General features: G+C 35.1%; 1 protein-coding gene across 4 annotated transcripts; it reads left to right on the top strand.

Moving 5' to 3' along the window:
• The first annotated feature begins 38,659 nt into the window (after window positions 1–38,659).
• On the top strand, window positions 38,660–51,389 carry LOC104895814 (probable WRKY transcription factor 57). Of its 4 annotated transcripts, XR_790365.4 has the most exons (5): window positions 38,660–39,339; window positions 41,440–41,583; window positions 45,006–45,468; window positions 50,855–50,913; window positions 51,024–51,389. XR_790365.4 is itself a non-coding variant. In XM_010682426.4 (4 exons), exons 1-3 carry the CDS (start codon window positions 38,966–38,968, stop codon window positions 45,448–45,450), a joined length of 963 nt encoding a protein of 320 aa, XP_010680728.3. In that variant the 5' UTR covers window positions 38,660–38,965; the 3' UTR covers window positions 45,451–45,468; window positions 51,024–51,389. The 4 variants fall into 4 exon arrangements, 3 of the variants coding, with proteins under 3 accessions (XP_010680728.3, XP_019105751.3, XP_048501831.2); XM_010682426.4 differs by lacking the exon at window positions 50,855–50,913; XM_019250206.3 differs by lacking the exon at window positions 50,855–50,913 and having other exon boundaries at window positions 45,006–45,483.
• The last annotated feature ends 20,700 nt before the right edge of the window (window positions 51,390–72,089 follow it).

Genomic DNA, 72,089 nt, shown 5'->3' with positions numbered 1-72,089 from the left:
TTGACTGCAGCCCTTCCGTTTTTTTCCACTAGTGATTTTCGCCAATATGTCCAGATACAATTTGAACGTCCCATTAAAACTTTCCAATGTAATCATGGTAGGGAATTTTATAATAGCCCTTATAAATTATTCTGTGTCCAACATGGCATTTTTTTCGCTTTTCTTGCCCTCATATATACTTCATCACAAAATGGAAAAGCTAAACGCATGATCAAAAATCTAAATAATATGTCTCGTACTCTTTTATGTCATGCTTCTATTCGTCCTCAATATTGGGTAGAATCTTTACAAACGGCCACCTATCTTGTTAATCTCTTACCTATTAAGACACTAAATAATATCCTTCTTGCTGAAATATTATTTCACATCACCCCCTCTTAGGACCATATTCGGGTTTTTTAGTGTCTTTGTTTTCCTAATTTAACAGCTACCACTCCTTACAAATTAGCTCCCCGATCTACTCCTTGTGTCTTCTTAGACTATCCCTTGAATCATCGGGGTTATCGGTGACTAGATCTTACCACGAATAAAATCATTATTTCTCGTCATGTAACTTTTGATGAGAACTCTTTTCCTGTTCGGGATTTGGCCCATTACAGGTCTCCTCACTACTCCTTCCTTGATGATTCGGGACCCAGCCCCCTTCTTTTACCCTTTTTTGGCAGCCCAAAGCTCCACAAAATGGCCCAACGCACTTTCCATAAACCGGCCCAGCTTCCCTCACCTCCTTAACTGCGTGCTGCGCGCGCCCAAGCCCAGTCCAGCATATAGTTCGCGTCCCTTTATTTCTAGTCCAGGCCCATTCTTGGGATCCTCCCCAGACCCACCACCCGCGCCCGCTATTCTTCGGCCCAACAGCACACCCCACTTATCTCCTATGCGCTCCCAAGCCCGTCTCTATTTCAAGCCTCGGTATAGTCCACCTCCCATGCGTGGATTTCCTAGTATTCGGCTCACGTGGCATGCGCCTTCCCCCCCATCCCATGTAGACCAGGTCTATGGCTGGAATTCAGAAACCTAATCCCAAATATGCCCTCCATATTATTGCCCCACCTATAACTCTACATCGTTCACCTATTCCTGAATCTCACAAAATCGCCTTAACTGATCCGAATTGGAATGCGGCAATACATGATGAATATAGTGCTTTCATTAATACAGGGACATGAGAATTGGTACCTAGGCCTATGGGGGTGAATATTGTTAATTGCATGTGGATTTATACTCACAAAGAAAATGATAAAGGTGACCTTCAACGCCACAAAGCTCGTCTTGTTTGTGATGTCAGGTCGAAGAGGTTGGTGTGGATTATGATGAAACTTTTAGTTCAGTTGTTTGCCCTGCTACTATTTGTACAGTGTTGGGGTTAGCTATGGCTCGAAACTGGTCTATTCATCAGTTTGATGTAAAAAAGGGTTTTTTACATGGTGACTTACAGGAAACATTTTATATGCATCAACCACCCGATATTGTTTATAAGAGGTTTCCTCATTATGTTTGTCGTCTGCGCAAGTGTAACACCCCCAAATTACTCACTTTTAAATAAATAATTTAATAAATAATATTTGAGTAATTTAGGAGTATTACCGCCACGTGACTAACACGCTTTCGGCAACCAACTACTAACTAACCAAAATAACTTGCAGCGGAAGACTTTAACCAAAAATAATAATACTTCTTTATTAATAAAAGTAAATATTGTCTCAAACTCAAGATGAATGAAACATTCTAATCTAGGTGAAGATCCCCTTCCTAGTATGCTCCCATGCACATCCAAAATTCACCTGCAAATCTGCTTACCAAAAAGGTAAACAGGGCAAAGCCAAATAGGAAAAAAAGAAATACGCGTCAGTATAAAACTGAGTACGAAATGTACTAGATAAGTAACACATTTGTTAGTTCGTCATAATTTTTCATTTCGAAAACTCCATACCAATAATTCAAGAATAACTCTTTAAGAATAAACTATTTTCAAACACTTAATAATAATTCAAGAATAACATTTTAAGAACAAACTCTTCCAAACACTTGAATAATAATTCAAGAACAACTAAGAACAAACTCTTTCCAAACACTTGAATAGTAATTCAAGAATAACCTTTTAAGAATAAACTCTTTCCAAACAACTTGGATTAAAAATAATCCTGAAAACAATTCCTCTTCTTATCTCCCCTTCTATTTTGCTAAGTGTGCACACCCCCCAAGCTAGTCATCCCATCACGGAGCTATATCAAGGGGTAACTATAATTGCCAACAAGTGGACTTTGAATCTCTTGATATTAATCAAGCGGAAATAATAATAATATGACTTGTAAGTCATGAATAAACCTCCTTTCCTCATAAACAACTTTTTGAACATTCAAAGTTCATAAAAACCAATCAACCTTTCCTTGTAAAAATAATTTAATTTTCCAAAAAGGATAACAACCTCTATATAAAAATGATTGATAATAATCATTCCTTCTTTTCACTTTCAAGAGTGATAATAAAACATTGTAACCATTTTAAACCAAATTTCTAAACCAATCCAACCAATAAAATCAATAAACAACTTTATCATATAAACCACATTTTAAAAGATCTAGCTACATAACGTACCTTGATCTTGCACAAAAAGTATACTAGTATATCCACTTAGTCTTAATCTTGAACGATCTCCTAACAAACCAATAATAAAAATCTAATAATACTTATCACATGAACTTAATCATGAATGTAAACATGAATAACCTATCATGAGCATAATATTTTTGAGTAAGAAACATGAAAATCTTTTTCTTTTCTTAACCCAAAGAGAATTAGAACTTGAATAAGAAATATAAAACTAGAATAGATAAGAAGAGAAAGAAGAACCTTGAAGTATGGATTCTCCAAAGTTTTTGTGTGGAAAAGATGGCTAAAGGTGTGAAATATTTATAGGAGTAGAATAGGTAAATTTGAAAATTAAAGAGTTTGTAACCTTCACCATAAATTAGGAGATTAAACCAAGATTTGTAACCTTCATCATAAATTTGGAAAACAAAACTCCCCCATTTACTTCACAATCCCGTCAAAAATAATGGCCTAAAAAAAATTTTTTTTTTTTTTTTTGGAATAATTTTGACTAGGATTTAAAACCAAAAGTTTAACAAATCCAATTTTGGCGCCATCTTCCGCCAAAATAATTTAAAACGAGTGAAATTGCTAAAATACCCTTTGCTTAAAATATTTATTTTAGAAAATAAATATTTTAATTAATAAATAAATACTTGAAAATATGGGGTATTAGAGCAAGGCTCTTTATGGGCTCAAACAAGCTCCTCGGGATTGGTATCAATGTTTTGCGCATTTTCTTCTTCAGATGTGATTTGTTGTTGCTCAGAGTGACATTTCTTTATTCACTTTTTGTCAGGGTAACGATATAGCTTATCTTCTTCTCTATGGTGATGATATTACTTTAATGCACATCTTCTGATGGTTTGCGGGACTGTATTGTTGTCCACTTGAAATCTGAATTTTCTATGTCTGATTTGGGGACAATCAATTATTTTTGGGTATTTCAGTTACTCGTACATCTTCCTACATGCTTCTTTCTTAGAAAAAGTATGCACAAGAAATCTTGGAGCATGCAGGTATGGGCACATGTAAACCTGCATCGACTCCTATTGATCGACACTAACTCTAAGTTTAGTGCATATTCGAGTCCTCCTGTGGAAGATCAGACTCATTATCGTAGTTTATCTGGTGCTCTGCAGTACCTCACTTTTACTCGTCCTGATATTGCTTATGCAATTCAGCAAGTATGCCTTTTTATGCATGATCCCCGGGAGACTCATTATAATGCATTAAAGTCTGTCCTGCGTTATATTCGGGGAACCATTGAATTTGATCATTGATTACATTTATATCCTACTACTCAGTTGCACTTGGTCACTTATACTGATGCTGATTGGAGCGAGTGTCATAACACTCGTCGTTCTACTTCTGGTTATTGTTGTTTTCTCGGTGATAACCTGATTTCTTGACAGTCTAAGCGTCAGCCTACTCTTTCTAGATCCAGTGCTGAGGCAAGATATCGAGGCGTCGCAAATGTCGTCGCGGAAGCTTGTTGATTACTTAATCTTCTTTTGGAGTTACATTGTCCTCTCTGGCATACAACTATTGTTTATTGTGATAATGTTAGTGCTATTTATTTATCTCACAACCCAGTACAACACTAACGCACCAAACATGTATGTTGAGATAGATATTCATTTTGTTCTGGAAAAGGTTGTGTTGGGTCAAGTACGTGTGTTGCATGTTCCTACTAGATATCAGTTTGCAGACATTTTCACCAAAAGGTCTGGCTGTTATTCTTGGAGTTTAAGTCCAGTCTCAGTGTTCGTCCTCCTCCTACTCCGATTGTGGGGTTGTGAATTGTGATAAAATATAAATACACTTAGGATATATTTTGTTCCTAGAGATATACTTTGTATAGGTTCCCTAATCATAATAGGACTATCTTATTCCTAATATATGTAACACTATAAATATTGATCAATGGTGATCAATCCAGTGGAGGAGTTTTCTCAAATCGAGCAAAACTATCTCTTTCATATTTGCACTCAAACTTTCAAGATCATATATGAAATTTTCATGATTGCAAATCTCCCAAAAACTTGCTTTCATTTTATAGTGGTCACTATTGTTTATTCTTTGTATCTCGAAAGTGAATTCTGTGTTACCCGTATTCTACAAATAGGATTTGGGATACTACGACTTTTGTGAAAGTGTTTCGCGTACACTAGAAGATTATTGTCTTGTGACTCTTGTGATTCTCGTAGTTACTCTAACAAATATAACAAATTTCGGATGAACAATAACACAGTAGCTGATCAATAGATAGAAAGTATTGTATATCTTGTTCTACAATGAACCATTCTGTATTTAGCCTTTTTCTTTTAATAATGAATGTTTAAAGGGGGTGGGGGTTGTTGGAGTTTATAATAAATATTTGTAAAGGAAACTCAAGAGTTGCTTCAAAAGAGAATGTGAAGAGTCCCACATTGATAGAATAATAGGTAGTGTAAGGGTTTATATACATTACACTTCTATATACCCTTTGAGTTGTGTGACAAAAGGACTTTTAGTGGGCATGTGGTGAGTGGAGTTACCACACGCGCGCGCCCGCCCGGTCCGGGCCAGGGCGATGGCCCTTGGGCCTTGGGATTTGGGATTTGGGGAATAAACTTAACTTAACTAAAGTTTTGGGTTACAAATCTGTTGTTTTTAGCCAGTAATTAGGTTACCGTTTTTTCCCGGATTTTCTCCTTTAATGAGCCGTTATCTCCTAATTTCGGGCCATTATCTCCTCCCACTAAGTCGGCTGGTAACCACGTTTTAACCCTATTATCCTTTTATAAATACGTAGGTTACTGTTCTCTTTGATACACAGAAAATAAACACCTTCTTCTTCCTCTCTCGAAAATCTTTTTCTGGGCAATATTCAAGATCGTTCTCAATCTGTTTTTCCATCTACACTGGAAACTCAGAGACCGTGTACCCCTGGAGGTTGATTGCTAAGAGGCCGTGTGTTGTAGCGGGGCAGATTCAACTTTAGGGCAGTGAATTCTTCACGCCACGGTTTTCAAGATAAGTCAAATTTAAGTTGTTAGCGGTTTTAGTTCCTACATTCTAAAGTTGAATGGATAAGGAGTTTGCTTGCTGATATTCCATTGTGGGGGAAGCCAGCTCCATCAGTTTCTATGCGGTGTGACTCGCAAGCAGCAATTGGGGTAGCGAATAATCAAGCCTATAATGGAAAGAGAAGGCATATTCGCTTAAGGCATGCCATAGTTAGAAATCTAATTAGAGATAATGTGTTGTCACTCGAGTATGTAAAATCAGAGAGGAATATTGCTGATCCTCTCACCAAAGGCCTTTGTAGAAAAATGGTGCTGGAGTCAGCACAAGGAATGGGTTTAAAGCCTATTGGTGAGTGAATTGTGATGGATACCCTTCTTAGGAATTCCTAAGTTCAAAGGGTCAAACAAAATCACAAAACAACTCAAGATATATGTACTACTACCATTCCTATTAATAAAAGTGATGTAGTATTTTGTTTTAAATTACTGTTATATGTGTAAGGTTGAGCATAAGCTCTTAATAAGTTCATAGCCTTATTTGAGGTGGTTTGTGACAGTACAAACTTGATGAACTTACCTATGTGAATGTGGGGGTTACGCCCAATCCCCTATGAGAGTCCAAAGGCTTAGGCTCTCTAGAGCATTCACGAGAATCCAGGCTAATTGTGGGGCATCTATATTATATTTGCGAGAACGTATCTTGATTTGAAAAAGGTTGAGTGCGCAACTATGTTTTGCTAACATCATGAAAGGTTCAAGAGAAATCTACCTCTTATGACAGTAAGACATATTTGTATGCACTGAGTGTCAATTCAAGTCCATAAGACATTGATACTTCAAAACTCAGTATCTATTGCCCAGATCATCTGTTTTCAGCCCTGTTTTTTCCTGTTTTCCTCTTTTGAATCATGTGGGGGATTGTTGGAGTTTATAATAAATGTTTGTAAAGGAAACTCAAGAGTTGCTTCAAAAGAGAATGTGAAGAGTCCCACATTGATAGAATAATAGGTAGTGTAAGGGGTTTATATACATTACACTTTCTATACCCTTTGAGTTGTGTGACAAAAGGACTTTTAGTGGGCATGTGGTGAGTGGAGTTACCACACGCGCGCGCCCGCCCGGTCCGGGCCAGGGCCATGGGCCTTGGGATTTGGGATTTGGGATTTGGGATTTGGGATTTGGGGAATAAACTTAACTTAACTAAAGTTTTGGGTTACAAATCTGTTGTTTTTAGCCAGTAATTAGGTTACCGTTTTTTCCCGGATTTCCTCCTTTAATGAGCCGTTATCTCCTAATTTCGGGCCATTATCTCCTCCCACTAAGTCGGCTGGTAACCACGTTTTAACCCTATTATCCTTTTATAAATACGTAGGTTACTGTTCTCTTTGATACACAGAAAATAAACACCTTCTTCTTCCTCTCTCGAAAATTCTTTTTCTGGGCAATATTCAAGATCGTTCTCAATCTGTTTTTCCATCTACACTGGAAACTCAGAGACCGTGTACCCCTGGAGGTTGATTGCTAAGAGGCCGTGTGTTGTAGCGGGGCAGATTCAACTTTAGGACAGTGAATTCTTCACGCCACGGTTTTCAAGATAAGTCAAATTTAATTTGTTAGCGGTTTTAGTTCCTACAGGGGTTACAATATACTGCAAACAATGTGAGTGCATAATGCACAGATAGAGTGGTACTAATAAGTGATTGATTATGGTAGGTTCATGCATCGTATCTTTTAGTCCCCTTTTTTACACTGTTTGGCCTGAGTGTGAGCAGTTAAGAGATACTATAAATGATAATCCATGTGGTCCTTTTCTTGGGGTGGGTTGAGAACTTAAGTAAATGTCATTTTCTCATGAATTTCTATGAAAATACAACTTGGTTGTTTCAAGAATAATGGCGTTGCCCACTAACAATATTATTAAAAACAATATTAATCATCACTACCATCAAGAAGACTAGGAAAATTCTGATCTTTAAGACTTAAATCATGAAAAAACACTTGTTATCTAAGTTTTCTTCTTGAGCTTTTCTATGTACACTGTAGTTCTGAGTTCAAATTGTCGGTAAAGATAATATTAGCCAGCGAAATATTATGGAATATTAGTCTTTATGAATTATAAAATGTGATGACTAGTTTTTATTTTATTTTATTTTATACGAGATGAGAACAATTTAAAGGTTGAATACAAGCACTCTAACAGTAGGCATCAATGCATCATATATCATATATACGTGGTAGACCTTTCACCACGCACCCAGCCACATATATATTATACACTTGGGATGTGGCATGCTTCATAGAAGGCAGAAGCATATGTGTAAATAAAGAATGAAAATTGCGATACTAATAATAGTATTGCGTTGATTTGCCGACCAATTATTGATGTTGCTTTTTAACGAGCAAAATCATCTTCAAGTCCACAAACGAATATCTAAATTTAGGTTGCCGGCAGCAAAACAAACAGAAGGGGTGGTAGCTGATGGGTACTCCTTTAACCATTCTCTAATCACATACACTTATTTTTAATCTAAAATCAATACTGTTCAATTCATTAAATTTTATAAGTAAACTAAAACTAACAATTACACATTTATATAATTCACAATTAACAATTCACCTGTTCGGCAATTTTTTTTGAATGTTTTAAAGGTCAACGGGCAAGCTGAATCACTAAAAAAAGAGGTTTGAGATTAAGGAGTGGCTACAATATCAAAAAAAAAAAAAAAAAAAACTTCCATTTTGCAATGGCAACATTTTAATTTTTGATAAAATTTATATAATAAAGTTATTGTAAAATTTAAATATGTACCTTATCAATTTAGAAATAATTGCACCATTATCTCATGCTTTGACACTTGCTGCTGCATGGTTTCAGGTATGAATATCTTTAATTATTGATAAGTAAAAATTATAAAAAGTTGGTATAAAAAAAACACCAAGACGAATCAAACAAGATAATATATGATTATGTTATTTTTTAAGTATAAATCACCAAAGACAATCAAAGTGTATGAAGTAAATAGTAAACACTATACAAACGGTGCAATTATCGTCTCCAAGAGGAGAAGTATTAGAAAATGATGATGTTGGATGAATACACATATATAAAAAAATAAGTTAAGTACGCAAAAGTCAAATGAATGCAATCTAAAAAGCTAAGAGGGATTTTAAAAAAATTGTTTATTATTTGTATATGTATATAAGGTGTCATAAAACAATGAAAGTTGTATCTAAGATGTAGAGATGGCCAACAGTGCGGGCCAATCCAGCCCAGCCCACCTCGTAGGTCATGTGGGCCGGGCTAGCAAAAAACCCGGTCCAACCCGGCTCGAACCGGGAAATTGGTGGGTGGGTCGTGGGCCAGATTTCTTGAGCCCAGCCCACTAAAGCCCACTACTAAATCCGCCCATCCCGGACCATGAAACCAGTCCAACCCGATCCATGAACCAGACCAGCCCAATCCAAGTAAATATTGAACCAAATTGGATATATTTTAATCAAATTGTAAATATTCTAATCATATTGCATATATTATAATTCAATCAAATTTAAAAATAATGAAATTATTCATTAATATTAATATTTGTATATAATTTTAATTCATTTTAAAGATTTTAAGTAACAATAATGAATAATTTCAATGATTAAATTAATTTGAAAAAAATATTCTCATGCCGGCCCGTCAGCCCGGTCCAGCGCACCAAACCCACGAACCGTGAAAATCGGTAACAGATCGGTGTGGGCCAAGATTTTTCAGCCCGCAGACCAGCCCACCCAATCCATGAATTTCACGGTCCGATCCTAGGCCGTGAAATCTCAATCCAGCTCACTACGACCCACGGTCCGGTCCACCCAACCCGCACCAATGGCCATCACTACTAAGATGTAAGGAATATAAGACCAAATTCTCATACCTACAGATAGGGGTGTGCAAAAATATCTGATCCGAAATATCCGATCCGAAAATCCGCCGATCCGATCCGAAATTTCGGATATCCGATCCGATTTTAAGATTTCGGATATTTCGGATCGGGTATCCGGAAAAAAATTTCGGGTTTTCGGATCGGATACGGATCGGGATTTTTCAAAAATTTCAACGTACCGATCCGAAAACCCGGTATCCGATTCGAAATTCGTGATTTGATCCGAAAATTTCGGATATCCGAAAATTTCGGATCGGATTCGGATCGCAATTTCCCCGATCCGAAATTTTCGGATCGGATCCGATCCGATATCCGACATTGAACACCCCTACCTATAGATTCCTCATCCTTCCATAAGCCCTTGATCTGCTTACCCATTATCCTCCTATGGAGTGCGATTTCATACCTAGGGTTGTGCAGAGATCAGGGTTGGACTAGATCAAAATTCTCTTTTTCAGTAAAAAAAATAGTTTTAAGGTTAAAGAAGTTCTAAAATCAGAAAGTTAGAAAGCTAAAAACCTACTCTTTATTGCCTTTAGGATTATATTGTTAGAATTATCAAATTTTAATATTATCTAATTTATAAATATGTTTAAATATAAACAAAAAAAAATTATATACAATAATGCAAATTCTGGTCCAATAAGTTCAAAACTAGACCGGCCAGATCGAAATTTCTAGTACCGGTCCAAAGATTTCCTAGTCCAAAAGATTTCCATATTATGATCCATCGGTCCAATCGATCCGTTACGTTCCCGGACCCATGCACTCCCCTTACTCTCGGCTTTAGTGATAGATTCTAAATTTTGGTGAATCAAATGCTGAAAAATAAGTAATTGATTTCCAAATTATATCGAAGGGGTTCTTATCCTTGTATTTCACTGCTTAACCATTATTTTGTTATTTGAACCAAACGTCCTTATATGTGTGGAGGTTGGATGAGCGTCTCATTGTGAAAGGCCAAAATGGCCTCTTACGGGGTATTTTTGATATTTCGCGCAAAAAGACAAAAAACTGACCTGAATTTGGTACCAACTTATAAAAAAGTTCAGTAAAATTGATAACAATACCAAAATAACTTTTACTTTGGAACCCAAGTGTAAGTGAACTTTAGTATCAACTTTGAGTTTTGGTACCAGTTATACTTATCAATTTTGAGTTTTCATACCAGTAATATCAAAGTAATTCTTACTTTGGTACCTCCAAATAGCAAAATTTGGCCTCTCGAGCTTTGGTATTAGAAGTACCAAAATAACTCTTACTTTAGTACCTTTCAAATACCAAAATAAAAGGCCATTTTGACCTCTCATGATGAGACACCAACACTTTCTCATATATGCATGCTCTAGAGAAAGGCTTGTTAACCAACTGTTTGAGTCCAAAAAAGACTCAAACGCCCAAAAAAAAAACAATGGTACCATTATAACCTGACATTGGTATCAAATTGTTATCAGGACTGGTACCAAGGTATCAATATTTTCGGAGAATGATACCATTATAACCTAGCATTGGTACCAAGCAAATCCTTGCCACACGCGTGAAATCTTCTAACGCATAAAATGACCAAATTACCCTCCTTTGAGTCCCTTAAGAGACTCAAACGGTTGGACGCCAAGACAAGCTCCATCCTCTATTTATACAAAAGTTAATACTCTCAACATAAAGATTCGAAAATCAGCTCACAGTCGTGACCCAAGTCATGTAGAGTACTTTTTACCAAAAGTATACAGAATATTTGAAAAGACTAGTGTGAAAAACAATAAATTGACAATATAGACAATGAACAAATAAATATTACTCCTATGTGACACAAATCATACTTTTTAATTAGTGCTAGCTTAATTAGTAGCTGTACTGATAAGTTTGCTAAAAGTTGTTGAACCAATCTCAACCATCTGATTTGATAGATCAATTAAATGCCATGTACGTACAACGGTACAACTTCAAACTTGTTGGATGTTGCTCAATGGCATCAACAAGTTCTCGAAGACCCTTTTGTTTTGGATGAACTTCTATGGTCAATCAAGGCTTTGCAAACTAGTGCTATATGGAAGGACGGAAGATGTAGAAATGCTGGGAGATCGAAGCAATTCATTTGGGAAAGTACTTGTTTTTCTTTTCGCCTTTTTTAATTATATGACTATGAGATTGTTTTTATTTTGCTAATCTGATTTTTGCTTGGGTATCTAATGTAATTATCTAATCTATCTTTTTTTTTCAGGGGAATTATCTAATCTGTGTTTCACTACTTTTTTTGAACTACAAACATTATTTGTTTTTAATACAAAATGCAATATATATAAGCACAATATATACATTGCATTAATTAAACACAAACGTTATTGTTCGACGTAAGATAACTACTTCGTCCGCTTTAATTTAAATTAAATAATCTTTTCCTTTACTATTCTCACTCTCAAAGTTTTTTTAAAAAAATTCAGAGCATATATGGTGATTTATGTATATGAAAATCCTTCACGTGCCTAGGATTTGTTAGGTTTTAATGTCTTTGATTATCAAATTAAACAACCTTTCCATTTACTATTCTCGCGCTCAAAGTTTTAGAAAAAAAGTTCAGACCGGATATGGTGATTTATGTATATGAAAATTCTTCACGTGCCTAGGACCAATTAGGTTTTAATGTCTTTGAATATCAAATTTTCTTAATTTAACCAATACATAATAAAACATATTTATGGTTAAAGCATCAAAGATATGAGTATTTATATATGTGCATAAACAATAATCCTACCGTCACATCTATTCGATATACCTCATATTTTTCATTTGTCCCAAGTTAATTGATACACTTTCTAAAATAGCATGACTCCACCAATTTAATATTTTTTTCTCTTCTCTTGGAAAAACCAATAATGATAAAGAAAAATCACCCACACTCTCACTTCAAAAAGTAGAGACCTCACAATCTACTAATTACTATAAAGTGAATTCCTTACTACCAGTACCAATAATAATATGTGAAAGTATTGGGTCAGACCGTCTGACCCAATATTCTCGCTCGTCAGACGGGCTGAGCCCAGTACTATATAACAGCAAACGACGGCGGTCGAAGGATTCTCCATCATTCCCACATAAACCCACACCACCACCACAACCACACCACATTACAAAGCTCATCCATTCCACCGCACACCTCAGTTCTTGATGCGACACTCTTCGCTCTCTTGCCGGGTGGAATAGCAGCAGCCACCACTGCAACTGGACTGGTATATCCTGTGACCCATCCACAAACAATGTGATTGCGATATCCTCTGACTGAAAAGCAGCTCAGGGACAATCTCGAGTTTTCTTGGTAACCTGTCAAAACTTCAAGGTTCTTGATCTAACCACTAATGCTTTTGTTGGTCAAATTCCTGCTGAACTTGGAATTGTTCTGCGAACTCGTAGAACTTACCTCTTTGATAATGACTCTCGGCAACATTCCACCTGAACTAGAAACCTTCAAAACTTGCAATCACTAGACTTAGGGAACAACTTCCTCAATGGAAGCCTTAGGGTTGTATGATAATGAGCTAACGGGCTGTCGGAAGAGTGTTTATAAGGAATGAAGAAGAAGGAGAAAGTGAGAGAAAGCAGAGGTTAGTTTTCTTTTCAGTTGGACTTTGTTATTTTCTTTCAGTTGGACTTTGTTTTCTTTCAGTTGGACTTTTTGTTTCTTTCAGTTGGACTTTGTTTTCTTTCAGTTGGACTTTGTGTTCTTTCAGTTGGACTTTGTTTTCTTTCGTTGGACTTTGTTTTCTTTCAGTTGGACTAACTGAAACAAAATGAAGACTACCTGAATAAAAATGAAGACTACCTGAAAAAGAATAAAGACCAATTGAAATCCAAGTAAGTCTAACTGAAGCACAAAAACCAACTGAAAAAAAAGAAGACTAACTGGAAAAAAAAAAAAGACTAACTGAAACAAAATGAAGACTACCTGAAAAAAAATGAAGACTACCTGAAAAAGAATAAAGACCAACTGAAGCCCAAGTAAGTCTAACTGAAGCACAAAAACCAACTGAAAAATAAAGAAGACTAACTGAATACAAAATGAAGACTACCTGAAAAAAAATGAAGACTACCTGAAAAAAAATTGGAACCACCTGAAAGTCGTCCGACCAAGATTATGGTCGGACGAGTCCGACACAATACGTTCTCTAATAATATAAAGAAGTCAAAAACTCCTAAAATTCTACGCTGGTCAAACTTCAAAGTGTATTAATATAGGATGGATGGAGTGCAAATGTAGAATTCTATATGGATAAGAGTAATACAAGTAGACTTGTGTCACTTGTCAATGCCATTCTAGTAGAACTTAGTTTTTTTTCTCTCAAAATGCTCCCCTCCCCCCCTCAACCCCAAAACCAAACCCCACCTCCTAAGCCTCCAGACATTTCCATTACTGGCTCCGGTGAGCCCACTGGGACGGCCCAACGACGGCAAGAACGACAGCTAGTCACACCAGCACTCTCCTTTAAAGATAAACTCACTGGTTCATCACCAAATTCGTTAAACCAAATCCCCCTTCCAGCCTCATCAACCCCCCCCCAGCCTTATTTAACCCGGAGTCGGAAGTTTTCCTGCCAATAGCGGAAGCGGAATACAGAACTCTTTGCTCAAAGTGGGAATTCTCCATTATAGTGAAAGCTTACGGGAAGTCTTTTTCATCTGAGTTCTTCGTCAAGTCTTTGAAGAATATCTGGAAAGTCCAGAGCTCGTGCACCGCTTTCCCAATTGGCAAGGGCTTCTTTACGTTTAACCTTGGCTCATCAAATGAAGTCAATAGAATTCTGGAACAAGGTCCGTGGTTCTTAGCGGGCAGCTTCATCTTCATCCAAAGATGGGAACCTGGGTTTAAGCCATCCCATATGAATTGGAACGTTCACCCAATATGGGTCGAACTTCCAGAACTACCAATTGAATTCCAAACTGTGGAAATTTTGAAGAAAATAGGAAATTCCCTGGGTAAATTCATAAGAACAGATGCAAAGGCGACGAAAGAAGACAAGATGCGATTTGCGCGAATTCAATGTTTGATAAACCCAAAAAGTCCGAAAAGAAAAACCATTTGGCTTGGTAAAATTCGTCAAGAGATCCATTATCTTGACTGGCCGGAGCTGTGTGGAGGTTGTAACGGTATCGGTCACAACCAAGAAAGTTGCAGTTTGCCCAAGTATGCTAAAAGTAGTAAAAGCACCGAGTCCGGCGATGGAGACAAGAGGAAAGAAGATTGCCTGGTCAAAGATGGTAAATCAGACCCAATGTTTGGAGAAGGAGATGGCTGGAAGACAAAAGAGGCCAGAAACAAAATCTTCCTTTTTGAGGAAAAATCCCGCCAAAAGTGGATTAAAAAGTACCCCCACCCCAGCCAAACTGAAGAAAAAAACAATAGATTTAATGTGCTTCTCCAGGCCGAACAAAATGTCGACACGCAAGCTATTAACCCCTGCAGAGACCTAGTTGTTTTTCAGCCGTTAGATGAGGAGATCTCATTTTGCTCCCCTAGATCAAACAAAAAAAATCCTATCATCTCTCTATCTCATCCTCACCCTTCTTTCCAGTTTAAACCCAAAAACAAAACTTCTCTCTCACATCACCATAACCTAAACCATGGAAATCAACTGGGCATCTCCCTTTGCGCAAATGGCCCTAACCAAAAAGAAACTGGAAGAGTTACAGTTGTTCCTATCCAACCCAACAACCCAGAAATATTTCATAATCCCACCTCTAATCCCACCTTCAGATCCTCTTTTAATCCCAACCCAAAAATCCACTACACTCTCTCTCTGCCCCCCAATCGATACTCTTCCAGATATTTGGGTGAACCAGGTGGAATATTTTCTCGGTTCATCCTCCAAATGGACAATGGTGTCGAAGAACACAGTGAGGGACGTGTTGCTAAACCCGGAGGAGGTCCAGCGCCCTTTTGTGGACATGGTGATGGGGATCCCCTCGCTCCAGGGACATCTGAAACCCGCGCATTTTCCGAACCTGTCGGATATCGAAGCACTCCGCCCCGGAATGTTTGTAGTTCTCAAATGGTGGATAAACAAACTCCAAATCAACTCAAATGTAGCAACAATCCCTTGGGAACTTCTGCCATTCGTAGATCCAGTCCCCGTAATTCCGAGGCTCAGAGAACTCCTTTTTATTTCGCAAAATTGGCTGGCACTAATCATAGGAAGTGCAACCAACAGTGTAAAGGTGGCGTAGTTGAAGAGCCCCGCAACTCAGTTGTCATTAAAAATCAAATGGGGAAAACGGGTAGGAAGCGAAGGGAGATTGGCAGTAGTGAAGGTAAAGGCAAATCAAAACTGTCTTTACAGCAGGAAGAACCAAGAATGGTTCGAAATGGAAAAGAAAATCCCATCGAAGACTCGAGAAGAGTTGATGTCCCTCTCAAACCTTAGAAACCAAATGAAAATTCTAACCTGGAATGCTAGGGGAATAGCAAGGCCCGCGTTCAAAAGAAACTTAAGCCAACTTACAAAAGATCATGACCCGGAAATAATCATAATTACCGAAACGAGAATTGGTAAGGAGAATGCTAAGAAAATTTGTGATGAGCTGCCGTTCAACGCCGTCGAGATGGTCGAGCCCATTGGTCTCACCGGAGGGATTTTAATTATGTGGAACTCAGGAGTCATCTCCTTTTCCCCGATAAGGAAAGATTCCCGCGCCATTCATGGAATTGTCCAGGTATTCTCTTCTAACACCCTCTTTTTTATCACTGCTGTTTATGCAAGTACGAAGTATGCGAACAGATTAGAATTATGGAACTGGCTGGAAAATTTAGCTTCGTCTATTGACCGTCCTTGGATATGTTTGGGCGACTTTAATGAGATAACGAATAATTCTGAGAAATGGGGCGGTAGACCCCCAAAGCAGTATAGACTCAAAGCGTATAAGGATGCTATGGATAACTGTAGTTTAATTGATCTAGGCTTCTCGGGACCGCGGTTTACCTGGTTCAACAAAAGGAAATCAAGACCTATTTTAGAAAGATTAGATAGGGTTTGGGGTAACCAAGATTGGCTGTCTATTTATCCAGATACTGAAATCTTCCACCTCCCTCGTTTGTCATCTGACCATAACCCAATCTTCCTCAACACTAAACCGTCGAATTTTGTTAAAAAAAATCAGAAGAAATCGTTCAAACTCGATCCAATGTGCGTGGATATTTGATCCTGAATTTGAGCGCCTAGTGATCTCTAATTGGCAAATGGATTCCCTTGAATTCTCAAAAAAAATTGAAAAAATGTCTAATGTGATGTGGAATTGGGCTAAATTATCCTTTGGAAATATTTTTATTAAAAAGAAAAATATCCTAGCTAGAATAAAAGGTATTCAATTGGCCATAGATAAAGACCCGAGGAAAGCGTATCTATTGGAGTTAGAAAATAACCTTAATAGAGAACTTGAATCCATCCTTGATCAGGAAGAATAATATTGGAAGACGAGGGGTAGATCTAATTGGCTTATGCAAGGTGACCGCAACACCTCCTTTTTCCACACTTCCGCCACCATTAGAAAAAATAAAAACAAAATCAGCTTCCTAAAAGAGGAGTGTGGCAGAGAAGTTTGGGACAAAGAGGAGATTTCATTAATGTTCACAAACTTTTTCATAAAATTATTCCAAACGGAAAAAATCGTTTCGGTTCGAAACTTGGCCCTTGCAGAGACGAATTTATTAGACATCTCTAATATCCCTTCTAGTTCTGAAATCAAAGATGTCGTGTTTGCATTGGGTGCCCTTAAAGCCCCAGGAAAGGATGGAATACACGCTCTTTTCATTCAAAAATTTTGGGATGTTATAAACGTAGATTATGTATCCATGGTGGAAAAGTTTTTTGCCTCTGGGAAAATGCCTCCCAACGTTAACCATACATGTGTTGTTCTCATTCCCAAGCAAACAAACCCGGAGAAAGTCCAGCACTTTAGACCAATTAGTCTAGTTAACTCGAGCTACAAAATAATAGCAAAAATCCTTGTAGCTCGTCTCAGGAGTAGCCTTGCAAAAAACATCTCCCCGAACCAAAACAGTTTCATCCCAGGGCGGGGAACGGAAATAAATTTCATCATGGCCTCTGAAATTCTTCATTCCATGAATAAAAAAAAGGGTAAAAAAGGCCTTTTTGCGATGAAAATAGACCTCAAAAAAGCCTATGATAGGCTGGAATGGAGCTTCATTAGAGAGTCGATGGAGGCTTTTGGTTTGAATAAAAACTCGATAGCCTTAATCATGGAATGCATTTCCTCGTCCAAAACATCCATTATCATCAACGGTAACCATTCCCCGGAATTTTATCCTTCGCGAGGGATCCGGCAAGGTGATCCCTTATCCCCCTATATTTTCATCATCTGCATGGAAAGACTTTCAAAATTAATTCATGATGAGAAGAGTTGGAAAGGTTTTAAACTTAGAGGGGGGGGGGGAATGGAAACTACTCATTTAATGTTTGCCGACGATCTCATCCTGTATGGAGAAGCTTCTTTGTCCACCCTTGCTGCGGTTTCTACTACCCTTAATGAGTTCTTTATGTTTTCAGGGCAAAAAATGAATAAAGAATAAAGTAAAATTTATTTTTCCCCTAACACTCCAGTTGATATGAGAGATGAGTTTGAGCAAGAAATAGAAGTTTCTGCGGCCGAGGACCTGGGTACTTATTTAGGCTTTCCCCTTTCCCATAAAAGACCGTCTATGTTGAAATTAATGCCTATTGTCGACAAATTTTCAAAGAAATTAGCCTCCTGAAAGTCAAATTGTCTCTCAAAAGCTGGCAGAATAACCCTTATTTCCTGCACGCTTCAAGCTATTCCCAGGTATTGTATGCAAGGCACCCTATTTCCAAAAAAATTGTTATCTAAGATGGATCGTATTTCGGCCAACTTCCTTTGGAAATCTTCGGCTGAATCGAGCGGAATAAACTGGGTTGCTTGGGATAAAGTATGTAAACCGAAGAAACTGGGAGGCCTGGGATTTAGAAGGAACCTTGACATGAACCTTCTTGGCCTAGTGAAGTTGTGTTGGGCTCTGGATAACAAAGATAACTGGGCTACTAGATTCATGACTGAAAAATATATTACCAAAAAAACGAACCACTTAGTTTCAAAAAAGGATCCTTCATTTGGAAGGACATAGGAAAGGGTTGGAACCTGTACAAGGAAAGCCTTCGCTAGAGCCCCGGGCTGGGTAATAATACGAACTTTTGGAATGATACTTGGGTGGGAGAAAAACCCCTTAGAAGTTTTCTGATTGGTCCCCTAACTCTTAGGGATAACCTAACAAACTTGGACTCCGTTATAATTGACAACACGGTTCCTTTCGAGTCATTACCCGACTCCATTCCCCTAGAAATCAGACTCATCATTAAAGAAAAAATATTTCCCTCTGAACCAGAAACAACTTTCTCGAGTTGGACTATCTCTGGACACTTTGATTCAAAAAAAGCTTTCTCTTACCTAAACTGCTGTGATAGCATCTTTTTATCCATCAACCCTAAGGACCAAACCATCTTGGACTGGAACCGAATTTGGAAAGCTCCTGGCCACCCCAAAATTAAAGTATTCCTATGGCAAGTTTGGTGGAACCGTATCCCTTCTAATGAAAACCTGTTCTTCCGTAGTTGTAGCCCTTCGAAGTTTTGTACTTTTTGTGCTGATTTAACGGAAAGTGTGTCCCATGTTCTAAAAGAGTGTCCTAGGGCTGTCGAAATTTGGGATAGACTAAGAGGTAGTACGGCAGCGGACCAGACTGACCTCAGGAGTTGGATTAGGATTAATTTGGAAAATGATAAAATAACTAACCTTAAAGTACCTTGGAACGTTGTCTTCACCTTTACTCTATGGCACCTTTGGCTCAGAAGAAACACCTGGATCTTCAAAAAAATTAATAAAAAAGTGGATGTAAGTGTCAAAGAGATCACATGGGCAGCTCAAGAATGGTTTTTCACCCAACCAAACACCTCTCTACCACCATCAAACCGTGTTCCGAATACCAATTCTTGGTTACCCCCTCCGCCTAATTTTTCTAAAATTAACGTTGATGCTTCTTTTGTGGCTAGCTCTTATGTAACAGGTTTGGGTGGAGTCTGCAGAGATCAACATGGAAATTGGCTACTTGGTTTTAAGAAAAAACTGCACTTGGAAGAAGCTTATGAAGCGGAGATCATGGCAATCAAAGAGAGTTTATTATGGGCCGGAAAAAATGGATGGAGAAATGTTATTATAGCTATTGATTGTAAAAGAGCAGTAGAAGAAATTTATAGCCAGGAAAGCACAAAATCAAGACTAACCAAAGTATTAAATATCTGCTGGACATTGTTAGACCAAGGAAGAGGCCTTTCCCTTAAGCATGAGCTGAGAGAGTACAACATGCTGGCAGATCACTTGGCTAAGGAAGCAAGAAAGGACACTAGAGAGTCCTTTGAGTTAGAAGACATTATTAACCCCTCCCCCGTCTGTATTAATATTTTAAATGCTGAACTAGAATCTTTATTTCCTTCTGAACATCACGAGGAAACTATGTTTCATGATCCAGCTTTGAGGTTTCCACCTTGAGCTGTTTTTATGCTATGCTTCTTTTATCAAAAAAAAAATGCCATTCTAGTAGGGTAATTCATCTCACCAATCCAAAATAAGATAGACTTGCTGTCAATTGGATCGATCAAGTTGAGTTTAGATTGGTTCACTCTAAATCACGGATTATCTCGAGTCGAAGTAGTTTGAGTTATGGGTGGGAATGTACTCAAACTTTAAGCCAAAGTTTTGGATTTGGATCCAAGGGGTTTAAGAGTTGCATCTCGTATGGCAAAAGTTGGTGGATGTAATCCCGTAGAGAAATAAAAACCCTTCCTATTTGAACCAACAAACTAGGTCAAGGTTAGTAAATCGGACAAAAATTGTTTGATAAGGTGATGATGTGTAATTGGTCAAGGCCATAACCCCTATATATGGATGGTCAACAAGATTGCTCCACATTTACAGATGAAAATAGGCTTTCTAAACTCATCATGCATCGGGTTGGCTAGGATCATACGTGATCAATTTCACATGTCGATGAGTACAACAATTAATTGAAAGTTTAGTTAACGAACGCTGTAATTTGTAGAAACTTCCTTGATTATTGAGGAAAGTTGAGAAACAAACAGTTATAACTTTGCAATATGAAGGTTGAGTTTTTATGTGAAAAGCATACTTTTTTTTTAGAAGTCCTAATTATGTTGCTTATTTTACAATATAACTAGTTGTTTGATTTTGGCAATACTCCAAGTTATTCTCAAGTATTAAATTTCAGCAACTGAGCTAACCATTGTTTCTTTTCATTTGATCATTTGTTTATATTTAGGTTGTGCCTTCTTTTTATTGATTGTTGGCCCGCAAACGACAAATTAAATAAATTGGATCCCTAACTTTATATGTTATACATAGAATCAAATAAATTTATTCACCAACTCCAAATATTGCTAGTTGTATGCGAATTAGGAATTAAGATGAGTTGACATACTCTATTGAGACTTTGTGCTCTCCTATGTCCGTTATATCAATTTTCACCTTTTTTTTTCTTATATAAACATATAATAAGGAAGCAAGTTATTAGTACTTAACTTTGAGACTTTATTACAAATTAAAGTTATAACTTGGTGGTTGCATACTCACTTTCTAAGCAAGTGGTCAGGTATTTGACCCTTCACATAGACTTTTTTTGAGAAAAGTAACACAGTTTTTATTTTAAATAGATAGCATTCAGTAGTGATGGGCAGACTCCAATGTTTCTCCACATGTTTTGTTAGAATATAAAAATAAGTCAAATGTTTTTGTAGTAGGATATACTTCGCATATTTAGACTCCTATTCTAGTTAGAGTTCCTATTATACTTGGGATGTGCTTTAGGGTGTAACATATATATATGTGATCAACTCATACACTCCAATCAAGGGAGTTTCCCAAAACTAACATGTTACCACAACCTTAAGCAAAATAAATCACCAAGCTATTATTTTTTCGATCCCAGCCTAGCTTTTATTCGGCCCTTGTCATCTTCCGTCAGCCGCCACAAATTCAACCAGCCGCCACAAATTCCGCCAGCCACAAATTCATACTTAGGATATATTTGTGATCAATGCATACACTCTAATTAAAACTAACCTGTTTTAATAGTATTTGGGTCAAATCTCATTTTGGTTAAAAATGACTTGCTAGCTCAATATCCATATGAGGACCTCGAGGTATCTCCCTCTAAAATAGAGACCATCTCTCTCTAAGAAAAAGAGAGTGCAAACCCATAAAACCCAGGATACAAACTAAACCTCACACCAACATAATCCCTATCACTCAAAATTCACAAATCCCAAAACCCAAAATGAATCCGCCCCCCCTCCTATCCTCATAAACCCTGCTAACGCGAATGATCAAGAAACAGCAAGCCTTAGAAGAATGGGTATACAGATAAAATCAATAGAGCAAGACATTTCCCAAGAGGATTACATCCTCTACAACACATTCATTGGGAAAGTAAAAGATATGAGGGACTTCACTGAAACCCAGATAGCTCACTGGGTAACTACTAACTGGATATCATATGATGATATCCAAGTAAGGAAGGTAGGAAAAGTTTTCTTCTTTCTTTGCTCCGACGCAAGAGATCGAGCAAGTCTTTTAGATCTTGGGTCAGCCAACTTTCAGGGAGCCCTCATTATTTTCTCAAAATGTATCCCCCACACTTCTTTTAGATCCCATACTTTTCAACGAATCCCCATGTGGATAAAGGTAGAAGGTCTGCCATTGTTATACAACAAGATTAGTATAGCAAGAAGAGCCCTTGATAGAATTAGGCATGTCCTTTACTTTGATAACGACTCTATAGCCGAAGGGTTCAAAGATTACCTTAGTGCCAAAGTTATCATCCCTTTCAATAACCCCCTAGTCCCAGGTTTCTTCTTCAACAGGCAAGAAGGACCCAGAGAATGGATAAACTTCAGATATGAAGGTGTGTTCACCTTTTGCACCAAATGTGGAAGAATTGGACACAAAAGAATGAGGTGCAGACTACCAATCGCCATAGCTCAACGACACTTTGAAATGGTATTGGCGGATATAGGTCAAGGAGTAGACCTGCCAATTATTGAGTACAATGCAATTCCTCTCTATTCAAACAAGATCATAGGACTGAAGAGAGTCGAAAGAAATAGAACTTCACATGTAAATCTAGTAGGTTATTCATGGGAAAGGGACAAGGAATGGGACAGTCTATCAGAGCACACTATCCCAGACGATGAAAATGATAGCCAGGATCACTCATCAAGTGACTCATCTGGACCAGATGATCAACCGGACCAAAATAATCAATCACCAAATCAAGATCAGCAAAGAAAGGATCCTGACCATTCTCGAAATGAGTCCAGAACCAATACTAGTTTCAAAGGTGCATCTACATCCAAAAGAGTTAGAGGTGAAGACCACAATCAATCTGATCAAAGGAAAAAGCGTAAACTGAGTTCCAACGTTAACATGCTTCAGGATCATCACAACAGAGGAATGAAAAGGCGAATGATCAACAATGGTGAAACTCCAGTCAAAGGAAATTCAAAGTAGAATAAAAAATTCAAAGTTTCGTCTGATATTATCACTATTCAAGCGAAGACCATCGAGGAGACTAATAGTCGTTGTTCAAAGCTTCAGAAAAGGAAGCATTCAATGATCTCTCAACTCTCATCCTTCAAAGAGATTAATATGAAGTCAGGGTTTCCAAGAAGAAAAAAGTGGAGGCGCAAGAGAGTTAATTCAGAGAAGAGTCTCAACCACCCAGCAGGTATTTCGAGACAAGCGTGCACATGTACGTTAATTGCATTAGCTGCGAGCTTAGCTTTTAATCAACTTTACGGAACTACCCCTCTCTCTCATGATAAGGGCAGAAACGTAAATTATTATAGTAAACTTTCAAAAACAACTTCTCAAAACATCATTCAAAGGATTTTACAAGCTTACTGTCTGACATATCTAGCACATATTGAAAAACCTACTGATAATTCCATTCTCACTTCAGTTCACTTACACTTCCAATCACTTCTCTATTTATACCACCTCTCTGATAAAGACATTGCATCATCTTCTCTCTCCTCCAAAAACTACCAAAAACAAACACACATGGCCTCCCAAAGTAGAGTTCATCCTACCTCATCTCTCCCCTTTTCGGAAACAAATAATCCAGCCAACCAGATCAACTTTTTCCCTCCTTATGAGGAGGTTAACTTAGCCAACCTCTTCACCAACGTCCAAATTACGGATGATGACAGAATCTACATCCCTTCTGACCCCTACAAAAACTATTTCATACCCTTTGGTTCTCTTTCGTACCTTGAAGAAAACAACATGTTCCACTCCTCTCTGCATGAGAATGATTCTGACATATTTGAGGAATCGCTGTTTTTAAAGAATCCCCCGAATTCCCCGGAAAAAGATTTCCACTTGGTCTGCTCAAATTCTTTATTTTGAGCCACTCTTGCTGGACAAGTTGAATGATACCCAAGCTCCAAATCCAATAGACCCTCTTCCTCAGATCCTAGAACATTCAGACAGTTTCTCTTTCCAAGAGGTTAGGCCCATAGAGCACGTGACCCACAAAATCTCCCAGATTCCCGTTCTACTAGGGCCTTTTTTCCCTAACTCACAAAATGTGGGTCTCCCAGAAATCTCTTTAGCCCAAAAAAGGAAAGCTAGGTCCACAAGTCCTTCCTTCTCGGACTGGGACGAGCTAGGAAGAGTGGTCAAGCAAGTTTCAAAAAATCAGTCTGACCAATTCTACAAATGTCAAGAAGACCAGTCAAACAAAGCCCACACAAGCAACTATAAAACCCTTGATAACTGCTCAATCTCAACTAACTCTTCCACAGACTCTCACTCCCTCTCCCAAACACCACCCAATACTCCAAATTCCCTCAGTTCTTTCACCTCAGCCCAATCTGACTTTCCCCTGGAAGAGTGGGATTTTGATATAGATCCCATGGATCTCAACACTTCCCTTGATCAAGCAGAGTCCTCAGCTGTTCACAAGCAAGGTTCTAATTCCCCTCAAAGAATCATCAAGCGCAGAAGGAAAAGAGTCTGGAAACCAGTAGGGCTCTTGTCACAAGTTCACAACACCTAAGGATATATGAGCAAGAAGCACAAAGAGATACTAATCAGAAGATATTCGACCTCAACTTTCCGCCAAAAGAAGAAATGGGGCAAGGATCTTCAAGTAAGGCGAAGCGTCTGAAGTATCAGAAAGATACAAAGGGAAAGGAAATTCTGAAATCCGGTCTAAGTGATGAAGAGACCTCTGATTCAGGAAAGTCACAAACTGGAAGTACTCAAGTTACCACTTCTATAAACCTGATCCAAGTAACTACTCAGCAGGAATTGAAATCTCAAGGTGCGGCTGACCAACTGTCTTCAGTTGTCAAATGAGTTCATTGAGCTGGAATTGTAGAGGACTTAAAAGCCTTAGTTCTCAAACATTAGGGTTTATTTCCAACATAGCTAGCTCCAATAACTTAGATTTCATTTTCCTCTCTGAAACCAAATGTCATGTCTCTTTTTTAGAGCCAAGTTTTTCTAGACTAGGGTTTCATGAGTGTTCAGGGTTTAACCCAATGGGTAACAAGGGTGGTCTCTTTCTTTGTTGGACTAGAAGAGTTGTATTAGAAATAGTTGTTGCATCTTCAAATTATATATGCTGTAAAACAACCGATGAGGCTGATAATGAGTACTATATTGCTTTTGTTTACGGATCGCCTTATCTTGCTAATCGTTCTGAAATTTGGGATAACCTGACAAAAACAATGGAAGATAATAAAGGAAAGTGGTTATTAATAGGAGATTTCAATCAGATTGAAAATAAGGACTAAAAGTTAGGAGGATCTCTCTCGCTACAAGGAGCAGCTAGATTTATGGATTGGAAACTCCACAATAATCTATTAGATATCCCCTTTCAAGGTGTGAACTTTACATGGTCAAACAACATATCAAATACAGAAGCTATTCTTGAAAGAATTGACAAAGCATTCTATAATGTCGAGTGGAAGGATAAGTTCACAGAAGCTGAAGTTTGGAACTTGCTAATTCTGTTATCGGACCATAGCCCCGTAATTTTGTAACTTCAAGGAGCGGAAAACAAAAGAAAAAAGAGACCATACAGATTAGACGCTTGGAGCTTGAACTTTGAGGAAGTAAGGGATATCATAAAGAAGGAGTGGGCCGAGACCCAAGAAGGATCCTCTGCCTATACTCTTCAGAGAAAAATCCAAAATAGCCTGAGAAAAATCCGAAGCTGGTGTTTAGAATACAAAAAAAGAAATCATATTGATTGGCAGGACATAAATGGGAAACTCATAGACTATCAAAAAAACATCACTAGTTGCTCGCAAGTTGACTCAGAGAGAGAGAAAAGAAGCGAAATATTAGAGCAATTAGAAGTCAAAAGTGAATATTGGAAGCAAAGAGTGAAATCAAAATGGGACCAAGCTGGAGATAAAACATCAGCATTCTTTTATAAGAGTGTGAAAGGTAGGTCGGCCATAAATGGAATTAAGGCAATTAGAGATTCAGAAGGCACCTGGACTACGGATCAATCGACTATCCAAAAATTGTTTCAAGACAGCTTCAAGGATCTCTTCATGAGAAACAACAGCTTGGGAGAGAAAATTAGTGTTCAGGACCCCTTCCTCTCCCCAATTTCTTTTCTTACCCAAAATCACATAGATATCCTCAATCTCCCCTTTACTAGAGAAGAGATCAAGAGTGCATGTTTCAGTTCTACCCACTCAAATCTCCAGGCCCTGATGGGGCTCCCCCAGTTTTCTTTCAACAAAACTGGCATATTGTAGGAGAGGATGTGATCAAGTCTGTTAAATCTTTCCTCTCATCTGGATACCTTCTCAAGGAGCAAAATAGAACTTACATTACTCTCATCCCAAAGATTGAAAGACCTCAAGAAACCAAAGATTTCAGGCCAATAAGTCTTTGTAACTCATCATACAAAATTATTTCTAAGACTTTGGTAAACAGGCTAAAGGGGATCATGGGAGATTTGGTGGATAAATATCAAAATGCATTTGTGCCATGGAGACAAATGTCAGATAACTGTTTCATCTCTCATGAAATTATCAACTGGGTGAAAAAGAGGAAAAGCGGAAATAGCTTCGCATGGATTCTAAAGGTAGATCTCAGTAAAGCTTACGATAGGATTAGGTGGGATTTCGTGGAAGCAATGCTCAGAAAGATGAGATTTCCAGAGAATTGGATTCAATGGAGCATGCAATGCGTAACCACAGTCTCCTACGCAGTTCTTGTTAATGGTGAGCCCTCTGACATCTTTTACCCTTCCGCAGGACTCAGGCAAGGAGAACCATTATCTTCTTATATCTTCATATTATGCATGGAAGTGCTCTCAAGGAACTTGACCCACTTACAAAGAAACAAAGAGCTTGAAGGTCTAAAAATTGCTCGAAGTGCGCCCAAAATCTCCCACCTCTTCTTCGCGGACGACGCGCTATTCTTCTTTAAAGCGCAGCCAAAAAATTGCTGGGCAATAAAAAACGTCCTATCAACCTTCTGTGAAAAGTCAGGGGAGATGATAAATTTCGAGAAATCACACGTGATTTTTAGCCCAAATACTCCTAACAAGTTCACAAAACTCATGAGGAAACCTTTAGGAGTGCAGGTTAAGGATAAGATAGGGAACTGTCTGGGTTTCCCTATGGAGGTGGATGGAAGATCTTAGGCCATCTTCAATAATATCACAACAAAAACGATTAACAAGATCTTGTCATGGAAGTTCAGCAGGCTCTCGCAAACAGCTAAGTTGATCCTAATCAACACGATTCTCATTTCTCTAGCTTCCCATATCATCTCGATTTATCTGCTACCAAAAAAAAATAACAAAGAAAATATCTTCTATCCTCCTAAAACTTTGGTGGTCCTCCTCTATGGACAAGAGGCCAATTTATTGAAGAAAAAAAGAAGTTTTGGAAAAACATGAACAACAAGGAGGTTTAAGTTTTACGAACATTGAGAAGGTGAATAAGGCCCTACTCTTTAATCAAGCTTGGCGAATCTATCAAAATAAGGGTTCTCTCATAAATCAGGTTTACACCGCGAAATACAAGAAAGATCCACTGCAGATGGTAATGGATAATGAAGCGCCAAAGAGCTGCTCATTCGCATATGGCAGTCTGTTCAAAGCTTGTCAAAGCTTCAAAGAAGGGTTGTACAAGAGATTGGGGAATGGAAGAACAATCAACATTGACAATGACATATGGCATCACAACATCAAATCTCTGAAACCAAAAGTTCGAGAGGATCATCCCTCTAGAGCGAATTACAAGATGGTCTAGGACTTGATCGATCAAAGAGGAAAGTGGAAACAGTCAGTGATATGGAGTTTATTTTCGAGAGATGAAGCAACAGAGATTCTAGCGACACACATTCCTCAAGGAAACGAGGAAGATGAGTTAGAATGGACCCGGACAAAGTCGGGTAGATTCACAGTTAAATCAGGTTACTGGTTTCTGCACAACAGAACCAATAATCAAGATCAAGATGAATACTTCTGGAAAGCAATCTGGAAGTCTGATATTTTCCCGAAGTGGAAACACTTCATATGGAAAATTATGAATAATGCAATGCCATTGGCGGATAATCTGATCAAAAGACATATCAGCAATATCAACCCAACCTGCAGTTTCTGCAAAAGCCAAAGTGAAACCCTCTCACACCTCTTCAGGGATTGTGAGATTTCACAAAGAATACGGAGAACCTTCTTAGGAATAGTAGCAGCTCACGGGTCACATCTTTCGATTCAAGATTGGATAAGAAACTTTCTCAACCTCTTTAGAAAGAAAAAACAAAAAGAGGAGAGAAATATAGAATCAGATTTCATATCCACTCTTTGGGGAATATGGATCCATTAGAATGAAATAATCTTCAATGGAGCGAAAACGAATCCATCAAGAATATTAGAGATCATCACGGACTCTAATAGAAGATTATACAGGATTAACAATGTGCAAAGCGAGACCAGGGAAAACAAAAATGGAAGCACAGGAGCAGCTAGTACACAACTTCTGGAATGGACTACAGGAACGAAGTCTACAAACACAATGCAATATTTAGAAGTAGATGGAGCGTGGAAAAACAGGAAAGGGAACCAGTGGCAAGCCGCAATAGTTTGGAAGAACATGAACGAAATTCAAGGAGAAGAATCAGTAGTCAAAATATTCGCAAACTCGGCAGTCCAAACTGAAGCTTACTCCGTCCTCAAAGCATTACAAGACATGGCATGGAAGTGCTCTGATATAACCATAAAAACAGACAATTTAGAGGTGGTCCAAGCTCTAAAGAATCACGGACGAATAAACAAAAATATAGGCCCAATAATCGCTGATATACAGCGAGTAGCTAGAAGTTTTCATTTTGTATCTTGTATCAAGGTAGGAAGAGGAGTTAACCTAGCCCATAACTTAGCCACTAAAGCAAGGAAAGGCTGTTTTTAACCCTTCTTGTTTTATTTGTTTAACCCCTTGTCAAAAAAAAAAAAAAAAACTCAATATCCATATAATCATATTGGATTGTTGGGTTAGGATTAGGTCATATTTTGACTAGTACCTAGGGATAACATGGTACAGTAGAAGGATGCCCTTAATAATAAGCACCAAGTGTCATAAAATCCATTATCCATCCATTGCTTTTACAGTCCTACAATGGGTCTACGAGGAAAAGAGTAAATTATTTGCAGGCATATAGGCATGGAGATTGGAGAGTGACATGAAAGCTGAAACCCAAAGTAGCCAATAGGAGCCCAGTCGCCGCATGCACTAAGCGGGCCGGTTCTTTAAAACTTCCGTGAGTACATTTAACTATTTAAGGGCCCATTAGGTAGTCGCGTCGTGTGACCTTTGATTGAATTCTACCCGCTGTCTGGTCAAGGCTACCGTTGGAGATGCTACCATTATGTGGGAGTTGGACCATACAGGATAACTAAATAACTAATCCAATTCAATTTGTGGGACATTCTTCAAATTTATTATATGGACTAGTACTTTTATCATTAGACATTAATCAAAATCCAATCACTGATATTAAGAAGGAAACTTTGATGGAATTGAGTAAGATTATAGTCGGTTTTCTCATAATAATTATAATTTATAACGGTGGAACTTCCTTTTCAAAATTATCCATTGAAATGAAAAATTCAACTAGAATAAACCATGACACGTCAAGCTCTAGTTGCTAGGAAGAGAAGGGAGACGAGAAAGAGGAAAGAAGAAAAAAACATAAACCAAATAAAAAAAATGACCAGTTTAGTACCAACTATAAAATTATCGATGAACATGAAATTTTTCCACATTTAAAGAAAAAAGGGTCCAGTAAAGTGGGGCAAAGGACGGTGAAAAAGGGATCAAGAACATGATCAAGAACACAATTACATATAAATGATTAATATTATATAGAAACAATTTCATACAAGAAAGGAAAATTGGCTAAAAATCCAATTAACTTTAAATAATATGTGCAAAATGTTATGAACTAATTTATTAGTTTTAAAATGATATGAATTTTACTATTAGTAATGTGAAATAAGAATGGGCTCATTGATGACACAATTCTTATTTACTATAATTACATATCTAAGATTATGGAAGAATTATAGTAATATTATATGTATGTCATATATATACTACTCTAGTGTCGTTAAACAAATAGACACATTTATAAAATTAGGGGTGCTAATCGATCGAGTCGATCGCAAGAAGGACCCTGCTCGACTCGATTAGAAAACTCGAAAACCCTGCTCGATTCGACTCATAAACCCATTAAGCTCGCCAAACTATTGCTCAACTCGTGCTCGTTAATTTTTTTTGCAGCTCGATTCGAAACTCGACTCGAGCTTGATTATCTTAACTCGAATTCTCGAATATGTATCATTTTTTTAATGTGTTATTTCTTTAAAACTCATGTTACTAGTTTATGAAAGTATGATCATGGACGCATGGACTATTAGGCAAATTTTATATGGGCTTGATAACTTGGACCTTATTTCTCAAATTTTTAAAAACTTTTTTATTAAACAAATAAATTCTGAGAAAAATATATATATATAAGAAAAAAATTTCTCGCAAGCTCAATGAGTCTAGCAGGAACTCTGCTCGACTCGTGCTCGTTAATGTTCCAAGACGAGCCAACTCGAGTTGATTTTTGGTCGAGCGTTGACCGAGTCGAGCTCGAGTTGCTCGCGAGCTACTCGACTCGATTAGCACCCCTATCTGAAATCCAAGGCAAAGATGTATTATGTTACCACATGTACTCCCCCTCTCCCCCCCTCCCCCCACACACAAATCAAATTAGACATATTAAACAATAAAAATGTGTGTTTTAAGACTCAAACCCATGATCTCTCATTTGAGATACAAATAAAATAGTCAACTTTTCTACTATCTCATGTTGGTCCTTCGGGAAAAAAATTATTTAAAGACAAGATAAAATTTCTATTTTTAAAACTATTAAATATATATATATATATATATATATATATATATATATATATATATATATATATATATTCGTTATGCTAATGCTACTATGTTATACCTTTCAGTACTTTTATATTAAAAAAACTTCATATTTTTATAACATTCGTAATTAACATAGTTAGACCATTTATTTGCATCGGTTATATTGTTACACTTTAACCTAAATTTCAAAAATAATATTGTATTATATTCTTTGTAATTAATTATATATTTATATATATGTATGCTCTTCAAAGCCGTCTTAGAAATGGTGAAGGCACTGTGCTAATAATTGACATTAATCCCTTAAATACAAATTATTATGCATAATTATAAATATATGGAGTAAGTATTTATTATTTATATAATTTATCATATATTAAATTTTACAAAAAAAGAGTACTTGAAACATGAGTAATATATCGATAAATAATTCATATTATAATTTACTACTCAAAAAATTTAAAAGAAAACGGGAGATTTTTGCTGAGCATAATTCAATTCATATAACTCTTTTTTTTCACTTCTCTCAAGTGTTTAATTAAGGGTAATGTTATATGCAGCCCTTAGGGTTGCACATAAACGTTAAATACATTTCCTAAATTGGTATATGTTTAGAAATTTATGACAAAATTACACAAAGATTAATGTAATTAATGCTTTATTTTTTCTAAAACTTTCCTTTTTAAGCTTCTTATATGCAGCCTTAAGAATTGCATATAGCATTTTCCTTTAATTAAATACTTTAAATTCACATTGATAAGTGATCGGGACATCGTTCAGGCCAGTAACTAATTTTGCATTCAAAAGGTAAAATAATTGTATAAATATTCAGAAAATTAAATATGTAGCGGCGTGCTTTCTACCAATTTGTCACTTAGTAGTGGCGTGACTTGTCTCAATATAGTGTACGTATAGTGTGCTCCCTGTGAAAGAGGATATTGTATAGGAAAATGTGCATGTGAAGACAGTTGGAGGCCTAAATAGGACGTAGCTTCCAACCTTAATCCAACGCCACTAGTTTAGAATATCACCCCACTCATTGGCAAGCCAGGTTAGAGTGCTAATCGATAGTGGGTAGAGTACCCACTATCGACTAGATCTTTTATTTATTTATAAATGGTTATCTTTTTTTTAAAAGAAAAAAAGCTATTTTAGTAAAATCAAAATATAAAAAGTCAACCTTATTGTCAATACTAAAAGTGGCATCGATTAGGCCTTCAGGCCTTCTTTTATACTTATTTTCAACTCAATTTAGTTACTTTTTACAGTTCAGTTTCTTTCAATTCAATTACTTTCTGCAGTTCAGTTTCTTTCATTTCAATTTTAGTTCAGTTCGATTTTAATTGATCTCTCCTCAAAAAGTGCAATAAGTGATTTATAAGAACATTTGTTTATGTATTTAAGACACTGGTAACTTATAAATCAACCTCGTTTTGTGTATTTGAGATACTTTTTACTTATAAATCACCCTGTTTGTGTGTGTTAGGCTCTGTTATGTTCTTTTGGACTTGATTGAATTGAACTGAATTCGTTTGAACTCACTTCATTTGATTTTTCTAAATTGAACTAAAGTGAATGAAAATTGTGGGAGGATACTAATTGAACTAAACTTAATTTGTCTGAACTGAACTAAATTTTCATTAGTTCAGTCCAAATAATACGGAGCCTTCATATGCTAAAATTATAAGATTGCATTTAGTAGTGGGCAGGCTGCCCTAGGGCTGGCAATGAGTTGAGACAGCTCGCGAGCTACTCGAACTCGGCTCGATCAAAGCTCGACCCGAGTGAGCTCGACTCGAGTGAGCTCGACTTGAACTCAAACTCGACTCAATAGGTTAACGAGTCGAGTCGAGCAACTAAATACTCGACTCGAGAAACTCGTGAGATACTCAATAAAATTATATATATACTTTTAAATTTTTTAACAAATTTTAACTCTATTTTTTTCTATAAAAATACTTGTACTTTTCTTTTTTCAAAAAGTGTATAAAATGACCAAAAAGCAAAGTAAAAAATTTCTTCTATAAAAAATAGAACTATATCAAATGACCAAAAAGCTTGAAACGAGTTCGAGTTCGAGCTGGAAACGAGTTCGAGTTCGAGCTAGAAAATTTGAAACTCACAAGTTTTAAAGTCGAGTCGAGTTTGAGTATGAGTTTTCGAGTTCGAGTTGAGTTTAGTCAAACTCGAACTCGACTCGCATCATTGCTAGCCCTAGACTGCCCGACCACTATCAGTTATTAGTGTTTTATAACTCCTACTCATGGGCCCTCTTTGGCTATATATGAGAGATTATGTATCAAGGAGTTATTGTTATTTTCTCCGTTTCATTTTGCTCTCTTGCAATCCTGTATTATTTAAAAGTGGCAAATAACCACCTTATAGATTTACACTTTTGGTAAATACAAACCTTTTTTAAAACACAGAGTTTTGGGTGTAACAATCCAACTCACACATGCAAATTTCTCAATAAATTCACTACGTCAACTCATCAGCACCAATTTCTCAAAAATTTCGAACTCAATTTTCTTTCTCTTCATCCCCAATTTATGTATCTCCTCGAACCTACTCATGTGCATAACCATCTCTCATCCTTGCCAATCACATTCAATTGATTGAAGAAGTAAGTAAAATTATTGTTTTCATTCAATTCATCGAAGAAGTAAGATTATTGTTTTTATTTCCGTCAGGATTGACAGGGCTCGAACTCGCAACTTTTGCCTTGACAGGACGATGATCTAACCAATTGAACTACAATTCCAAGGAACTCAAGTAAACAATATCCATTTTTTATTAAAACATGAAGAAATAGATATCGAAAGGAATCTGATTCTATTTTCACTATATCAGAGAGAAATCTTCTCTGTTTTCATCCTTTAAGTCTTCGAGACTCTATCATTATTTGAGTGTTTCAACTAACCATCTCGGTGAAGATATCAAATCATGTATCTGTTTTGTCTAGATTGGAGATTTAGAGTATAAAGTTCGTTTATTTCATGATATATTGTTTGAGTTACTTGGTTATGGTGTTGTTACTCGAATAATATATGTGTTACTATGATATATGATTTAGTATTTTGTTCTTGATTTCGTCGAGAACTTAATGAAGAGCAATAGTTTCAAGAGCAATGGCTTGGCCTCGCACTCGCTCACAAAAGCAAGGAAGGCAAGTGCTCCAATCACTAATAGAATAAATGCTTATTGCTGCGGTAAAAAAGTAGCCTATTGCTGCGGTTTTGGGCGCGCAGCAATTAAGGGGGCAGCAATATGTAATAATTATATTGCTGCGGTTTTAAACCGCAGCAATATATGTCAGATATTGTTGCAGTTTCTAGGCCAAACCGTTGCAATATAATTATGTGTTATCAGTTTATAAGAGAATATTGCTGCGGTTTTGGCCTAGAAACCACAGCAATATTCCTTTTTTTATTGTTTACTTAAGTATATTGTTGCAGTTCCTTAGCAAAACCGCAGCAATATGTCAGGGTACAGGTAAAAAAAAAAATTTTTTTGATATTAAATTTGAAAAATTAGAACCAGGAAAATAACCCATGCACTATCTACCAAATTCACATAACAAATGAGCATCAGATCTTTTAAGAGAAAGATAACACCACATTCATTCACAACAAATGAAACTAACAATAAATCAAAAAATCGAAACTCCTAACATTAGATTATAACAGTAATAGTATCTCACTTACAAAGAAAACAAAGATGATGAAAATTATAACAGTATCTAAAATCAAAGAACTAAATCTAAAAAATTATAACAATACAAGAAGAAAATCAGAAAATCAAATCTAAAAAAAAAATAAAATCGAAGAATTAAATCTAAGAAAAAAAAAGAACTAAAACGAGCGCCCAGATCTGCTTCGCTGAGGCTTTGTCGGGCTTCGCCTGTCGCCAGTTTCGACATCGATGAGGCTTCGCTGGGCTTCGCCTGTCGCCAGTTTCGTGTGTGTGTTTGGTGGGCTTCGCGTGTCACCAGTTGCGGTTTACTGGTGGAGCGACGATCGAGATTTATAGACCACGAGCAACGAGCGACGACCTAGATTTGTAGACCACGAGCGACGGTCGGAAATGGCGGATGAGAGGTGGAGAGAGAAAATTATGAAATGGCTGTATGACGAGCGACGACTGAGATCAGTAGGTCACGAGCGACGAACAACGAAGAACAATGAAGAGGAGGAGAGAGAAAAGTCGGAGATGGTTGTGCGTGGTTGTTGAACAACGAAGAACCGCAGTGAGAATGAGGGAGGAGATCTGGATGAGTGAGAATGAGGGAGGAGATCTAGTAGAGTAAGAATGGGGGAGGAAATAAACCGGATGAGTGAGAATGAGGGAGGAAACGACAGTGAGGATGAGGGAGGAGGGAAGGAGTGAGAGAGAAATAGTTAGAAAACCACGCCTCAATACATTAAAATAAACCCTATTCCTTAAAAAAACCCTAATAACCCTATTGCTGCGGTTTTTTCTAAAAACCACAGCAATAGGTTTAAATAATATTTTTTAATATTATTTTAATATATAACTGCGGTTTTTTGCCAGAAACCGCAGCGATATATTTGGTAAAATAGTCAAAAAATTTCAAAAAATTCTGTTGAAACCATATTATGCGGTTTTCGGTTGAAACCGTAGCAATATGGTTATTTTATATTTTTTCTTTTTTTTTTACGTGATATATTGCTGCGTATGGGTAAAATCACAGCAATAAGCATTTAGTATTCTACTAGTGAATGGCCTGGCCTCGCACTCGCTCGCACTTGCTTGCACAAGCAGGGAAGGCAAGGGCTGGTCGTGACTCGCGACCAGGGTCGCACCTCGCGATATTGCCAAGCTCGCGACTCGCGATACTGATCGCGACTCGCGACGGTCTCTCTGTCTTTTGTTGCTCTTTGCGTGATTTCGTGTGTTTTGACGGTTTGTCAATGTATCGTTTCGGTTTTCTGAAATAATATAGCATTGTTATATATATGATATCTCTCATACGATGAAAGGGGTTGAGAAAACTACTTCTCTCTCTTACATACAAACTCTAAAGATTGAAAATCAGAAGATCATCATCTTTACAAAATCTCACAAATTCATTTTCATTTTCATTTTAATAGTGTTCATAGTAAGCTTGACCACTATTGTTTTCTTCTTTGTATCTCGAAGGTGAATTCCGTGAAACCCTTGCTTTACAAATAGGGTCAGAATATTACTTTTGGGAAAGTGATCCACGCCTAGAAGATTGTTCATCTTGTGACCCTTGTTCATTTCTATTTTATCTAACATTCTATTCATTATGTGCAATAAATTTATATAAAATGACATGCGACAATCCAAAATAATATGATTTACGTAAATAATCACATAAACATGAGTAATGATAACACAAAAACGATTAATATTGATATATTACTTAAGAAGTTGACTATACTAATAAATAGGAGAAAATGATACTAGGTTGGTGAAAAATGACATAGAATTGAATAATAATGACATTGAAATGTGTAATAATGACATAAAACTGAGTTTGCTAATACTAGTGAAAAAAACCTTATCTGTCACTTAGTAACAGATTTGTTTTGTAATACCGCATCCGAAAATCAACATAGAAAAATGAGAGGGAAAGCTGAGAGGACAACCTGAAGCGGTCCTTTTGTGGACCGCATCAGATTTTAGAAACTGATGCGGTTCTTTTGTGGACCGCATCAGATTTCGGTCCATCAAAGACGATGCAGCCCAAGAAATGATGTAGCCCACGAAATAAAAAAAGAATGTGCACCCCAACTCGAGCCCTCTAACACCTTCTCTTTTTCGTCAGTAATTCTCTCTCTTTCTCTTAGCTGGACATTTTTCTCTTCTTTTTGCTAATTTTGGTGATTGTGTGTTTTCCTTTTTTGTGTTATGAAAATGGCGGCTGACAAGAAGGCAACGACATCATCTTCAACAAGAAGGAAGAGAATTATAAAGTTGAAATACAAACCCAGGTAAAATTTTAATTAATAGATGTAAATTGACATTTGAGTTGGTAATTACAAATTAGCGTGGGTATGGAGTAGGTTAATTAACAAGAAGTCTGTTTAAGTAAGTTGATTAATTTGGGTTTTTGATTTAAAACTGAACAATTGATTATTGATTTGTGAATGTTAGTTTGTTGTGATTGAATTACAAAATCTTGATGTTGTGCTTGTTGTTGTTTTTTTGTGTTTTATTCAGGTTTAATGGTAAAATTAATGTGTTAGAACCTTGGTTTAGTTTCATGGAGCCTATAAATATTAGGGTGTTTTATGGAGGTCATTTTGTGACTAAGAATAATAAAACCATATACCAAAAAACTGATCCAAGCAAATGTTGATCCAATCAGTTTGGCCTAACCCAGTCAAACTTTTTACACCCCGTTTGACCTGTTTCATGGTTGTAAAATTTGCAAGCTCTAAACTCTCTGCCTGGGTTATCATGAGTCCATGGTGTCCTTGTTGCAACTGCAAATCCACAACTGCATTTCACCATAGCACTACAACAAAGAAAACAACGGATTAAGTTCAAAGAAATGTCCTAATTAATTCAATTGATAAGATAAGCCCTAATTCAATTCAAAAGATAACCCTAAATGTTACGAACAAGAAGAAATCAATTGAGATGAAAAATCATAAACTTACCAATTGAAGAAACCTAAAATAGAGCACACCAGATTTAGGAATTTTGGTTGGGGAATTTTCGAATTTGGGGTTAATGAGGAAGAGAGAGAAGAGGTAGTTATATAAGGGTGGGTTATAAGAATGAAATTGGAGCGAGGGAAAGTTAATACCAAATAAAATAAAAGCAGAGAGGGAGGGGGTAAAAAAAAGTCAAGGCCGGAAAATCCCAGTCAATGCTGGAAAATAGGCACCAGGTCTGCTCTTACAAAAAAAATTGAGTTTAAAGGTTGTTTTTCACAAAAAAAAAATTATAAGGTTGTTTCTGACAAAATGACACTTATAAAAAGTTGTTTCTAACAAAAAACTCTTAATTCAAATAAGTAATGAACAAACAAATTCTTGAATGTACCATGCTCACAACACACTCACAACATGTTTGGTAGTCGTTAATAAATTGCGGTAGTATGAATGAATTTTAAGTGTAATGTTATTAGGGAAGCACCCTTTAATTTTTTTCCTGGAGAGATATTTTTCTCTCTATGGGTAAGCAATCTCACCCCTAAGTATTTTTGTCTCTAAGAGAAAACAATTTTCATTACCACCTACAAGGTGGTATTGGATGTGAATGAACATTTAAGAAGAAAAATAGACACTTGATAAATTAGCATTACTATAAAAATGAACAATAATATTATTCATAATCTAACACATTCATTTTCATTACCACTATTTATAACTAACTACTAAACGTGCTGTCGAAGTATAATAAAAGTGGTAAGTAAAGAATGAGGAACGTGTCAATAGTTATGAATTACCCTTGAATATATAATTGAATCTCTGAAGTTGACACTGACACAATATATAAGTAGAGGCCTAGAGACTAGAGAGAGTAAGTGGGGGAGGGGGGGAGGCGCCTCCAGGTAAAAGGAAAAATGAAATTGAGTGTTTGATTTGCTTTTCTTTTTTTCCCATCTTTCATCTTTCCTTCTCTCATTCGAGCATTCCCCATTTTAATATTTTTAAGTATCTAAATAATCTCCTTCACCGTGTTCCCTCCTCTTCTTTTTCTCTCTCCTCTGTATTTGACAGGACTCACATCAGCAATTCAGCACCCTCTAAAAAGTTCATCACTCTTTACGCGTTTGCTTCCTCTCTTTCTTTCTTTCTTTCTTTCTTTCTCTCTCCTCCCATAAAACCAAAACCCTAACCTCTTTAATCTTTATCCAATTTCACTGATACAGTAACTCACTCACTTAATGGACTCCAACTCCAACAAACCCGATCATCCTACTGACTCAACTTGGTCACTCTCACTCCCTACTTCTGACTCTGACAACGTTTTCTTCTTCAACCGAGATTCACATAACAACAACAATCACTTACTCTCTGACTTCCCTTGGTCTTATAACTCATCACACGTCGATGATTATAAACCATCCGATGCTCCAATCACAACAACAACAACAACAGCAACAACAGCTGCAGCAACAGCAAGTAGTAGCGCATCTCAACCTTTACTAGCTGATCAAAGCTCCGATATGACACCAGCCAATCCTTCTGTATCGTCGAGCTCATCCGAGGATCTTGGCAAATCGGCGGTGACACCAGCAGCAGCACTGACTGACACTTCGTGAGTGGCGATCATCGTCTATAGTATTCTTTTTTGTTTGGGGTTTATCCTGATTGAGAGGGTAAAAACTCAAAAAAGTTGTGTCTTATTTTAATCTTCTTCCCTAATTTTATTGGGGATGTCATGGGGTCGGGTAAAGTGAATACACGAAATTTTAGGGGCTTTTTACAAAAACAATAACCAATGGGCACTAGGCGGATACTAATTTTTACCGCCGTTATTGCGGCGGAAATGGCGTGGGAAACAGGCTTAAGTTCTTTCATTTTACTTTTAATAGTAGTAGTATCTTTTTGAAAAATATAGTACGAACATATAGAATAAATCTTGCATTTTAAGCTCAGAAGCTGACCATATATCATGTGTTTTTTTTTTCTTTTTAAATTTCCACCAATTAGCAATGTTTAAAAATTATACTCCATTTTGTAAGAGAATATAATTCTACAGCAAGTTGAGTTCTGAAACTCGTGGGGAATTTAATGGATGGTGAAGATATAATTTCCTAATAATGAAAAAAAGATGCATACTCATCAAATCATCAGTAGTATTTGGGAAGGTGCACATGGGGTTGTAGTATTTCACCGTAAGATCGGTTAATGATAATGATATGAATGTATAATAAGAGGGATAAGACATTGCAGGATCATTACTATTTTTGCTTTAATCATGTTAATCAAACTGTTTGGTGGGTGTTGTATTGTTTCTTAATTAATTTTACTTTGTGGGTTATTAATTTCTTTCAGATGTATGTGGTCCATAATTTATATAAGCCAAATTAGCTAGATTTTTCGGATTAGGTTCTTTGTTTGGTTTTATTAGACCAAGCACTTCACTTGCTGTTAGCTTTGCTTCCTTTGGAATATGCATTTTTATTGCTTACAATAATGTGCTAGCTACTTAATTATGTCATAACTTCATATTTCTTTCTTTTCTATTTTAGTTCATAGATGCTATGAGTCACATGGTTATTATGATTTCTAAATTCTAGAGTTGCTGATCTCTCTATGACCAATAGTGATTAGTGGATCAACCACAAGTGAAATAACCTATTACACTTAGGAGTCGTTTGGATCAACATATGAAATGGAAAGAGAATGAATATGAATAGAGGAGGGGAATGGAAACAAAAATGATTGCCTTTATTGAGTGTTTGGTTCAAGCCAAGGAATGGTAATGAATGGTAACCTTTACCTTCAAGTAATGAATTTTGTTACTTGAGGAGGAGGGGAAGGTAACAAATTGAGAGAATCCATTACTATCAAGTAATGGTAAGGAATTGATGAGGAGTTGAACCAAACAAAAAAAAGAGAATCAGTAATTGATTCCATTTCTTGAAACCCAAAAACAGTGAACCAAACGACTCCTTATATACTTAGATAGAATCACTCGAAGGTTTCCTCTTAATAGGTTTCACGTGATTTTCCTTGTTGGCTACACATATCGTGTCTATTAAAAGTGTTTGGTTAAAAAACAAGTTTTGAAAGCCTCTTTATTAGCCATTCTCTTAAAAGACACTTATGCAACTAATTTAAAGATTTGATCTCAATTTTGGGTGTCAGCTAGCTAGGGTCACACAAAGTAGCTTTCTTAGACATAACTTATGTTACATTACATATATACATACTTCTTGATGCACCTTTACCCTATAAGACTTTACCATAGTTGGGCAGTCATGTTCTTTGCCACATTAAGACACTTTATCTTGTTTTTTTATGAAGAAATTTATTCATTAATTGCAATGTTGTTAGTGTGAAACTGAGGAGCAGCCTCTAAATTCTTGTCTAGTGAAAGTGGAAGGAAGCATGAAATTTCGAAAACCTTTCTTTAGAGTGTTTTTTTTATCAACCTAAAATTTACCCTCAAGAAATTAAATCCTTGAGTTTCTACATAATAATATTCAGAAACAAGGATAATCTTCCTGCTATATAGGTTACAGATAGCCACACAATTTTTATATTTGTTTTGTTATATTGGTGTGGTGGTGGAGAAGATGTATTGCACGTAAGCCACAGTCAAAGTTGACATGCTTCCTTTTTATTAGGCATTATTTGCTTTTCATTTACAAATGATCACATATAAATTAAATGTGGGTTTTTGTAACAGGACCAAGGTTAAGAAAAAGGGGCAAAAGAGGATTAGACAACCGCGATTTGCATTCATGACCAAGAGTGAAGTTGATCATCTTGAAGACGGTTATAGATGGCGGAAATATGGCCAGAAAGCTGTTAAAAACAGTCCATTTCCCAGGTTTGTATGCACATACTATATAAAGAAGTCTACTTTTTCACATTTCAAATATAGTTTTCCCTCCTTGGGATTAGTCTTAATTTTTGGTTTTTTTTATCATTGATAGCCAAAAAAAAAAGTTTGATTATTAGAAATAGCCTTGAGTTATTGGCTATTTTTGAAAATATGGTAATTAACAACCAATTTTTGCCATAAATAATTGTAAAGAAGATTGTTTTTGTCGTAATTAAGGTTTTTAGTGTCTAAAAACATAAATTGTTCTTGACAAACTTTCTTCTGTTCATATCTTTTGTAAAGTTTTAGATAAGACACAAAGGCAAAAATAAATTTTATAAAGGAAACTTATATCATTCTATCTTATGTAGCTATACTTAGTTCAAAAATAACTCTTCCAACAATTATTTTTAATGAAAAATCGTTGTTAATGCGAATTTTCAATTATAGCCAAAACATCGATGTTATTGTTGATAGTAGATTTTTTTTAACCACTAATAGCCAAAGTTAAAGGTTACCACTGAATTTCGCTTTTTTTATTGTCAAAGATTCATAATTTTGTCTATATACCAAATAAAACTTGGTCATATAGCATATTGTTAGATTATATCAATGAAATTTGTAGAAATAGCAAGTGCATAGAAAAAAAAATATGGAGTATGATTTCCTGATTGAATTTAATTTCTAATACATCTAAACTTAAATCAAGAGACAATAAGAGATGGGAGACGATCAAAATAACTGAACTAATATAAAGACTCTCTCTTTCAACTTCCAATGGCTCTGTGTCATTACTAATATTGTTCCCATTTCTATAGCAGGGATGAATCTAATTATTGTCTTATCTAAGTGGAAGTATATGAATTATATTTTTGTATAAAAGGGGCAATATTGATTAAACAAAAAAACCATTTGAGTACATAGTTTAGGCTAGAGTTCCAATATTAGTTACGTCACCCTCAGGTTGATGACATTACTTTATTTAGAATGATGATAATACTATATATTTTGTTTAGCTACGTGCTTTGTGCAATGTCTTTTTATGTTTAATTTATTAAATGGAAGAGATTCTTGTCAGGGAGGCAACAAATATAGCCTATAATTTTTTATACAAAAGAATGTTTGTTCATGTGTGAGATAATGTTTGAAAATTGCATTCTCCAATTAGGTGCAAGTTTGGTGTATTATACTTATATTCCATGCAAGATAGGAGTAAATGATAATAGTTTTTTTTAAAATGCATGAATGAGTGAGTGCAGTTCTCACGCTTTTATCAATTATAATAGTGAAGGGAGAGGCGGTAGCGCGCTCATTAGAGTACCATATCGAATTTCAAGATATTGCCTAGGGTTCACATGATCATCCCAATAATATATTGAAAAATTTATTTTTAGACTGTTTAGCCTTGAGGTTGTATCCTTTAAGCTAATAGCCTAATAGAAGTTGGTAATCGGACTAATTATCTTTCTTAATTAAAAAAAAACTACTAGTTGGCTATTCACATTTACATAAATTCATCAGTTTGAGAATGTCTTTAATGTCCTATTTTTCCTCTTAATTATTTTATGTTACTATAATCCCTAATGTTTCATATGCTCGCTTATTAGATTCTGAGAATTTGTTGGCATGCTTCTATTTGATGGCTTAAAATGATACTACTTTCATAAGCTTATAATATAGAGTACTTTATAGGGCAAGTGGAGTGTCTATGTATCTGAAAAGAATGCAACAAAATATACTTGATGTAATATTGTCTGTCTTCCTACTGACTACTGAGTGGTGAGTGTCAATCTGGCCAGGGTATTATATTCTTCTAACTATTATTTTTGTTGTTCATGATGTATAAGTATAACGGGTTTTTAGTGCTTCCTCTGACCGGGCGGATTCGCCCCGTTTGCCTGGGCGAATCTTTACCATCAAACTGATTTTGCGCCAACAAATTACTAGCTCAAAATTTAATCCTTATTTCATAACATCTCCACTTGGCGTTGGATCAAGAAGATCAATCTCAGGCCCGAGTAGCCCCTCGCTGCTCGGGTGAGACAATGTTTTATTTGAGTTTGAATTTGAGCTCTCGGGCCAACGGGAAGAATTCCACGCACCCGGGTAGAGAGTCAAACATATTGCGTTATTTTTTAGTCTACTTTGATTTATTGGTCTCACATAATAATACACATTAGTTGACATTCGCATTAATCACTTTCCAAAACACATTGAGTCTTTTTTTCTTGTTCATCAAGAATTTTGAGCGCTTCTTGAGTAGTTTCAATCTTCAAGTTTAGGTGAACAGATCTGATGATCATTGTGATAATCTTGGGCAAAGTTAATTAGTAGACTTTATACATTGGTGGCAAAATTCGATTCTAAGACAATGGTAGTACTAGTACCGTAACGTAGTATAATCAAGTCTGTGATCAACAAGGAGTAACTTATTTCTTCTACTCCATCCGTTTCATTATAATCTACACATTTACACTTTTCACGTATATCAATGCAAAACTTTAAGGACATATATCTTTAGTTTTGATTAATTAAGTGTAGGTTTTCAATTATATATTTTCTTTGCAAAATTCTTAACTCCTTCATGTTTTTGAACATTTTACTTTTTGTGAAGTTGCCACACTAGATAGACATATCTGCCACTGTCCACCTAATCTGATTGCAATCTTCATGGCTGGAATCTTTAATTTGAAGCTAACTTATACATAAGATTATTTGTTCGTTTCTTTCCAGCTCATGTTTTATTCATATTCTTGTCGATGTAGTATTCATATAATTCAGATTTGAATATGGTTACTATAGTAATATCTATTGCTATTCAATAAGTCTTGGTTTAGATTATCCTACACTTATATACTGTGACATAATTTTTATTTTTATTTTAAAAATAGGTAAAAGTTACCCTACAACAGAAAATGCAGACCCATCTCATATGTATTTTTATTGAGGTAATAGAGAGTCACATCAGGCAATGATGTTAAGAAGATTCAATGCTAAATTTTGACTTTTACGTATCACCTCTACAAGACTTGATCCACATATTACTTGACCTTGTTATTAGTTTTTTCGTAGTGGTAATGTTTTTTAAGAAAATTGGTAAGTAGAATTCCTCTAGGCTGTCCTCGCACAGGGCTCCCATCCAGAGGCCCATTACAAGCCAGACACCCCAACCCCCTCCCCCCTCCCCCCCTTAAATCCCAAGCAAATGCTTGGGGGTAGGAACTGAACCCTAAACCTTGTTAAGGAAGATGAGAAAGCTCATCACTTAGCTTGAGCCAACCCTAATTTCTTTTTCGTAGTGTTTTGTGATGTAGTGAAAAGTAAAGACTTATATGTTTGTTAGGTTAAAATTTGTCAATATTAGCATTACGACATACATATATACCACTTGTTAGAGATCATTTGTTGTTTATTTGATTGGCTTACAGGAGCTACTACCGCTGCACCAACAGTAAATGCAGTGTTAAGAAAAGGGTAGAACGCTCTTCTGAAGATCCTAGCATAGTGATCACTACATATGAAGGGCAACATTGTCACCATACAATTGGATTTCCAAGAAGTAGTGGATTCCTTAGCCATGAAGGTGCCTTTCTTGGGCAGTTTGCTCCTCCAATGTCATCTCACTCGTCGTTAGTCTATCCAGGAATGCATTTCTCGCAGGAGAATACAGTGAATAGCAGCATTGCACAAGCTGCTGCTGCTGCTTCAGTTAGTACTGTGCACCAGACTCATCATCATCAACAAACCCCAAGTAATACGAGAGACTCACCTTTGGTTGTGTCTCAATTAACTCAAGATCATCAAATGCCGCCTCTTAGCAGTGGTGAGGGATTGCTAGGCGATATTGTGCCTCCTGGAATGCGAAATCCGTGACTTGGAGATAACAACACGGTATGTATCGTACATGTATGTTATTTTATACTCCCTCCGTCTCTTAAAGATTCTCATTTTCTTTTTTGGATTTGGTCCCGTATATTTAACTTTTCATTCAAGTTAATGAAAGTGAAAAGTATGATCAATTAATCAGAAAACATATGAACTCATGTTTAATTAAAGTTAAGTTGGACTTATCATTTAGCTATGGCTAACTAGGGAAAGATGCATTATACTTGAATACAATTGTAATAATTAATAAAGGGATAATTTATTCTCTAGGGTAATATTGTCATTTTGCTCTCGTCTTTCTTAGTTTTGCTTTCTTCACCGTGAAATCCATTATTTGACCGCTTCCTAGCTTTTATTATTGATTATGTTTCTAAAATCTTAGCACTATTTGGAATAATATAGAAGATTCTAATTTTTTTTAGGGGTCTTTTGATTCGTTTTAATTTTCGCTTTGCTCATATCAAATCTTCATAATGTTTCTAAATACTTCCTCCGTTTAAAAATATAAGGCATTTACACTTTACGAAAATTTACTTTATCTCTCATAATATGGTAAACAAAAATTATAAAAACTATATCGTTGGATCCGTCTTGAAAAATACTATAATAACATTATTTTTTTTAAAAAAATTATCAACATAAATTGAGATTGAGTAATTAACGATCAAAGTCCGACATCGAATATCATGCATGTCTTATATTTTAAAACGGAAGAAGTATGTAATTACGTATATTTCTGATCAAGGATATGCATTCACAAATGTACATGTCAAACTAAGAACAGATAGAGTATCTGGTTTTTTTTCCTAAAAAAATTTTTGTTTCAAAATCTATCTCTATCTTAAGCTTATTTTTCAAATAAAATTACTCGTTTAATGTTATCTTTCAAAAAATGCAGTAATGTATTGATACCATGTATGGAAACCTCAAGTTAGCTAATTCAGCTAATTAGAAGTTTAGAACATCAAGATGTATTTTTTTTTTTTTTTTTTGTAATTGCTTATTTAGTTATTTTTATTCTACATGAATTACCAAATTTTGGGGCTTCATTACATTTCATACGCTCCTTGCAGCAGAAAAAATAAAAGTCCATTACTTTTACTTTATTTTGTCCATTACTTTTTATTACATATTGTCACCCATCGCAGTTTGGAGTACCATATATGCTGAAAAGTCAAAATTGGTTTTATGAATGGAAGTCCAACCAAAAATTCACATTTTAAATTTTAGAAACTTCACATTCCTAATTAACTGTCCAGCCGCAACTTCTATTTTGCTTTTCTCCAAACATATAATTTATTTTCTTCAAATTTTTATTTGTATAGATGTTACAAATTTATAATGTAAAATACACAATAAAATTTATATGATATTATTATTTTCAACAATTTTGATTTGTATAGGGCATTAATGAAAATAAAAGTAATGTATTGATATTGGAACTTAGAATAGATGGTATAGATCTCCGTTATATAAGCTACTGGAGGAGGTGTAGTATCCCCCTTAAAATGATTAGAATACCTGTTAATAATTTATAAAAACGTCTTTTTATTAAAAAAATTAATATGAGAATTAATGCAACTTGTCATATGAGTAAATCAAAAATGAAATACGTAATTAGTCACTATTGATAACTTGACAAAAAAGATTGATGCAACCAAATTCACAAAATTAATTAGAATCTTCAATCAAAAAAAGTTAGTGATATATCGTGACAACATACTACTTTGTATTTATCGAGTTCAAACAATATGATTTATTAACATTTATAATCATTAAAAAACTATAGTAAAGTCGCGACTCGCGAATAAGGAATTATTAAATCATTGACCCAATTTTTCAGTGTTCTTCTTTAATTTAAAAAGATAATAACATATACAAATTACAAAAGAACCTCCAATAATGTACATTAATAACAAAATAATTTTAGATCAAAAAAACATGTCCATTCGTATATATAGGTATATAAACTTATTTACGTATGTATCGCGTGCATATACGACTAGTGACAAAGAATAAAAAAGGGCGTCACCATTTTGGAGGAAATATTCCCCCTCTTAATAAAATCAGTACCTTATCACATTTACCACAAGTCCACAACCGCTATCCACCTTCATTTCTTTTTTTTTACTACCCCTCCGCCCTAATGTATTACCCCCAATCCAATTATGTCCATCTATATTGCGTGCGTAAATAGTCAAACTGTCAGATTATAGTAGTGATATAGCGAAACTCAAATTCTTGATAACCATCCCCAAAACTTAACGACCTAATTAGCGAGCATCAAGATTCTTTCTTCTATGTTTCTAGCTTATTAAATCATATGTGGTGGATGCATGTTGATAGAAGTGGGGTCACTTGACCCTACTTGGAGTAAAATAATATGAGAAAAAACCTAATTTTTAGTGCATAAATGTATATAAAAGTGTCAATTATTAGTAGTACAAGAGACCCCACTCAACATTGTTTCAGATACTTATTTCGAGTACTTATGATTAGTGACACTATTGCATATAATTTCTAGATCCGCCATATGTCCCCAGCTAATGCATATATCAAATGAAGAAGCCAGCCAACGAAAGAAAATATGATCAAATGATACAATTGAAAAATAGTGTGATGACCCGAATACTCTTGGTTAACGATAAACCAACAATAAATGGTAGGGCAAACGTATTGCTCGTGATATGGACTGTGAGTTTGTTTTCCTTGGGGCCATGCACCATGATACCAAATTCAAATTTTAGAATATATAATTTCTTGTTGCTATGAAGATCTCTATTTCAAGATTTTCTTCTTTGGTCTTGTAGATTCGTGATCTTCCTCCCCTTTTGTGGTTTGCTTCATGTGGGAAAAAAATTATTCATGTTGACCATCATAAATACCCTTTTTGCACATATGTCCAACAAGGTTCACCCACCATTTATGTAAGCTTTTTTCTATATTTAAGCTAACATATAAGATATAGGTTCACTAAGAAATGATAATTGATAAGTGGTGTTTTGGGACCCCTATTGGCCCTAAAGAAATATAGGTGTTCATAGTCATGATCTCACACTAATATACTAAAAGTAGATTTATTTACTATTGAATATATGGGTGAGATGAATTTCTCCAATTATGATTTTCGTCAAAATTATAGAGACATAGGAAAATATGTGACATTTGTTGGCCAACGACTACGGATGTGCATGCATCTCATGTGATCGTGTCGAATTTGTCGATACATGTATTACAAGTATTGGTGGGTACACATTTAAAAAAATGAGGTGCAATAGAAACAAGATGTGAATCATTAGCTGAATTCACTCGATATTTTTTTAGATACGCTCCTATTTAAAAGAAGATCTTTTCATATATGAATATATCTAAAGGTCCAAGTTCAAGGTAATAACTAATTACAATCCATTCCTAAAAAGGTTGGCCCTTCATTGCGCTGAAAAAGCAATTTATTTTGATGTCAAAGGCTTAAAAAGGGACTACTTTGGATAATGCTTGAAGATTTAGTTCCAAGATTTAATGCACCAAAGCTCCATTGACTAGTCACCTTTCTATGAGATTTAATTTGCTTTTTTCCACCACAACTTTTGGGTGACTATATGCAGTCCATTATCCTACACCCACTTTTTCTACTGCCTCTCAAATTCTCTTTCATCACATCAAATTGTAATCTAGAAACTCCCTTTCAATCACGTTCATATAATATGAATCTTGCATATTTTATAGTTTATACTACTTTCTCATAACCCTATTCTAGTTCGTTTACATGAATGACTTGCTATAGATATACTAGTTTTGTATGATACGTGCGAAAACAAATAAAATGTCAATTGTGTAATAATATATACGAAAAATTATTCATAAAGTTCATTGTATAATTTTCTTCTTTTAATTTTTTGAAAACCAATAAATCAAAGATGATGTAAATATTTTGTTAATTGAGGGTATAATGGTAAAAGATGGTGAATTTGTATTTTATTACTTAAGAGTATAAAAGGATTTACCATTTTTAGTGCCCCCTCCTCTTCTCTTATATAATAGAGATATATATTGATAGTTATGTACTCTCTATCTTTGGCGGATCCAGCGTGGGTTCAGTGGGTTCAACTGAAACCACGCGGATCCTGGGAAGAAATTGGAGTTTCAAGGAAAAGAAAAACCGCTTATAACAAAACGCGCACAAAATAATAAAGTGTCATGCATTATGGCTCAGTGGTCTGGCCGCGTCAATTTTAACACCTTGGCGTGCAAGGTCGCGGGATCAAGTCCCGGAATCTTGTGTTTTTATTATTATTGCAACTCATGTTTTTTTTTTCTTTGGTTTTTTTCCCTGTTTCTCAATGCTCCATTTTGTAGCTTTCCTTCTCAATTTACAAAAATTCCCTCCACCAAGTACTAATACTCCGTTTCATTCCTCCTTTCTTTTCCCTTAAAAAAATCAACTTTTCTTCAAATTTCTTTGTTTAAGCAATCAATTATCGATAACACTAATAATTTATTAGCAAACTGCATTACAAAGAGCTTATTGTGAGTGATTTTTTAATTATATATGTTAGATTTCACTTTTTTTATTGTTAATAGTATTTCATATTTTTTTTCTTTCACCTGTGAAATTATTAGAGTTTCCTATACTTATTTTTCTTGAAGGGAACATATCAAAATTTATCAATATGTTAAAAAGAAAGAGTTTTTATTTTAAAATAATAGTTGTAAATACATATTTGTTGATCTCATTAAAAAAATTAAATTAAAAATTACGAACTCAAAATATAATCAACCAGTAAAGTATTAATATTGCATGTGGCATATAAGGCTAGTTTTGGTTCTACATTTGAATAAGTTCGAACCCACGTGTCCCAATTCCTGGATTCGCCACTGCTCTCTATATATTTTCCTTTTGGTTTTATTTGTTTGTTTCTTTCATAGGTCACATACCTCGTTTACTAAATTCATCCCTCGAAAAATAATACTAGTTTTCAAATTTTTACTTCCTGCTTGCTTCATTGTCAATCTAAATGTATTTTTCAATGAAACCAAAATAAAAATCACATGTGTGGATCCAATATTTGGACTAATCATCTGATCCTCTATATAAAATTGAGCGACTTACATGTACGTAACTTTAGTAGCTCCGTAATATCTTTTGTTTGCAAGGATATAATATCAATATACCTATAGTAGAGATTTGTTAGTCGTAATTATTGGATAATATTATATGTAAAGGGATAATATTATATTGTAAAGGGTAGAAAGGTACTTTCATAGTTATAGGCTTGTATTATAAACACTCTATCCAATAGTAATGTTCGATAGTCTTACCCAGTTTATATACTTCTCGTACTTGTGAGTCTACACACCATGCTGAGTTTATACTTCCTCGTACTTCCTCTAGGAGTATGTATATGCTCGATTACTACAAGGTCATTCTCAAGATAATGGAGCATTAACTAGGTATGATGTTCATAATGCATGAGGGCATTAATTTAGGCAATATAATGTTCAAATATGTTTTAGGTTTTAATTAGTCTGATCATATCATGGATGACATTTTTTAATGGCAGTGATTAGCAAGGCTATGTGGTTGGGTCGTGATGAATTGATGATGATGATGTACTACTTAAAAATGCGGTCAACGAAATTAACAGTGCATGGTAATTCTACATTAGCACTGTTAATGAGATCTTAACACAACTACAAAAGTGGATTTGCAATTATCTTCAAGGCAAACAACTCATCAGATTAACTAGCTAGATACAGATTTTATATGGTATCACTCAACGACATACCTTTGCATTGTTGGTTCGTAATTTTATATAAAATATCCAGCATGTGTATAAAGTGCAGATCTCCTCACATCATCTCTAATTATCCTCTTGATTCTCTTTCTTTCCCGTTGAATTAAAAGAAAAAGGTGAAATTTGTATGTATTTTTTCATCATTTATGGACCGTCATATTACTTATTGTAATAGATAATACTTTCTCGATGGAAATTTATATCATATACTCGGGTGTACCATGCTCATGATACACTCGAGAGTCTAGGCTATTTTTTTGCTCATTGCTTATTTGAAACCTCTTAAGGAGCATAATTACATAATAGGAGTTTCAAATAATTAAATGAGCAAAAAATAGCCTTAAGTACGATGCACATGATACACCTGGATTTATGAATAAATCACTCTTTTTAGAAGAATTTAAAAGCATCTCATAAAGATAAAGTCAAGAATTGTAAGATACTCTATATATTATTTAATTTAATTGCTGATAATTGTCTATTGATATATATGCTCTGATCTCTTGTGTGTTTTTCATTTTTCAAAACTGATTTTTTTTTTGAGGTAATTCTATTACTTTCACTTTGTAATTTGTATGGCGTTTACGTGACTGTTAAAAAAAGATTTTAAGCAAAAGCTGTTGGGGGTGGATTTCGATGTTGATACGTTCACTGCCGACATCACATTTCGATTTACTTTTTCACTTTCCGGTTTTTTTTACCTTTAGCTCTTGACTATTTTTTTACCCTTTTACACTTTTATAGGTTGCTTAGTCTTGTCTCGAGTCATTTTACTCATCAATTTACTATTTTAGGTCAGCCTTTGTGAGTTGCCTAAATTATTTTCTGCAACTGCAAGCATTGCATGGTGAACAGATATATGTACGATAAAAATAGCTGTTGCATAAGGAATTAATTGTCACAATAAGTCAATAAGTGTTGGTACTAATGGTAAGGTGTTAGAAGTTAGGAGTAACTACTAAAATAGTTTTTGAAATTAATTAGTGTTAATATATTTATCTACTGAATTAGTCAAAGAATATATTCCATCCGTTCAAAATTATAAGGCATGTAAATCACTTTTACATATTTGAAGAATTTAGTTAATTTTAATTAGATTTGCATAAGTAATTAGAATTGACATCAAATATTGTATTGATAATAATACAAAATAACTATAATATTTTCTTGATAGTATGAAGTTGCACTTAGTTTTACATTGGTATTATAGAATGCCTTATAATTTGAAACAATATTATTTTAGCTAATTTACCTTATAATTATGTTCTACTTTTAGAAGGTACTCTAAAAGTTATATTTACTTTCAATATTAAATTTATGAGGTCAATTTTAAAACCCTTTCTCAGGCAGTTTAACAAACCTTAAGCACTAATTCACCAAATATTACTTTTCACCTTTAATACAATATATTACATTAGAACTACTTTTTATCTTCGGATTCGATTTTTTGCACAAATTTAACGTAAGTGAAATGATAGAGATAAAAAGTGAGTAGATAAAGATAGAAACAACTTTTTATAAAAGTTAGAAATTACTTACAAAAAAATATTAAAATTGAATTGGAACATCCAACAAAAAATATGAGGGCTATAAATTTGGGACAAAGAGTGTATTTCTCATTAGTTTATTTTGTATATTATTATTATTATTATTATTATTATTATTATTATTATTATTATTATTATTACAATTATTATAAATTTCTTAATTTTGGAAGTTTCAGGCACCGCCACGTAAACATTAAAAAAATTATAGTAGTGAAATATATATTCCCTTCGTCTCGAATTATTGACAATGGGGAAATTAGGTCGTCACTAATCTCCTAAAGTCAAACAAATCCTAACAAATCACTAACCTAAGTATAATAGCAAGTAAATGTCATTCTTCCACAGAAGCTAAGGGTAATCACCGAAAATGTTAAATTATAATAAGCTAGGCTAAGATATAGTTAAGAGATTTGTCAATTACCAACTAATAACTATTAAATAAAAGGAACTAGGGTAGGAAAATTCACCAATTATTTCAAACATGAAGAATTAGGCAAATAAGGTCGGAGTACTCTAAAGAGAATTAATCATAGGGTTCATCTCACAAATCCCTAATTACTCCTTCAACCTAAAGAGGGTTACTCAAATTGGAGATTATGTCATATTTTCATGCAACAAACCCCAACTTAGGAACATGAATGACAAGATGACTAATTAAACTCCTTACCTTAAACCTCTATTTTCATGCATGTTTAGCTAAGTGAATATACAAGGAGTCAAGTCTTCAATTTCATCTCTCAATCCCTTATTGAAGTGACTAATAATTAAGCTTCCATGGAGGCCAACAAAAAAAACCAACAATAAAACTCCTATCGCTCATTTAATTTCATTTTCTAAAATAACCCTAGATATGACCCAAAAGCTCATGATATCATTAATGGCTTCATCCCCTCCCAAGCAAAATAACTACTCACAAGTCATAACAAATTTTAAATGAAATAAACAACAACTAAAAATATAAAATCAAACTCTAATCTAGGATCAACAAGTAAATAGAGTCAAAATGACATGGAAATAAGTAAATAAAGCAACAAAATATGAGAGAGAGTGAGAAATTCTCATTGAAATTGCAAGGAGCCTCCAAATCTTCAAGTTTTCTTCTTAGATTCTTCAAATTCCAAGCTTTTTAACAAGTTTCTCTCACTTCTCTCTCTAGAAGATGAGAGTTTCTCTCTCTAAAAATCCTAAGTAAAAATTCTAACTAAGCTTCTGGAGCTAGCCCTCCTTCCTCACCTTCAAAAGTTAGGGATTCGTCCTTTTAAAATATTTAAACATTACATCATTAAACGGGTCGAAAAACAGGGATTTTCGCACAGGTCAAGTGGCGCGGGTGCTCCATATAGTTTGGAGCGGGCTCTCCATACAATTTCGAGCAGGTAGAATGTTTTCTGCGCCTCTGCCGCGGTCGCGCCAAACAATACAGCGCAGGTGCACCGTTCTGGCAGACGCGCCTGACTTCAGAGAGTTTTAGCTCTTTCATTTTTCATCTGAATCGATATTGTGACCACTCGTTAGAAAGCTATCAAGCTAAACTTTCATATCCAAATTGAATCATCGAAAAATATTATTTGTGATGAAAGTTATGACCGTTTTAATATAATCCTTGTGCACAAATCCTTTCAAAAGCTCTTATTTTAGCAAAATTGCTCCACTATATGCTTGGTGTGTGGTATGAAGACCTCTAAGGTTGATCCTACAACATCAAATACAAATAAGCATTACCAAACCCTATATAAACAGCGAAAATAACTAATTCACAAATGAGCTACAAATAACTCCATTATTCTAAATTATGCAAAATAAACTAGCAAATGATAAATGAAGAGGAAAAATGATTCTAAACATGAGAAAAATTAGGTATTTAAGTGGTACAAATATCACTCGTCAGTTATTCAGTTTTTTCTTTTTACATCAAAGTTTATCATGTTTGACCATTATGAGATCACTATTTTCCTTTGAATATGTGTTTATAAAATATTAACTTTTAATATTAATGGTTGAATGTGGATCTAAGACAACATGATCAAAAGGAAATTTAGTACACTATCATAAGACAAATGGAGTTATTTCATACACTATCAAAGGAACAATATTGCATGACACTCTTCTTAAACTTATAATAAACATGTTGACGATCTCAATTAAAAATATTAAGGGGGTGTTTTATTTGAGATATTTAGGAAAGGGCAAGGGAATCAAGTAAGTTGATTACCTTACTTAATGTTTGTTTGGTCAATTTAATGATTTCTTTACCCTAACTTTACCTTCAAATTAAAGTCCTCTACATACATTTCCATCTCCCCCAAGGGTTTCACTTACCCTTTCCTTGAGACACTATTGACCCAACACCAACACCACCACCACCACCCACCGACACCCCTCCACTATAACCACCATAACCGCTGCACCCCCACCATCGTCACCTCAACAACCTGTCGGAATACGTCTACCAACCTTGAAAAACCACCCCCATCCACCGCCAAACCCTCCACCACCCTCGAAAAACTACCTCTTCCCCGAAAAACCAAACCCGCTCACCTCAAAATCCACCATTCACCAAGAAACTTCCTCAGCCCACGAAACCTACATCACCCACCAAGAAACCATCCACCGCCACCAAAATCCACCTACAAATTCTAGTACTAGATCTACAAGAGAGGAGAGAGAGGAAAACCGTCGAAAAAGGAAGAGAGGAAGGGAGCGGGTGAATCAGAATGGGGCGGGGCGACGATCGGAAAGCGGGAGGTGGCGCACGGGGAAAGGAGAGATTGAAAGAGAAGGGGTGGTGGTGGTGAAATTTATGGTTTTCTTTAGATTATTGAAATAAACAACATTATAAATCTAAGGGTCCGTTCGGTATTACTGTGTTTTTCTGTTTTTTGGTTTTTTGGTTTTCAAAATCATATGATATATGTCCTATAACTAATAAAAAATTAGTCAAATTTATTGGGAACATGATGATTTCGAAAACTGACAACTAAAAAGTGAAATCCACTTTTTCTAGTTTCCTGTTTTTGGTTTTTAGTTTTCAAAAAAAATGAAAACTGAAAATAAAAAACGACACCGAAAGGGCCCTAAGAGTTTAAGTTTTCGTTCTCCCTCCTTCTTCCCCTTCTTAAACTCTTTCCGTTTTCTTGTTGTAAACAAAACAGCCCCTACAATGTTTAGCTATTAGGATCCGAACACATGACCTTTGAAATGAAATATGACAGTTTAAGTGTTTAACCACCAAACTACTACAACTTCAATGTTAATATGTCAAAGTAAAATATAATAAGTCTTATAATGATATGTAATTATCAAGACATAGACAAGCCTTTTGATATCTAAACTTTTATTAAGGTAATAATATTGTCTTACCCCAATTTCATTGAAACTGTTATTTTTATCCTCAATTCAATGGAGTGTTTTTTTAAAAAAATTATCATGCATAAGAGCACAACCAATGGTTGGCCTATAATTTATGGTCATTGATTATTTTATTACTTCCTCGCTCTTCCACCTACCCCATCATATTTTCTCTCTCCTCCAATTCCTTCTTTGCTCCTCTTTTTCTTGGTCCATCATGAAGAGTTGGGCATCAATTTTTTGGCCAATTTTTTTCTCTCTCCTAATAAACTAATAATACTTTATACTCTCTCTCCTCATAACCCATAATGAGGGCAACGGCTGGGAGTACTCTAACATTCATTTTTCAATTTCACATTAGATAGAAAATTATGAAAATCTAATAAAATCAATTATGAATAATAATATATATTTGATTATTGTAACTGATCCGAGTATCGTCTGGGCCAGAATACAATTACTAATACAATTTTCGCGAAATTTGAAGCACCAAAATGGAATTTCACTAAAACTCACAAATAATAATTCCTTTATTTTTTATAATCTCAAGATTCTATGAAGTGAAACCCAGATCTTCGAAAAAGAAAACAAAAGAACTTAAATCCACAAGAAAAAGAAGAAGAAAAATAAAAAAAATTGAAAAGAAAGAACTGAAAAGTGAAATCCCAAGGGAGATATAGTTAGATATCGAGCGGCCTGTATATTTAAGTTATACTAACTCTGTATTTTTTTAGTTGCATCATTTGTTTTTGTGACACTATTTATCAACCAACTTTGTTAAACTATCTCACATCATTATATAAGAAAAAACATAGTTAAGCGGGGTCTTGTTAGATTAGTCTCAATGTGAGGATTTCAAATATCAATTTTTTTTAAATTTTCACTTACACCTAATAAGAGATATTAACTTTCAAAGAAAAATCTCGTCAAATGTGAAAACGCAAATGTTGCAATTAAAAAAAGGGTTTTTTTGTCATAAAGGACCTAATAAAATACAAGTTTTGTGGGGAAGGACCTAATAAAATTTTTTTTGTCAAAAAGGACATAATAAAATACTTTCAATTGTGATGAACCACTTTATGAATTTCCGGTCAAATTTACCATTTACTGGCGTTGACCCTTTTTTTTACCCCTACTTGACTCTTTAATGTTCTGTTCCTATTTTAAATCCAAGGGGATGCAAATTCTTTAGATGGGTGGATGATGAGATGATAGAATGACAACGAATTGTGATTAATGATCTTGTTGATGAGAAGAAGTTTTTGTTGAATGAGATGAAGGTGGTAAAGCAAGAAATGGCTTTGATGAAAGCTGACAAATTGAAAGTTGAAGCACAATTTGAGAAGTTGAAATTAAAGATGAAGAAGGAGAAGGTTAAGTCAACGGGAACATTAAGGCTCTGTTTGGGGAAGCATTTCAGGTGACTTAAATGATAAGGTGCTACAATTTTAAGTCACCTTATATGATTAGTGGTGTTTGGTGGAGGAACTTAAATAAAATCTAAGTCCAAAATTTGACTGAAATTGAGTTGGAGTAAAATATAGCTTCTGAGATCAGGTGCTGAAATTTTTTATAATTATTATTTTCTTGTTATCTTTTTAAGCCTAAAAAGATATTTTCTTTTTTTGTTTTTAAGTCTAAAAAGATATTTCAGCTACAGTCATAAATAATATTACCAAACAGGTTATGCAATGAGCTAGCTTATCAGTTTCAGCACCTTAACAATTTCAGCTGCTACCTAATCAGTTTCAGCCACCTTATCAGTTCCAGCTCCATTTCAGTCAATTTTGCCAAACATAGCCTAAGTTTGGGGATTCAATAGGGATTGGTGTGTTGTAAAATAGAAACAGAACATTAAAGAGTCAACTAGGGGTTAAAAAAAGGGTCAACGCCGGTAAATGGTAAATTTGGCCGAAAATTCATAAAGTGGTTCCTGTTCACAATCAGAAGTATTTTATTAGGTCCTTTTAGACAAAAATTTTTGTATTAGATCTTCCCAACAAAACTTGTATTTTATTAGGTCCTTTCTGATAAAAAAATCCTTAAAAAAATAAAGAGGTAGTATTTATAAACCCCAACCAATGTGCTTGAAGTTGAGACATTAGTATGGACAGTTGAAAGGCTTGAAACTCTGGGTATAATGGGCAGTCTCAATTCAAAAGCCCACAGTTGATTAAACATAGGTTCAATTAAGATGCGCAACATGGGTTATGGATGTCAGCATGTGTCTTGTAGTCCACTTGATTAATTTACTATTTACTTTTTTGGGCTATCTACTTGTGTTCAGCAAAGAAAACAGATGTAGGAAAACCCTATAGAAGTATATGTAAAATCATCGCACTTTTAGATGTACTAAATTTGACACTTTCTACCACTAATGTAAAACTTTGGTTATATATAATCTAATAATTTATTTCCCTTACCTTATCCGACTTAGGCTATGTTCAGTTCACCTTGTTTTTTGCTTATTTCAGATCTAATCAGATCAGATCAGAAAAAATAAGTTCAGATTAGATCAGTTCAGATCATGCTTATATTTAAAAATCACTATATCTTTCATTACATATTAGTAAAAATTATAATAAAAATATTAATAAAGTACTCATTGAGACGAATCAAACAAGACCCCACATGACTATATTTTTTCTTATATATTGAGAAAAATCTAAAAGATAAGATCTTGTTATCAGATCAGTTCAGATCAGATCAGATCAAATCGGAAAAAATAAGTTCAGATCAGATAAGTTCAGATCAGAAAATTTCAGGTGAACTAAACATAGCCTTAAGGGACATTGTCTATGTAGACAAGCCAGAATAGTCCATGCAAAATACCGATCAGATATATAATACTTCTTGTTTCTATACATAAAAAATAAAGAATAGTGTAACCAATTTACAAGAAAAACTGATATTGAAGAGATAACAGAAGTTATCTCAATGAGATTAGAGAGAGAAACTCTTAGGGCCTATTCTCCCCAACTTATTTTCAGTTCAGTTCAGCTCCAATCAATTCAGTTCAATTCAGTTCAGTTCAGCTCCAATCAGTTCAGTTCAGTTCAGCTCCATTATTTTATAACCATTTTGTTAAATATTATTATTATGTTGATATAATTTATTTTACTAATTATTCTTATAATTATTATTACTATTATAATAATAATTATTATTATTTATTTTTTATATCATTACTATTAAGTATTATTATTAGTATTATTATTATTTATTTTTATATCATTACTATTAAGTATTAGGAAAAATTGTTAACATTAAGTCAACCTTTGTCCCGTCCGCTAGAAATAAGTCATCTCTTTAATTATTCTTGAATAAGTCTAACTTTGATACCAATTTGTTTTTAACAAGTCAAAACCGGTTACAACTTTTTGTTCACCTTTTTAACAAGTTAAAGTGACACGTGTCTTTCATTGGATGCTTTTAAATATTAGCTTTTATTAAAATAAAATAAAAATAAAAACTCTTCCCTCCTTCTCCTTCCTATCCCCACCCTGACCTTCTTGGTATTTTCGCCCACCCTACTGCCAGCCCTACCACCGGAAAATACTAACCCAGCCCCAAAAGCCACCCCTCCCCTCCTCGAAACCACACCTCGCTCGAAAAAAACTACCTTTGCCCTCCCCGAAACCATAACCCAGCCGATACACCTTGAAATTTCATTTTTTTGATAGCTAAAACAACCCAAACAACAATCACCACAATTTCAATCAAACCCTCTGATCATAAAACTCATAAAACAAAGAACAATCATCCTAAAGCATAAACCACACAAAGTTACACTGATCATATTAAAATCAACAAGATTGAAAATCAACAAGTACCAAATCAAATTGCAATATTATAACATGGTTTATAATCAAAATTGCAATCCTAAAAAAAGAATGTGCAAAGAATAGTGTATTTGCCGGAATTATCAAGGCCGAAAACAAGAGACGAGTGAAAAAAAATTCCCATTTTTAATCTGGGATTCAGAGCATTAGATTGGAATAGATCAAAATGATGTAAGACTTATGGAGTTGTAGAAAATAATTCCTTTTTGCAACTTGTCATTCTCTGAAAAAAGACGAAGGGGCATTAGTTCATTAAAGATAAAAAGGGAGAAGAGGCTCAGGATGGGGTGATTGCTGCAAGGAAGAAGAAGATGGGTGGGGGTAATTGCTGCGTCGAAGAAGGAGAGGGGAAAGGCGGAGATCTGGTGGTCTGCGGTGGTTGTACGTGGACTGATCTGCTGATAGAGTGATAGGGTGGCACTTTGGCAGTAGCGTGATTCATTGGCTGACGAGAGAGAAAAAATAAGGAGGTCTAGTTTGGGTTGGGGATTGGGGGTTGAGATGGAGAATCAAGAAGATGACTTCTTTAGAGCATAAAGTCAAAAAGAAGGGGAATTAGAAGGGGTTTACAGGTTCAATAGGTAAGGGGTAAAAAAACTTGTTAAAAATTTAAGTGACATCAAGTTTGACTTATTCCAGGATAATCAACTAGTTAACTTATTGTAAGCGGATCGCGCAAAGGTTGACTTATTGTTAACAATTTTTCCTAAGTATTATTATTATTATTATTATTATTATTATTATTATTATTATTATTATATTATTATTATTATTATTATTATTATTATTATTATTATTATTATTATTATTTATTAATTATTATTATTATTATTTATTATTATTTATTGTTTTTATATATTATTTTGTTTATTATAGCTCTACTCATTATTATTACTATTATTAGGAGGAGGAACATGATTTAGGTCAAAGCACAAATAAACTCATGTTTTTTAGCCCATAAACCAATCAAATCGTGTCAAGACGGTTTATGATGTAATTTTCGCGGTCCAACCCAATCATTATTTTTATTACTAAATATTATTATATTATTAAATTTAATTATTAAAATAATAATATTATTTACTTCTTAGATATTATTGTTATTATATATCATCATCAAGTATTAATATATTAATAAAATAAGATAAATAATCATTATTAATTATCATTATTATCATTAATTATATTATTATTAATTTATGATTATTAATTATATATTTATTACTATCATTTAACAATATCCAAAATACTATTATTATTATTATTCATTATTATTACTTATCATTATAATTATTATTTAATATTCATATTATTATTGTTTAAATATTATTCATATATTTATTACATTCAATTTAGTTCAATATTATTTAATTCAATTCAATTCAGTTCATTTCAGTTCAGTTCAGTTTAGCTCCAATCAATTCAGTTCAGTTCAGTTCAGTTGTTTTATGCCGAAGAGAACAGGCCCTTATTCTTTTTATTTCATCAAAATCTGAAATGAAATTTACATCCTAAAGATTATTTATACAAAGAGTTCCAAGAAGCTAAAAACTAATACAATACAAACTAACTTTCTAACCAACTCTAACAAACTCTAACAAACTACTTAACATAATTTACCAGCTCATTAAGGAGATTAACACCTCCTGAGTTACAGCCTCCCCTCAAGCAGGACTTGGGGAAGATACAGGAGTAACAAGGCCTAGCTTGAAACTCAATAACTTATGATGAGCAGGACCAAGAGACGATTTTGTTAACAAGTCAGCTAGCTGCATTTGTGAACTGACATGATGAGTAGCTATGAAGCCATATTCTACATTCTCTCTAACATAGTGAACATCAATGTGCAAATGCTTTGTTCTTTCATGAAAACAAGGATTTGTAACTATGTGTTGAACAGCCTTGTTATCACAAAACAAAGGTACAGCAGTAGGAACTTGAATCTTAAGATCAACTAATAAGTTATTGATCCAAGTAAGTTCACTAGTGGTATGGCTCATGCTTCTATATTCTGCTTCAGTGGAACTTTTAGAAACCACTTTTTGTTTCTTGGTCTTCCAAGAAATGAGAGAAGTACCAAGAAATATACAATAGCCCGTGAGAGACCTTGTCGAGTCAAGGCAGGAACCCCAATCTGCATCACAATAGCCATGAACTTGCAATGTAGAATCTGCTGAGTAGAATAAGCCATGGTGTAATGTACCCTTTTAGTACTTAATAACATGCTGAGCAGCAAGAAAATGAGGAACCCTTGGAGCACAAAGAAATTGGCTAAGCTGTTGAACAACAAATAAAGGAGATGGCTGGCCTGGTCATGTTCAAGTATAACAGCTTACCCATAATTCTTCTATAAAGTTCAGGATCAGTCATTAAATCACCATCATGCTTACTGAGCTTCAAACCTTGAGGAAAAGGACAAGCTGCAGCCTTACAATCTGACATATCAGTGTTATGAAGGAAATCTAAGATATATTTTCTTTGATTCAGTAAAAAGCTAGCGGAATCTCGAGTAACTTCAATACCCAAGAAGTATTTGAGAGGGCCTAAGTATTTAATTGTAAAAGCAGCATGTAATTGATCTTTCAAATGTTGAATCTGTGAAAGATGTGTGCCAGCTACCAAGAGATCATCCACATAGGCCACAACAATTGTGTAGGTATTACCATGTTGTAAAGTAAACATAGAATAATCATACACAGATTGAATAAAACCAAGACTAAGAAGGGACTTAGTCAGTTCTAAATTCAACTGCCTGGAAGCTTGCTTCAGGCCATAAATGGAGCAATTCAACTTACAAACTTGACCTGGTTTGATCTTGTTATAACCTAAGGGAGGCTGCATAAACAAATCTTCCTCAATAAAACCATGGAGGAAGGCATTATTAATGTCCAGTTGATGTATTTCCATATGACAAGCAGCAGCTACTGCAAGGATAATTCTAATAGTAGTAAATTTAGCCACTGGACTAAAAGTATGCTTATAGTCCTTGCCTTTTAATTTGTTTATCAACACGAGCAACCAACCTGCCTTTACATCTCTCCACAGTCCCATTAGGGTTAAACTTAGTCTTATAAACCCATTTGCAGCCAATAGGTTTAACATTGCTAGGAAGATCCATAATATCCCAAGTTCCATTTTTTTCAAGGGCCTCCAATTCTTTGTTCATAGCATCTACCCATCTAGGATCAGCCTTAGCTTGAGCATAAGAAGAAGGCTCAACTGTAGATAAAACATTTGCTAGACTAGCAAGATGTTTAGTAGGTAAAGAAGAAAGTTCAGGGCGTTGAAAAACATTGAAAGAAGAAGAAATAGAAGAATTAGGAAGAAGAGGTTTAGAAATAACAAAATCCTTGTATTTAGTAGAAGGAATAGGTTGCCTAGAAGATCTTTTGAGAGAAGAACAAACAGGTTCTGTAACCTGAGTGGAAGAAGGCTGAATTGTAAGAGCATGAGATGGTTGCTGAATTGAAACACTAGGTGGAGATAAAGATTATTCAGTAGAAGAATCAGAAGTGGAAATAGGAGAGGGAAAAGAAGGAGGAGAAGAGGTAATAGGAGATGTATGCATGGGAGAAGTAGAAGATGTAGAATATGTAGGAGAGAAAAAAATGAGGAATATCATCATCATGTAATGCAGGATTAACCATAGGAGTAGAAAGAGGAGAAGAATCAGTTTGAGAAGGAAGAAATGTTTTAAAAGGAAAAACATCCTCCTGAAACTTAACATCTCTACTAAGAATGGTTTTGTGATATTGTAAATCATATAGCTTGTAACCTTTTTGACCATAGGGATAACCTAAGAAAACACATTTCTTAGCCCTAGGAGCAAATTTGTCAGAAGTTTTGCAAGAAGCATAGCACAAACAACCTCTTCTATTAACATCCTCCTGAAACTTAACATCTCTACTAAGAATGATTTTGTGAGATTGTAAATCATATGGCTTGTAACCTTTTTGACCATAGGGATAACCTAAGAAAACACATTTTTTAGCCCTAGGAGCAAATTTGTCAGAAGTTTTGCAAGAAGCATAGCACAAACAACCTATAACCTTCAAATGATCATAAGAAGGTTGTTGCATTGTTTCATTAAACATTCATAAAGGGTGAGCCATTGTAACACAGAGGAAGGCATGAGATTGATGAGATAAGTAGAAGCCAAAAGACATTCACCGCAAAACTTATTGGGAAGAGCAACATGAAATTTTATAGCCCTGGCAGTTTCAAGGAGATGCTTATGCTTCCTTTCAACCCTGCCATTTTGCTGAGGTTTACCAGGCAAGCTTCTCTGATGAATGATGCCTTTGCTAGCAAATAAAAGAGAACAAGCTTCCTGAAAAATCTCAGTCCCATTATCACTTCTAATAATTTTAATAGAGTATTGAATTGATTCTCAACATAGGCAATGAAATCTTTTATCAAAGTAGGAACTTGTGTTTTAGAATGGAACAAATGAGTCCAAGTAGTCCTTGAAAAATCATCAAGTATATTGTTAAAAAGTATGTAGCACCTGATAAAGAAGAATGTCTATATGGACCCCAAAGATCCACATGAACTAAATGAAAAATAGCACCAGCATGAGAAGTAGAAACAGGAAAAGGAGAATTATGAGATTTAGCAAAGATACAAGGTTCACAACAAAAATCTGCCATATTATTCAGTTTGCATTGTATGGAATAGGTAGCTTTGACATTTTCTATATGGACAAATGACCTAGTCTAGCATGTAAAAGACTAAGTGTAGGTACAAAATGCCAACATGGTAGCTGCTATTTAACAAGGATAGGCCAACAGCAGATGAATTAGAAGAAGAAGAAGAAACAATACTGAACTTATATAAGCCAGCCTGTTGATAGCCAATTGCCAGAACATCTTTAGTTGTAGGGTCCTGAAATTGGTATGAAGAAGGTGTGAATATAGCAAGCAAATTATTTTAAGACAATAGCTTACTAACAGAAAGAAGATTGTGTGTAAAATGAGGTATTAACAATACATTTTTCAAGATGATTTTATCTGTAAGTTGAACATTGCCAGTTATATGCACTAATTTGGTTGTACCATCAGGTAAACCAACTTTAATAGGTGTATGTAATATATTATGTGAAGCAAATAAGCTTCTATCCCAGATCATATGATATGTTGCTCCAGTATCCACAATCCAAGCTATTTTATCATGCAAATACGGCAATGAATTAGCATTGGAAGCAGTTATAATACCTGCAAAATTCACCGAAGGATTGAAATCTGGAGCAGCTTGAGAATTAGCTTGGCCTTTCACCATCTTCATCATTTCTTTGTAAACAGCTTGGACAAGAGCTGAATCAACTTGAGTATGTTGATTAGCAACCACTAGTAGAAAAATGACGATTTGCGTCCCCCCATGTGCGTCGCACTAAAACGAAAATGACGCAAAAAGTGAATTTGCGTCGCATGGGAGCCAGAGTGCGACGCAAAACACCTGCTCACAATCAACAGATACGAGCCATATGCGTCGGATCCAGACGATGTGTGACGCATATCGTTCATGTGCGTCGAACCCGAGGCCCATCCGACGCACATTGTTGACAACTATCTGCGTCGCACGTCTTTGAGGTGCGTTGCAAATTATTAATGTGCGTCGGACCCCAAGCCCATGCGACGCACATTAGTTGGGCCGCCCTAACAAGTATCCCTCTTAACACCCAGCCGCGTCTTCCTCTTTCCCTCTCTCTCCCTCTTTCTCTCTCTCTCTTTCACTCGTCGAAATTCATCATTGACGGTGTCGAAATTTCGAAGTTCGTTCGTTCGTTTATTCGTTTATTCAAGTCTCTCTCCCATAAGGCAAAACTTCAAGTTCGTTCGTTTCACTTCGAAGTAAACATCAAATAACATTTCATTTTTTCTTTGGCCGTTGTGAACGGCGTCGTTACAGATCAAGGGAGCCAAACTATTGGTCGTTGTGAAGGTATTCTTTCTTTTTCTTTATTTTTCTTCGTTTATTCGTTTCATTTCGTGTTTTGCATGTGATTCATGGATTTCAATTCAGATCTAAGTTCTATGGAATTGAGTTTTATTATCTGTTTTAATATCATTTCATTTTTTTATATCTGATTTTTTTGTTTATTTTTATGCATTTACCTTCTCTCGTTTTCAGATCTGAAATTTCTTCTCTCATTTTCAGATCTGAAATTTTCAGTAAAAGGATGGTATTTTCCTAGTTCGATGAAGGTTTTTCGGCAATCTACCTCGAAATTCGTTCATGAATGTTCTTCTCGAAGTCTTGTAGTTGCATTTGAGGTGAAGTCTTGTACCACCATCTGAAATTTCGACTGTAGTTGCTATGAAGATTACATGAAATTCTTTCTTTTATCATTTTGATTTTCAGTAATTCTCTTTTTTTCTGTAATTTTATTTAATTGATTTTCTGTAATTTATGTATTCTTTTTTATGTAATTATTTCTTTTTCTTTATTTTCTGTAATTTATTATTACAAATCTACTATCTTCCCTTAATTCACTAAACACGGTCAAGAATATCTATAATCAGTAATTATCTTCCCTTCAATTTAGTCTAACAACCTTCCAAGTCTCTCCATTGGAGATACACCAACCCTGCATGATAATGACTGTACGCCCCAGCAACAACCAGTATGTGAAACAATTGGTGGCTAAGTCCTGCAATCGCTAGTTTTTTTTTAATTTTAAAAAAAAATTGCAATTTGCGTCGCACGTACACTAGTAGAAAAAGGTCAATTTGCGTCGCCCCATTTGCGTCGCACAAACACGGAAACGATGCAAATATACTATTTGCGTCGCATGCAACAATGAATCGACGCATAAGATGAACTATGTGCGTCGTATTTAAATATTGTGCGATGCAAATCATCTATGTGCGTCACATGAAGGTCATGGTGCGACGCACAAAACAAAGTAATCTGCGTCGCATGAAGCCCATGGTGCGACGCAGATTACGAGCCCAACCCAACCCCGTATCTTATATACTCTAGAAACCCTCTAACCCTAAAAAAAAAGTTGCAGCACCTCTTTCTCAAAATCCGCTCACCCTCACCCCTTCTCTCTCTCTCTCTCACCCTCTCTGTCTTCCTCTCTCTCTCCCTCTCTCTCTCTCTCTCTAAATCTGTGACCATGTTCTCTGTTTGGTGTTCTCACCTTCAAACCCAAATCTGAGAAACCCAAAATTCAGAGCAATGCTCTCACGCTTCATTGTTTCTCATTCTCGCCATCTTCGAAATCTCTCTATCTCGCTTTCACCCTCCTTTTCTCTCTCCTCAAATCCCTAAATTTCACTCCACCAATTTCATCACTCGCCATTTCTCCACCAACCAAAACGGCAACAACAATGGCAATAACAATAATGATGAAAAACCCACCTCAAATTTCTGGAAAATCGCCCCAGAAAAGGATGACTTGGATGAGTCTATTGATTTCGTTCTTCGCACTCCAAAACTAAGGTAAATTGTTTATTTTTCCTTTTTCTTCTTTTTTTTGCATGTCTTAATTTTTAGTTATTTGTCATTTTTTTCAGATCTGTTTGAAGACCGTCTTTTTTTCGACATTACTTCGCTTTTCTAGTTCGAATTTCCAGAAATTTCACAAAGAACAACTGAGGAAGAGCCATAAATTCCAGAAATTTCGTGACTTCCTCGAACATTTCTTCGTTTGTTTAGATCTGATTTTGTTGATTTTTAGGTTCAATTTTTTATCTTAGTTTTGTATTTTTTAGATCTGACAAAGAACAAAATTGAAGAAGAATAATATTTTATTTTCGTTTAATGTTTAGATTCAATTTAGTTTTATTTTTGTTCAATTTTTAGGTTCAATTTCTGTTTCATCCATGTTGTATAATATGATTTTGACATTTTTAGACCTAGTTGGTGTTTTATTTTGTTCAGTTTTATTTTCGTTCATATGTTGTTTTATTTTTGTTCAGTTTTATTTTCATTTATATGTTGTAATTCTGTAGTTTAGATCTGGTTAATGGTGAAATGAATTTATGTTTTTTTTTTTTATAAATGAGCCATTTGCGTCGGATGTGGCCCTCCATCCGACGCAAAGCCTACTTTTTTTATAAAAAAAACTGAAGCATATGCGTCGCACATGGCCAACGGTGCGACGCAGATGCGTTATTTGCGTCGCACCATTGGCCATGTGCGACGCACATTTCATGGGCTGTTGGACCTGGAATTGGGGGTTGGGGATTGATAATGTGCGTCGCATTGTATATAGGGTGCGACGCAAATAGCGCAACCATCTGCATCGCTCGTCATACGACGCAGATCATGTCTGGGCTATCTGCGTCGAGGCCTTTGGCGTCGGACCTTGTGCGACGCAAATAGGCGCCTCACATCCGACGCAAATTGTCTTTTCTGTACTAGTGGTAGCCCATGGTGCGACGCAAATCACTCATTTGCTTCGCAACCTAGGCGATGTGCGACGCACATTACCCTTTGAAGCTTGGGTTGGGCTAGGGAGAGCCATCTGCGTCGCACCGTATACAACGTGCGACGCAAATAACTAACTAATCTGCGTCATTTTCGCATACGACCCAGATCAATTTTAGGTCATTTGCGTCGTGACCTGTGCCGTCGGACCCAAGTCCGACGCAAATAGGGGTCCAGGGTCCGACGCAAATCGACGTTTTTGTACTAGTGAACATAAATTCCACCTCCAGAAAAGTCTAAAGGTGTAATGCCAGCAAATTCAATAGTACCAGTGTCTCCAACATGTGCAGCCAATTTATTTGTGGTAGTAGCACCAGTAGATTTATTTTTCATGTTAAGGAACAATTCCGGATACACACTTGTGAACTTGAAACATTGATCCATTGTGTGACCAGTTTTCTTGCAATAGTCACATTTTCTACTACTTTTATCAATCATGAATCTCTTACCATCTCTTCTGTCATACTGAGAAGGATGAGCATGTTGTATAGTTCCTTGAGGTGCTTGTTGTCTCATAGAAACAAATGCACTGGTTTGTAGTGAAGATTCTTGCTGTATATTAAGCCTATTCTGCCTCTCAACTTGTAAAAGCATGTAATATGCTCTATTCACATTAGGTAATGGAACCATACTCAATATGTTTGTTGTCACAGAATCATAGCCTCTATCTAATCCAACAAGCAATTGAATTAACTTTTGTTTCTGATCAGCAGCTAAAACTTTCTTTAAGATTCCACAAGAACATTTCTCTAATGCACCACATTCACAATCAGGAAATCCATCTAACAATTTTATTTCATCCTAAACTCTTTTCAATTTTGAATAATATTACACAATAGAATCAGGACCTTGAGAAATAGATGACAATTGCTTATGTAATTCAAACAACTGAGGTGCATTAGATTGCCCATACCTTTCAATGATCTCTTCATACAACTAATTTGCAGATTGTTGAAGAATAAAACCTTCTACAATCACCTTATCCATGGAATTCAGTAACCATGATTGAATCATATAGTCATTCCTTAACCATTTCTACAGTTCTTGAGAAAATCAACTTAGTTTGTTGATTTGATTCAAGAAGTTTGAAGATAATCAACTAAAACATTGATTTGAATCACGAAAATATACAATTTCAGCAAGAATTGTATTGATTTCTGTAAAAATTGATTGAATACAATCAAAAAAATCGAAGAGCTCGATCAATTTTGAACGTGTGGCTCTGATACCATGAAGAGATAACAGAAGTTATCTCAATGAGATTAGAGAGAGAAACTCTTAATCTTTTTATTTCATCAAAATCTGAAATGAAATTTACATCCTAAAGATTATTTATACAAAGAGTTCCAAGAAGCTAAAAACTAATACAATACAAACTAACTTTCTAACCAATTCTAACAAACTCTAACAAACTTCTTAACAGAATTTGCCAGCTCGTTAAGGAGATTAACACCTCCTGAGTTACAGATATAATACCCTAGTTACAAGCTCATTATGAATTTCTTCATACGACGTATAAGAAAGACCAACATTTCAATTTGAAGGGATCAGATTAAATGTTTTTAAAATTTATAGGGTGAGAGATTAAAACCGCCTTTATAAAAAATTTTAACTTTTCATTTGTTATAAAATTTAGAGGACGGTGGGGCTCTCGTTTGTCATCCGATTCATCCTTATCTATATTCTACTCTGATTTGCTTCATTTGTTGCTTGAAGAATATTCCCTTTTGGCTCCTATACAATTTATGACTAAAAGAAATAATAGGTCACATAGACCATTTTAAAGCTCTTAAGTCAAGTGATGTATAAAAATCTAGAAATTGTCTTAATTATATCTTGACGTTTGATTTATACAACTTAGTTTATACATTAAGCTCTCTAAATAACACTCAAAATCATTTGTAAAATTCTTGAAAAAGATACAAATATGAGAAAATAATAAAAGGAGAAATTTCAAATTCAATTTATGTTCTATTTCCCTGTGCAAAAAGAGAATTCTCTTATTCTTCTATAACAAACTTAAACAACATGCCTAATTGATTGGTCTTAAACAAAGGATGACCACTTCAACAATAATCTCTCTTAACAAACTCCTCAACAGCTCAAGTAACTTCCCGCCAACTCAAATTGCATCCTTAACAACCTTACAAGCTCAATACTATTCTAGGCTTCAAGCCCATGATAGTTAAAAGTTATTAAAAAAAACCTATTGTACAGAAATGGTTATTTCTAGACAATTTTAACAATGATTTTACCAACTAGCGGAATAAGTGCTTGGCTTCCTTCTTTAGAGGGAAGGAGGTTGAGATTAGCAAGTATGCTTCAATCTAACTACATGTCTTGAGTTCAAGTTCAAGTTCAAGTTCGAGTTTGAAAAGGAGAAATCCAACTAAGAATGAGTGAAAGTCTAATAAGCTCCAAATTTCGAATGGTTTACCTGAAATATGAGCTTGTGTTATCTCTAGTTTATCATTTCTACAATGTAGTGAGTATTGGTGACCACTAGGCTGGTGGACCACCAATACTTATGAATTATGACACGCATTTGTTAGTTATATAGGTTATGTCGTTATAATTTTCAGAAACTAGTGTACTTTCACGTTGATAAATTTGATATGACTGAAAATGGGCTTGGGCAACCAGGTACGGAGGAGGAGAGTTCGGTCCACATACAAGTCCAAATGAGGTTCCATACTAAAACCAATTGGCAATAGTAGGAGTAGTTCCTCTACCTTATATTGTGGTACTTTCTCTCCTCTTTCTCCAATGTGGGACAACTCACATGTGCACAATATACATGGGGTTTAACATACGTGTTTTGTTCAGCTTATAACTTTTTTGGATTTATATGAGTCACGAAAGCAAATATAAAGTACAAAGAAGAGGAGGGAAATTCGAACCTGTGATCACTTCAATCTTAACCACTAGATCAATACATCATTGGTTTGTTCGGCTTATAATTAAATTTGTTTCTTCTGTATTATCTGTATATCAATATATATACTGCTGGCCATCAAACTTGTCCTTTTAACATGCCAAACCTCACAGCAAATCTTTCATATATTAAAAAAAAAACTTAATTCTTACACTTCTAATACTACACTAATATTCATGTCACCTTGCGCATATTATACTTCAATCTATTTTCTTGCTCCATATTAATAAACAAAATGAAATGGTTCAAAATAAACTGAAAATAATCTTGAATATATCAGGACCCAGGGAGAAAAGGTCCAAATTGTTGTTTTGCAATCTATTATTTAGGATAAATAAACTGCATGCATAACATTTATCAAGTGTAGTGTGTTAACTCCTTGGGTTAGTAATTGACATAATGAATCCATTCTATTTATCCACTTAGGAGAATCCCATGTATAGCTGCTTTCCATTTTCTTCCTTTTTGGTTTTCTTTAATAAGATGGTCAAATATATTAAATGTTAATAAAAAAAAGCCGAATTTCACAGTGGAATTGTTAAAAAAATGAGGGGTTATATAATTTCCTTTTTTTTTCACAATTCAAACCCAGAAAAATATTTAAAAAGTAATCTAAAAGGTCAAAGCAATTATACAATTTCGTAACCCAAAACTCATACTCCAACTTACAACTCAATATAAAGGATGACTTGATAAATTTAAAAAATAATATATGACTTAATTT

Source organism: Beta vulgaris, chromosome 6 (genome assembly GCF_026745355.1).
Source record: "Beta vulgaris subsp. vulgaris cultivar EL10 chromosome 6, EL10.2, whole genome shotgun sequence".
In the NCBI taxonomy this organism is placed as follows: Eukaryota; Viridiplantae; Streptophyta; class Magnoliopsida; order Caryophyllales; family Amaranthaceae; genus Beta; species Beta vulgaris.
This window is presented reverse-complemented; position numbering and strand designations above follow the sequence as displayed.

Excerpts from the sequence above, each read along its gene's own strand:
- LOC104895814 (XM_010682426.4), top strand. The coding sequence starts at position 38,966 with ATGGACTCCAACTCCAACAAACCCGATCATCCTACTGACTCAACTTGG. Across the intron at positions 39,340-41,439 it reads GCAGCACTGACTGACACTTC|GACCAAGGTTAAGAAAAAGG; the intron begins GTGAGTGGCGAT and ends TTTTTGTAACAG. Across the intron at positions 41,584-45,005 it reads AAAAACAGTCCATTTCCCAG|GAGCTACTACCGCTGCACCA; the intron begins GTTTGTATGCAC and ends ATTGGCTTACAG.